Source organism: Mus musculus, chromosome X (genome assembly GCF_000001635.26).
Source record: "Mus musculus strain C57BL/6J chromosome X, GRCm38.p6 C57BL/6J".
NCBI lineage: Eukaryota > Metazoa > Chordata > Mammalia > Rodentia > Muridae > Mus > Mus musculus.
The window spans coordinates 79,611,066-79,683,154 of record NC_000086.7 but is presented as its reverse complement, the minus strand read 5'-3'; the positions used below and the strand labels follow the sequence as shown (position 1 = coordinate 79,683,154).

Genomic DNA, 72,089 nt, shown 5'->3' with positions numbered 1-72,089 from the left:
AATTAGCCAGAGACCCCCTATTCAACCACAGGCCACACTAACCAGAAGACTAGAGGGGATGCAGAAACCAAGGAACAAAACATCCATCCAAGACAAACTTAGAAAAGAAATTGCCACATAAAACAAAATAATCACCGTAAGTCCAGGATGTGTAGATGCCAGCATAAAAACACAGTCAAGAACAGCTAAGACAATATGTCACCACCAGAGCCCAGCTATCATATTACAGCAAAGATTATCTATAGCATAGGTGAAGAAAAAGAAATTTACCATAAAACCAACTTTATGGAGCTGATTGAGGTCCTTAAAGAGGAAATGAACAAATCTCTGAATAAAATCAAGGAGAAAACCAACAAAAATTTAAAGAAATGATTAAATCCCTTTAAAATGAAGCCAAGAAAGCAAAGAAAAAATAAACAATTGAAGGAAATGAACAAAACTGTTCCATACCTGAAAATGGAAATAGAAGAAACAAAGAAAACACTAAAGGTGAGAATTCTGGAAGTAAAAAACCTAGGAAAGTGAACAGGAACTACAAATGCAAGCATCAACAACAGAATATAAGAGAGGGAGGGATGAATCTCATGTATTGAAGACAGGATAGAGGTAGCAGAAACAAAGAAAGTATTAAGTCCAAAAAGTTCCCAGTAAAAATCATCCAAGAAATCTGGGACATTATGAAAAAGCAAACTGAAGAATAGTAACTAGTGGAAGGAGAAAAAGCCCAGAAAGTATTTTTTACAAAATCACAGAAGAAAGTACCCTAACTTAAAGAAGGATATACCTATAAAGGTACAAAAAGCTTACAGAAGAGAAAATACACTGGATTAAAAAAGAAAGTTCACTCGCCACATAATAATCAAAACAGTAAACATAAAACAAAGAACAAAATATTAAAAGCTGCAGAGAAAAAAAAAGACTAAGTAAGATATAAAGGCAGATGTGATGGTTTGCATATGCTCCAGCCAGAGAACAGCACTATTAAAAGGTGTGACTGTGTTGAAGTAGGTATGTCACTGGGTGTGAGCTTTAACACCCTCATCCTAGCTACCTGTAAGCCAGTACTCTGCTAGAAACCTTCAGATGAAGATGCAGAAATCTCAGCCCCTCATGCACCATGCCTTCCTGGAAGTTGCCATCTTCCTGCCTTGATGGTACTGGACTGAACCTCTGAACCTCTAAGCCAGCCCCAATTAAATGATGTCTTTTATAAGACTTGCCTTGGTGAGTGAAGTAACCCAATCACAAAGGAACTTGCACAATATGTACTCACTGATAAGTGGATATTAGCCCAGAAACTTAGGATACCCAAGATATAAGATACAACTTGCCAAACGCATGAAATTCAAGAAGAACGAAGACCAAAGTGTGGACACTTTACCCTTTCTTAGAAATGGGAACAAAACACCCATGGAAGGAGTTACAGAGACAAAATTTGGAGCTGTGACGAAAGGATGGACCATCTAGTGATTGCCATATGCAGGGATCCATCCCATAATCAGCTTCCAAATGCTGACATCATTGCATACACTAGCAAGATTTTGCTGAAAGGACCCAGATATAGCTCTCTCTTGTGAGACTATGCCGGGGCCTAGCAAACACAGAAGTGGATGATCACAGTCAGCTATTGGATGGGTCACACGGCCCCTAATGGAGTAGCTAGAGAAATTACCCAAGGAGCTAAAGGGAACTGCAACCCTATAGGTGGAACAACAATATGAACTAACCAGTACCCGGGAGCTCTTGTCTTTAGCTGCATATGTATCAAAAGATGGCCTAGTAGGCCATCACTGGAAAGAGAGGTCCATTGGTCAGGCAAACTTTATATGCCCCAGTACAGGGGAACGCCAGGGCCAAAAAGGGGGAGTGGGTGGGTAGGGGATTGGGGGGGGGTGGGTATGGGGGACCTTTGGGATAGCATTGAAAATGTAAACGAGGAAAATACCTAATAATAAAAAAATAAATAAATAAAAAAAAAAGACTTGCCTTGGTTATGATGTCTGTTCACAGTAGTAAAATCCTAACTGAGAGAGCAGACCTGGGAAAATTACACCTCATTATTCAGTGGAAACTTGAAAATCCAGAAGGGCCTGGAGGAAGGTCTTTTTTTTTTAAGTTTTATTCAATTAGATATTTTCTTCATTTACATTTCAAATGCTATACCCAAAGCCCCCTATATCCTCCCCCCTGCCCTGCTCCCCAACTCACCCACTTCTGCTTCATGGCCTTGGCATTCTGCTGTACTGGGACATATAATTTTTGCAAGACCAAGAGCCTCTCCTCCCAATGACTAGGCCATCTTCTGCTGCATATGCAGCTAGAGACATGAGCTCTGGGGATACTGGTTAGTTCATATTGCTATTCCTCCTGTAGGGTTGTAGACCCCTTCAGCTCCTTGGGTACTTTTTCTAGCTCCTCCATCGGGGACCCTGTGTTCCATCCAATAGATTACTATGAGCATCCACTTCTGTATTTGTCAGGCACTGGCATAGCCTCACAAGAGACAGCTTATATCAGGGTCTTGTCAGCAAAATCTTGCTGGAATATGCAATAGTGTCTACATTTGGTGGCTCTTTATGGGATGGATCCCTGGGTGAGACAGTCTCTGGATGGTCTTTCCTTCTGTCTCACCTTGGAACGTTGTCTCTGTAACTCCTTCACTGGTTATTTTGTACCCCATTCTAAGAAGGACTGAAGTATCCACACTTTGGTCTTCCTTCTTCTTGAGTTTCATGTGTTTTGCCAATTGTATCTTAGATATTCTAAGTTTCTGGGCTAATATTCGCTTATCAGTGAGTGCATTATCATGTGACTTGTTTTGTGATAGGGATACCTCACTCAGGATGATATCCTCCAGATCCATCCATTTGCCTAAGAATTTCATAAATTTATTGTTTTTAATTGCTGAGTAGTATTTCATTGTGTAAATGTACCACATTTTCTGTATCCATTCCTCTGTTGAGGGACATCTGGGTTCTTTGCAGCTTCTGGCTATTATAAATAGGGCTGCTATGAACATAGTGGAGCATGTGCTGGAGGAAGGTCTTACTGTAAGAGTCTATGTATTAGAGGCAGGCAAAATTTTCAATCACCAGAAATGGAGAAAGTAATACATACCATGATAAAGTCAAATTTAAACAATATCCATCCAAAAATCCATCTCTTTGTTTGTTTGGGTTTTTTGTTGTTTTTTGTTTGTTTGTTTTGTTTTGTTTTGTTTTTCGAGACAGGGTTTCTCTGTATAGCCCTGGCTGTCCTGGAACTCACTTTGTAGACCAGGCTGGCCTCGAACTCAGAAATCCGCCTGCCTCTGCCTCCCAAGTGCTGGGATTAAAGGCGTGTGCCACCACACCGGGCCCAACAAATGTATTTAAAAAGAGTACTCCAATCCAAGAAAGTTAACTCCATCAGTAAAAATGCAGGAAATAAATAATCTTATATCAGTAAAATCAAAACATGGGAAAGATACACACATAGTCTCACACATACACACACACAAATACCAATACTGCCCACATCTCAATCACCACACCACTATCTCCAAAACAAGAAAATGACTACAACAACAACAAAAAAAAAAATACAAGAATTAACAATCATTGTTCATTGATATCTTTCAATACCAATGGTATCAACGTAGCAACAAGAACACAGACTTATATAATGGATGTGAAAACAGGATCTATTCTTCTGCTGCATAGAAGGAACATACCATAACATCAAAGACAGTAACTTATAGTAAAGGATTGGTAAAAGGTTTTCCAAGAAATTGGATCTAAGAAAGAAGCTAAGCTGTTATAGCAATTCTAATATCTAATAAAATAGACTTCAAACCAAAATTAATCAAAAGAGACAGGGGAGGATATTTCATATAATTAAAGAAAAAAAAACACCAAGATGACATTTCAGTTCTTATTATCTATTCCCCAAGCACAAGTTCATCCATATTTGTAAAAGAAACACTACTATAGCATAGATTATATATTGGTGAATCAAGAGTGGGAGACTTCATTACTTGACTTTCACCATTGGACAGGTTATCCAAACAAAACTAAACAGATAAATACTAGAGGTAATACACATTATGAACCAAATGTACCTAACAGATATCTACAGAACATTTCTCTCAAATATAAAGAGAATATTTTCTTATAAGCACCTCTTAGAACTTTCTCCAGAATTGACCACATACTCAGTCACAAAGCAAGTCTCAATAGGTACAAGTAAATTGAAATATTACCTGTCTTAGTTAGGGTTTTACTGCTGTGAACAGACACCATGACCAAGGCAAGTCTTATAAAAAAACAACATTTAATTGAGGCTGGCTTACAGGTTCAGAGGTTCATTCCATTATCATCAAGTTTGGAGCATGGCAGCATCCAGGCAGGCATGGCACAGGCAGAGCTGAGAGTTCTACATCTTCATCCAAAGGCTGCTATTGGAAGACTGACTTCCAGGAAACTAGGGTGAGGGTCTTAAGCTCACATCCACAGTGACACACCTACTCCAACCAGGTCACACCTCCAAATGGTGCCACTCCCTGGCCCAAGAATATACAAACCATCACATCACCCTACCCTACATCATATCAAACCACCATAGATTACAGGTGGATTTCAATAATAGAAAGCCTACAAACTCACAAAACCTGAATAACTCTCTACAGAATGACCACTGGGTAGAGGCAGAAGTAAAGAAATTAAAGATGTCCTAGAATGCAATGAAAATGAATGCACAACATACGCATACATATGGGACACAATGAAAGCTGTGCGAAAAGGAAATTCATAACAGTAAGTTCTTACATTATTGGACATAGGTACATGGATCTGGGGAAGAGGGTAGCTGAGGGAGGGAACTGGGAGAGGTCAGCGAGTGGAAATTTAAGATGTATTGTATGAGATAAGAGTAAGTAAAATACACACATATACACATAAAACAACAGCAAAAAACAGACTAAAGATTTCACTAAAAAGTTCATGTACCTGATAAGTACATTAAGGAAAGTAGCAGGATACAAAATTAACATACACATATCAGTAGCTTTCATATATACAAATGACTAACATTCGGACTAAGAAATCAGGAAAGCAGTCACATTCAAAATAGAATCAAAAAATTAAAATGTCTTTGAATAAACCTAAATGAGGAACTGAAACATCTGTATTATGAAAACTCGCTCAATTATCCTCTTCACAAAATTCAGTGTGCTGTTTCCCTTCAGAAAAAGAACAGGCTAACCAAGATTATTGATAGAACAGGACATAATAAGATGCAATTTGACTATATACAAACCATCATATCAAGTCTGGACAAGGCAAAATGTTAGAAGGGAAAGGGTCCCAAGAGAAGGCAAAAGAGTCAGAGATACCTACTCCCACTGTTAAAAGGCTCACAAAAACACTCAGCTAACAACTATATCATATTTGCAGAGGAACTAGCACAGACTCATACAGGCTCAGTGATTACCACTTAAGTCCCTGTGAGCCCCTATGAGCCCTGCTTAGTTGGTTATTTAACTAAGAATTACTTAACTTTAACACTAAAAAAAAAAAAAAAATTGAAGAAGATAACAAAAAATGTAAATATCTTCCATGATCATGGCTTGGTATGATATTATAAAAATATCCATCCAACTAAGAGCAGTCTACAGATTCAAAGTAACCCCCATCAAAATCACAATAAAATTCTTCACAAAAACTGAAAACACAATAATAAATTTTGTGTAGAGTATACCAATCAGAATAGCTAAGATCAAAACTCAAGTGACAGCATATGTGGAGAAAGAGGAACACTCCGTCATTGCTGGTGGGATTGCAAGCTGGTACAACCACTTTGGAAATCAATTTGTCAGTTCCTCAGAAGATTGGAAATAATTCTACCCGAAGAGCCAGATATACCACTCCTGGGCATAGACCCAAAAGATGCTCCAGCATATCACAAGGGCATGTACTCCACTATGTTCATAGCAACCTTATTTGTAATAACCAAAAGCTGGAAGCAACCCAGATGTCCCTCAACCGAATGGATACAGAAAATGTGGTATATTTACACAATGGAGACAGCTATTAAAACAATGACTTCATGAAATTCACAGGCAAATTAATGGAACTTGACAATATCATCCTCAGTGAGGTAACCAAGACCCAGAAGGACATACATGGTATGTACTCACTGATAAGTGCATATTAGCAGAAAAGTTCAGAATACCCATAATATAACTCACAGACTATATGAACCTAAACAAGAAGGATGGCCCAAATGTGGATGGTTCAATCCCACTTATGAGGGGAAACAAAATAGTCAACAGGAGGCAGAGAGAGGGAGGAACCTGGATGAGAAAGGGACGGGGGGGGGGGAATGGGGGGGCAGGATCAGGTATGAAGGGAAACAGGAGAGAAGCTCAGAGAGCCAGGAGAATAATGGAAATGTACAGCAGTGTGGGGTGGGAGGGGTGGAGGAAACCTCTAGAAAGTCCCAAACAGCTGGGATGTGAGAGGCTCCCAGGACCCAATGGGGATGACCTTAGCTCAAATGTCCAATAGTGGGAAGGTGGATCCAAAGGAAACCAACTCCAGCAGATAGACATGGCCCCCATGTGAGGCATGAGGACACCTACCCATCTTCAAATTTTTTACGCAGAATTGTTCCTGTCTAAAGGAAATGCAGGGACTAAAATGGAGCTGTGACCAAAGGAAAGGCCATCCAAAGGCTGTCCCAAGTTGAGAACAGTCTTCAAAAACAAGAAATCGCTAGTGGTATTATTACACCAAATTCCCAGGTATTCTACTTTTAACTTTTTAAAAAATCATGGATATTTATTTTTTTCAATAATTTTTCATTAACTTTACAGCCTGATCAAAACATTGTTTCCTCTCAGTCCTGCTCTCACACCTCCCTCCTCCTATTCCTTCCTCCTCTTCTTCTCAGAGAACCTTCCTCTCCTCCTCCTATTCCTTCCTCTCCTTCTTCTCAGAGAACCTAACCAGGCACATCTATTTGCAATGGGGTCAACTAAGCACATCCTCTCTTACTGAGCTGAGGCAAGGCAGCCCAGCTAGGGAAAAGGGAACCATAGGCAGGGAATAGAGTCAGAGAGCTCCTGCTTCAGTTGTTGGGGGACTGTCTTAGTCAGGGTTTCTATTCCTGCACAAACATGATGACCAAGAGGCAAGTTGGGGAGGAAAGGGTTTATTCGGCTTACACTTCCATGCTGCTGTTCATCACCAAAGGAAGTCAGGACTGGAACTCAAGCAGGTCAGGGAGCAGGAGCTGATGCAGAGGCCATGGAGGGATGTTCTTTACTGGCTTGCCTCTTCTGGCTTGCTCAGCCTGCTCTCTTATAGAACCCAAGACTACCAGCCCAGAGATGGCACCACCCACAAGGGGCCTTTCCCCCTTGATCACTAATAGAGAAAATGCCTTACAGTTGTATCTCATGGAGGCATTTCCTCAACTGAAGGTCCTTTCTCTGTGATAACTCCAGCTGTGTCAAGTTGACACAAAACTAACCAGTACAGGGACTCACATAAAGGCCAACTGCATCTCTGCTACATATGTGTAGGGGGCCAAGGTCCAGCCCATGGATGCTCTTTGGTTGGTGGTTCAGTCTCTGTGAGCCACAATAGTCCCAGGTTAGTTTGCTCTGTAGGTCTTCTTGTGGTGTCCACGACCCCACCAGCTCCCGAGTCCTTCCCCCTACTCTTCCACAAGACTCCCTTATCTCTGCCTATTGTCTCCTATTGTTTTGCTGTTCGTGTCTGCATCTGTTTCTATCTGCTGCTGGATGAAGCTTCTCAGGAGACAGTTATGCTAGGCTTTTCTGTCTGTAAGTAATACTGTTAGGGTTTGGATCTCTTTCCCTTGGGATGGGTCTGGAGGTGGGCAAGTCATTGGCTGGCCATTCCCTCAATCTCTGCTCCATTTTTATCCCTGCACATCTTGTAGGCAAAGGTTTTGTAGGTGGGTTGGTGCCCCCCTCCCTTCACTGTAAGTCCTTCTTGGCTACTGGAGGGAGCCATTTCAGGCTCCATATTCCCTGCTGTTAGGAGTCTCAGCTAGGGTCACCTGCATAGACTCCCTGGTGCCTACCCCATCCATGGTCTCTAGCTGATTTCCATTCTTTTTCCTAGCCTTCTAACCACCGACCTCTGCCACTCTCTCCACATCTGATCCTGCCTCATTTCCCTTTCTACCTGCTCCCACCCAATTTCTTCCCTCCATCCATTTCTGATATCTATTTTAATTCTCCTAAGTGAAAGTCAAGCATCCCCCCTTGGGCCCTCTTCGTCATTTATCCTCTTTAGATCTGTGGATTGTAGAATGGTTATCTTATACTTTATGGCTAATGTCCACTTAAAAGTAAGTACTTGCCTTGTTTTTATTTCTGGGTCTAGGTTACCTCATTGAGGTATTTTATAGATACATCTACTTGCATGCAAATTTCATGATTGTACTTTTAAAGAATGCATAGAAATCCAAATGTTCTAGCAATTATAACCCCAATCCACTGAATCAAAAACAGATGGTCTTTATTTAGAACTACATAAGTATTTCTCCCAACAATATTTCTAGAATTTCAGCTTTTGGAAACTTCTTTTCCATAAGTTTGTGATTTTCACATTTTTTTTTCTTGAAAACTAAAAGGAGACTTTCATAGCTATATTGATTACATATTGAAAAAAGTTAGAACATCTACCTACTTTAAAGGTGATATAATATTCAGAACTAATCAATTAGGCAAATTATTCTTCCTATAAGATTGCTCATCAGTTTGCACAACAAGCTTTCAATTGGTAGTTGGTCTTTGAGGTACTGTTTGCTTGATATAATCTCTGAAAAGCAAAACCGAATATTATTTCATTACAGATATATTAGCTTTCCTTACTGCAATGCTATTGTTTATTCCCAACTAAAGAAATTTTTTCTCACAAAAAATTAATTTTCTCTTTGATTTTTATGGATAGCATAACTTATTTAGAAAGTAATATATACTACTATGTTGATTATTTTGTTCTTCTATTCATAAGCTTTCTGGTTGTCAGTATGGATGACATTTTCCATAATATAAAACACACTTTGATATTTATTTTTAGATTTGATGTACATCTTAATGTAATGTCGTAGAGAAGATAATATGACATTTGAGTATTTGTAGAGGAGGAAAAACTTACAGGAGATAGAAAAATTAGAGTTATTATTCTTTGAACTGAACTATTCTACTCATGTTCCTGTTTTAAATACTCATACCTGGCTCATGAGACTAAGATTGTGGATTCTTTAGGTGGTAAGGCCTGGCTAGGAGAAATATATTAGTAGGGACAGAACTTTGAAAGCTTTGCTTTGGTCTGTTACAAACTGTGGTTCCCTATTTTTTTCTGATCAGTGCCACCTGCTTCTTCAAAATTGATGGAATGGCTCCAACACATCCTCTAACTTAAGGAACTAAAATCATCTGAAATTGTATGGATCTTCTGCAGCCATACAAACTTTTCTTTCATAAATGATTTCTGTTGGGTATTTTCTCATCGCAACAAGAAACATGTTTAATGTAAAATTCATTTATATATCTATCTATTGGCATATTTTGATAATGATGCTCTGGAGTAGCATGATATTCTAATTAATCAGCAATTAGGACTGTCAAAAGGTTTAGTCGATAAAGGCACTTGCTATTAAGCCAGCTACATTGAACTGAATGCCTAAGAACCACATGGTGGAAAGAAAGTTTACTTCTGACCTCCACATGCATGCCATGATACATTCATGTATACTCACCCAATAAATTAGTAATACTTAATTTTCTCTTGATACCTATGCTTTACTAATTAATGGAAAAGAAACCTGTGTAGCTGCTAACTCTTATTTTTGAGGATTTTGTATATCTATATAATAAAATGCAATGTGTATCCCCAATTTCCCCTCTATCCCTCCCATATGTCCCTGTCATTACATTCTAAACTTCATTTTTTAATTAGATGTTTTATTTAGTTACATGTCAAATGTAAATAAATATAAACCCTTTCATAGTGTCCTCTCCAAAAATCCCCTATCCCCTTCCCCCTCCCCCCTGCTCCACAACCCACCCACTCCTGCATCCTGGCCATGGGATTACCCTATACTGGGGCACAGAACCTTCACAGGACCAAGGGCCTCTCCTCCCATTGATGACCCACTAGGCCATCCTCTGCTACATATGCAGCTAGAGACACAGACACAAGTCCCACCATGTGTTTTCTTTGATTGGTGATTTAGTCCCAGGGAGCTCTGGGGGTAAGGCTAGTTCATATTGTTGTTCTTCCTAGGGGTCTGCAAACCCCTTCAGCTCCTTGGGTCCTTTCTCTAGCTCCATCATTGGAGACCCTGTGCTCTATCCAGTGGATGACTGTGAGCATCCACTTCTGTATGCCAGGCACTGGCAGAACCTCTCAAGAAACAGTTATATCAGGCTCCTGTCAGCAAGTTCTTGTTGGCATTTGCAATAGTGTCTTGGTTTGGTGGTTGTTTATGGGATGAATACCCAGGTGGGGTAGTTTCTGGATGGTCATTCCTTCAGTCTCTTCTCCAAACTATGTCTCCTTCCATGGGTCTTCCTCCCTCCTCCTCCTCCTCCTCCTCCTCCTCCTCCTCCTCCTCCTTCTTCTTCATTATAAGGTCTCTACTGTAGCACGGGAAACTTCTAAGGTGGCATATCCTCAATAAAGAATTGTTTTTTCCTACCCTATATACTACCAAAATCTCATCAGTAAAGGATCGGGCCTGGAGATCATATACCCCCACCTATGCTATGGATTTAGCTGGCTTGATCTTGTGTAGGTTCTTGTGCAGACATCCATAAATGCTGTGAAATCATAATGATGATATCCATAAGATAGTATTTCATGCACTTCTTCCCATTCTTTGTCTCATTCTTTCCATATCCACTTTCCTGGTATTCCCTAAGCCTTGTGAATGAGGACTTAGTATAAATGTGTGTCCTGAGCTATAACACTTATGGGCATATACCCAAACAATGCTCCACCACACCACAAAGACACTTGCTTAACTATGTTCATAGCAGCTTTATTCATAATAGCCAGAAACTGGAAACAAGGTGGATGTACTTCAAAATGGATGTACTAAAGAATGGATAAATCAAATATGGCACATTTATTTACAAAATGGAGTATTACCCAGCTATTAAAAATAATGACACAATGAAATTTGCAGGTAAATGGATGAAACTAGGAAAGATAATTCTACGTAAAGTAAGCCAGACCTGTGGGGACAGAAAGCCATGCAACTCGGGGAGCCAGCCAGGAGCAAGAGTGAGCTTGAAACATGGCCAAACTCTGAAAATCTTGTCCTGAGACCAACAAAAACTAGGACTTTTTCCTCCTTGCTCGGAGGAACCTGCCTGTCTCAGCACAATAAGCCTTACAACCCCCACCACTGCCACCCTTAGGCGGTCTTCAGAGTCTGGGATCCAGGTTTCAGGTTAAACTTCCTCTATTCCTGAAAGGACACGCCCAGCAAGCGCCTGGAATTCCTTCTCATGCAAATAAAGCATTCCCAGCATGTCATCTTCAGCCAATGGTATACACTCATCCCCAAACCCAAGGTTTATTTTGCCCTTGTTGACCTTCCCAGTAGGAGAGTTGTAGGATCTCCATAGAAGGCTGTTTATCCTGAAGTCACACAGACCAAGATCCTGTCTAACCCACCCGCCCGGCTAAACGTCATTCCTTGCAGTCCAGGCCGGTGTGCAAAGGTGCCTGTGTACCCTGAGGGGAAAAGCAGACCCAGGCCAGCCCTAGCGCTCTCAACTCAGAAACAACACGATCTCTGGTTTGAACTAGGAAGAAGCCCGCACAGACCCAGAAAGGCAAACACGGTATGTTCTCGTTTATAAGTGGATATTAATCATAAAGTAAGGATAATTGTTGTGATACTATCCACATACTAAAGAAAACTAACAAAGAGGGCTCAAAAGTGGAGAATTGTATGAGCTCGCGTCTCTCGCTGCATATGCAGCAGAGGATGGCCTAGTCAGCCATCAGTGGGAGGAGATGCCCTTGGTATTGCAAAGATCATATATGCCCCAGTACAGGGGAATGCCAGGGCCAGGAAGCAGCGCGAATGGGTGGGTTAGGGAGCAGGGCGGGGGAGGGTATAGGGGACTTTCAGAGAGGAAACTAGGAAAAGGGATAGCATTTGAAATGTAAATGAAGAAAATATCTAATTAAAAAAAATCGGAAGTAGAATAGCAGTGTGGTTTGACAGGGGATGGAACCTAATGGAGGTAGGGTTGAAAATGGGAACAGGAGGGATCAGGTGCCAGGAGAAGACAGGGAAAGCAACAATTAGAATTGGGGGGCAGGGGTATCTCTTGGATGAGCTAGAATCCTAGGACAGTGGAAAGTCCCAGGAGATTCCTACACATAGGGGAGCCAGTAAACAGGCAAGACTTCCAAATAGAGGGACTGGGACACCAACGTAGCCAGCACAAAACCTTTGACCTACAATTGCTTTTGAAAGAGAGAGTCTGTTTAATTCACCAGAACATGATTAACGCCTTTAATAATCATTAACAAGGTTCATTTTTGAAGATGGAACATTTATACACGTGCTCATCTTGAATTGTTTAGAGATTATACATTGTTGTATTGCATGCTTGAATTTTTTTTTAAATTATTGGATATTTTATTTATTTACATTTCAACTGTTATCTGCTTTCCTGGTTTCCCCTCGGCAAACTCCCTATACCACCCCCTCCCCCTGCTTCTATTGGGGTGCTCCCACACACACTCCCACCTCACAACCCTAGCATTCCCCTACACTGGGGCATCGAGCCTTCACAGGAACAAGGGCCTCCCCTCCCATTGATGCCAGGTAAAGCCATCCTCAGCTACGTATGTAGCTGGGGCTGGTCCTCTTTGGTTGGTGGTTTAGTCCCTGGGAGCTCTGGGGGATCTGGTTGGTTGATATTGTTGTTCTTCCTACAGGGTTACAAACCCCTTCAGCTCCTCCAGTCCTTTCTCTAACTCTTCCATTGGGGACCCAGTGCTCATTCTTGTGGTTGGCTGCACGCATCCACCTCTGTATTTGTCAGGCTCTGGCAGAGCCTCTCAGGAGACAGCTATATCAGGCTCCTCTCAGCAAGCACTTCTTGGCATCAGCAATAGTGTCTGGGTTTGGTGGCTGCCCAGGTGGGGCAGTCTCTGTACAGCCTTTTCTTCTGTCTCTGTTCCACTCTTTGTCCCTTTATTTCCTTTAGACTCGAGCATTCTGGGTTAAAATTTTGGAAATGGGTGGGTGGCCCCATCCCACAACAAGGGGTCCTTGCCTAACCTTTGGATATGGTCTCTACAGGTTAGGTTCTCCCTCCCCTTGTTGGGTATTTCAGCTAATGTCATCCCTGCTGGGTCCTGGGAGCCTCTTGATTTCCTGGCATCTGGGAACTTCTGATGGCCACCCCCAGTTCCCCATCCCTCATTGCTACACACCACTGTTCAATTTCCTGAACCTCTGTATATCACCCCCATCTCCTCCTACACTGGATTCTGATACACACACACACACACACACACACACACCCCTTTATTCCCCTCTCCCTCCTATCTTCCTCCCAAGTCCCTCCTACCCTCTACCTCCTGTGAGTATTTTGTTCCCCCTTCTAAGAAGGCCTGAAGCATCCATACTTTGGTCTTCCTTCTTCTTGAGCTTCATATGGTCTGTGAGTTTTATTGTGGGTATTCTGAGCTTTTTGCCTACTATCCACTTATCAGTGAATACATACCATGTGTATTCTTTGTGACTGGGTTACCTCATTCAGTATGATATTTTCTAGTTCCATCCATTTGCCTGCAAATTTCATGAAGCAATTGTTTTTAATTGCTGAGTAGTACTCCATTGCATAAATGTACCACATTCTCTGTATCCATTCCTCTGTTGAGGGATACCTGGGTTGTTTACAGCTTCTGGCTATTATGAATAAGGCTGTTATGAACATAGTGGAGCATGTGTACTTTTTATATGATGTAGGATCTTTTGGGTGTATGCCCAGGAGCAGTATAGCACAAAGAAGCTGTAGGTTCTTTGCCAAGGTCATACTTCATGCTGCAATTGTATTTGGTAATGTGTAAGAGTCACCCAGGTGGTACTAGTTTTGAAGGCATGAAGGGGTCATGAAGAGCAGCTGAGGCTTGGCACCGTGACAAGCTATGGAAGGCCATTGGTGAAGGTGCAGCCTCAGTTGTAGTTGACAGTCCAGGACTGAAGGAGTCATGCAAAGGATTTGAGGCTTGGCCCCATGAAAAGAGCCTATGAGAGGCTATTGGTGAAGCCTAGTTACAGTGAAAAGTGTATTGGAGATGCTAGTACCATGGAATGATCACCAAGAACAACAGGGACAGTGGAGTGGATTAAACTGAGCTTAGAGTGCTAGAGAGGGCAGAGCTGAAAAAGTGAATCCAGACCTTTGGATGAGCCCAGAAGATCATGTATGTATCTCAGACACTGAAACAAGAAGCTGTAACACTGAAGTTGCCTCAGAGACCCCAAGATGTTTGAGATGCCAGAGCCATAGGTTGTTTGCTGAGGAAAGTTGCTAACAGGGAGTAGAATCAGTCTGGGAGAAAAAAGTTTGTTGCAATCAACAAAGATGAAAAAGGAATTAGAGATCTTAAGACCACTTTGACATCAGACATGGAGATGCTGAGTTTGGACTTTACCCAGCTGGTTTCCTGTCTTGCCTCGGGGATTACAGTTAAGTGATTGGATGAATCTCAGAAGAAACCTTGAACTTTGTACTTTTAACGTTGTTGAGACTGCTATAGACTATGGGGACTAAATATATTTTGCATTATGCTAAGTTTAGGTATGTCCCCCATAGATACATATGTTTGAACAAGCCTATGGGGGCTAGGAAATGGAATGTGATAGTTTGGATATGCTTGGCCTAAGGAGTGGCACTATTAGGAGGTGTGGCCTTGTAGGAGTAGGTGTGTCACTCTGGGTATGGGCTTAAGACCCTCACCCTAGCTGCTTGGAAGTCAGTATTCCACTAGCAGACTTCAGATGAAGTTGTAGAACTCTCAGCTCTGCCTGTATCATGCCTGCCTAGAAGCAGCCCAATTAAATGTTCTTTATAAGACTTGCATTGGTCATGGTGTCTGTTCATAGCAGTAAAACCCTAAGATAGACATACCTATTAGAATCTTAAATACACAGTAATAATTGAAAGAAGTCAAACCGAAAATACTCTGTGACATTTTGGAAATGCAAAGCTACAAAGAGAATAAAAAGAGCACAGCCACTTCAACATTTGAAACCTGTCATTATATGTCTATCTAAACCCAAATGGAATGAATTTACAAGAGTAACTCTTATAAACTATTGTCTTCAGATAATAAAGGTGTGCCTCTGTAGTTTTACCAGTAGTAATAAATATATCACTCTGGTAGGTACAAGTTGCTGATACCAGCTTTGAGCACAAAGAATCCATGGGAAATCTCTACTTTCTTCTCAGTTTTTCTGTTATCCTAATAGTACTCTAAAAGTGATGTTAAAAAACCAACTTTCCCCACCTTTAGACAACTTTGAATTTAACCAGGAAACTGAAATAATACTGATTGCTATTTTGTACAAAGTAAGGAAAGCCCTGAGAATTTAGGATTGTGTATTGATGTTTGTAAAGCCAATCATTACTATTACTATAAGTATTATTTAAAAGTCACAAAATTGTTTTGAAAATAGTTTGGCTTCAAAAAATTATTTCCTGATTTATTTTCTTAAGTCTATAAATTAAGCAATAAACTCATGTTGTTAATAAAAAGTACTATCCCAAATGTTTTGTTGATATACAACAATAAAAAATTTTATGGGAAGTAGTATGAGAAGACAAGAATTATAAATCATACCATTTTCTAGGAATCCAGGAATTAATAGACTATAACCAGAGCCCAATTAATAATATTATTGCTGAATTTCACACTATGATTCCTCTAAAAGGTGGAATAATATAAGACCTTTTCATTTAATCTGGAGCATAATAACAGAATAAACCTGTGAGTTTGAATGGGGCCAACTTATTTTCATTGATCTTTGATGCCAACACAGTATTTCCTAATCAGTTTGGTTAACTTCGTCACCAAAGTATATTTATATGAAAATTTCTATTTATATCAAATATATATCAACATTTATTTGTTGAAGATTCCTTCAACAAATATTCATAACAACAATATTCATAAGCATCATCAATGTAAAACTTTATTAATTTTAGGCCTCACATTAGATCACCTTATCAATTTTCCTAATGAAGTATAAATTTTAACATGTTATTCTTAGTTTTCCTATATTCCTTATGTATTATTTTATGTAGTCAGAAGATACAAGATTTCTGAAACTGAAAATGAAGTTGGTGATACTGCTATAATGTTAAGAGACCCTAACATATAACAAGAAGGTAAAGCATACAAGTAGTATACAAGCCTCACTTGCGATTTCCTGCATTTCACTTAATTCCAAAGGACATTAACTGTTCTATATAGTAGAATGAAGGATTTTCTAGAATCCAGGTTTTGCAGGTATTCAATTTTGGTTTAGGTCCTCTTAAATATTTGAGCCTAAGAAATAAATAAACCAAAAGAAGCTATCTGTTTTACTAACAGTTCTGGAGCTTTAAAATTTGAGACCATGCAGTCCCATTTGTTTAATCTCTACATAAGACCTTATGACTAATGGTGGGTATACTTGTAATAGAGACAATTACAAGTAGTGAAATAGGTGTGAGAGGAAAATTAAGAGATCAGTCTTAACAACTCACTCTTAAAAGAAAAATTAACAAACAAAAAACATTCTATATCAAATCTGAGGGCACTAACACGAAATACATCCTCAGTACCACATCTCCTAAGTGATTTATTGTCCCCCAGAATTGCTACCAAAAGAATCAATATTCCAATATAGGAATTTTGGCAAGCATACTCAAAACAGTAATCTAATCATACCAGTAATATTTTAGTAGGAATTAGCACTCATAGAAGCATTTCCATGGGGCTCATTATCAATTGACTCATACACAATAATGAATTATGAAGCCTCCAAGCATCCTCTCTAATGTAAAGGGTAGAACTGTAAGAAATAATTAAAAAGAAGGATGAGAAACACTTCAACTGTGTTGCAATCTTCATTTACACTCTTATGTGGTCCTCTTAATCTATATTCTGCATGTACTTTAGTTTTCATTGTTAACTTGACACAAGCCACAGCTACCTAGGAAGAAGGAGTCTCAACTGAAGAGTGGCCTCAATCACAATGGTCCATGACCACATCTCTAACAAGTAGTTTTGATTGATTTTATTGATGTGGGAGTGACCAGAACACTATTTCTCACCATTCCTATACAGGTGGACTCTGGCATATAGCAGAGAATACATCAGAGAGAAAGAGGGTTATCAAGTAAGCAGTGTTCCTCTATGTTTTTTGCTTTATTTTCCTGCTTGAGTTTTCACTCTGATGAACTATTATCTCACGTTTAAATAAACCCTTTCCTTCTCAAGTTGCTTTTGATTAGAGAATGTTAGCTCTCACAAGAAGAAAAATGCTCCCTATACCTCTATTGTTTCTGCGTTCCCCTATTTCATTTTCCTCTCTTAGGAAACTTTCTTCCTCTCCCTTAACATTCTGATTATCAACTTTACATAAAATTTCAAAATCCCAATTTTCATGTAATAAGGAAACCCACAGAGTACTATGTGGGCAAATAGAACATAGCACATAACCATCTTACTCAAACAATTGTCTACTTTATTAAATTCTGTTTACTTAATAGTAGACCTCCAATTAACTCACCAAATACTTTGCTATATAGGGTAATATATCAAATCCATGCCTGTTTGTACAGTGGCAAACATTAACACAATTTAGTTTTTCTTCTACTTGGTGCTGGGGCATACAAGGCCAGATCTTCAACTAAGCCTATTCCTAGTTACATTACATTTTCCTGTAATAATTGTGGTTTATATGGCACCACATGTATACACATTGAATGGTCACATAACTAAATGCTACTGACACAATCAGCAAATTAAGCTTGAAAAGTTTTCAGGAAGCTCCTTTTTCACCATAACTGATGTATTAATTAATCTTTAATTTTGGTTAAAGCCTAGCTCTATGCTGATCTCTTCTAGCTAATTCCTATGGGACTGAGTAGAATAAAAACTTAACTGTTCTTGCTTATGCAAGTGCTTTATATTTCCACCTATTAAAATGTATGATGAAGGGGGGGAGGGTGTGGGGGACTTTTGGGATAGCATTGGAAATGTAATTGAGGAAAATACGTAATAATAATAAAAAATGTATGATGAAAACAAATCTGATCACCTAGTTTATAATTTATACATCGGAGAATTTAGAATGATAATTCCTATCACATTTTAATAATCCTTCTAAACTAATTTATGTACCATAAGATAACATTGAGAAAGAAAAAATAGAATAATTTGGGATATATTAACCCAGTTTACTCTGAGAAAAAAAATAAAGGTTTGGTAATGTAATCACAACCAAAATTCAAAGTTAGCAACACAGTATCATACTATAACTTACTTACTGATCACATTGTGTGTTCACCATAGAGAATATTCACTCAAAGATTTATTTGAAATAGACTTAGCTTCTCATCTGTTGTCCTTGTAACTGTGAGAATAAACAGAATTCTGATACTATTGCTCAGAAACACTGCCTCTCATGATTTTTGCTGAATAAGTTGTGTATTTACATAAACCTGCTACAACATCACCATGTGCCTGAAAAAGGAACATGAATAGTAAAGCATAACAAAACAATGCAATTACATATAGACTTTTGTTTGCAATTTTTTGTTTTTGTTATTTTGTTTTGTTTTGTTTTATTGATATAGTGCCTTGTCCTTTATCCTAGGATAGTTTGGAAGTACTATAGCTCAGCCTGGCCTTCAACTAACAAATAGCCATCTTCCTGCTTAAGTCTCTCAAGTACACAGAGCATAGGCATAACCCATACCCTAAATTCAGGTACAGACATTTAAACATTTTCTTAATTAGTGGTATTTCTTGGCTGATGGAAAAGCAGGTTTTCCATTAATACAATGATATACTTATATAAGCAGTATTTCCATTCTAGCCATGATTTAAAATTTGCCTTCCTTTTGTGTGATTCTAGAATGTTCTTCAAAAACAGATATTAAACAGTTTTGTATTAAATATGATTATGTACCATTACTAAATATTATCTTGTGAGACACACTTAAAGATCAAATAGCCTCATTATGTCTGTGGTGCTACATGCATGAAATATTAGATTAACTTTGATTGGAGGTAAAATTGTTTTTACGTAAACTAATGGAAGAAACCCCATTTTTCACACCTTGCCCAATGATTTAATCCTCCTTCTTCATTCATAAAACCTTGATTGCATTTACTTTTGTAAATAAATAAAGCAATACTTCAGTTTAATTTCTATCCAGGGTTAGTAATCTACTTAGGAAGTGCCAATTGGGCTATGTGCAGAAGGTTGGTGTTTCTGGGAAGATTTCTCAAAAGAAGAAAGGCAGTCGTGGACATGACCTTTTCTCTGAAAATTGACAATAATGGATTGACTTCTTTAAATCTCTACTGAGCTTTGAACAAAGACATAGGTATTTTTCTGCTACATGCCCCCAAAGGCAGAAGTTTCATAAAGCAAACATTCAAAACCTCAGGAGAAAGAGGAAAAAGTGTTTTCTGTTAGCCAGTGACTATCTAATCTCCATTCAACCCACAGATTTCCAGCTCAGCAGTAACAGTTTGATATATGCCAATGGTTTATAGAAATCACCAGCCTTTTTTCCTTGAGAACCTTTTCGGCTTTTGCCTTTTAAAGTATCATCATTGCTTTTGATCTGGGAGACTGTCTTCACAGAAGTACATAACAGTGACTCTTCAATGCTTTAAATGAATGGCTCTGGGTTATTCTTTGATAGTTAATCTGCAGAAGAAGCCTGATTGCCTTACATTTGAATGTATTCTCCCTTTTCCTTTACTCGGTGTCTCTGTATCTTTATTTTGCCTTTATCTGTGGAAAGCAGGAGAGAACTGAGAAAGTTTAGTACTAAATGCAACTAGAAGAGACTTTATGCAAAAGAATATCCAATACTTCTTAAGTAGACATACTTCTTAAGTTACACATTATGCTGAGTTTGTAATTATTTAGGATGATTACTTTAGTCCTTTCTTTTCTGAGCAAAAACTAAATTATAACTGCTTTTATACTTATGGATTTAATTTTTACATGCAAAGATTGTAACTTTGGATATAATCCAGCAATTCCTGGAAAATATGTAGGAAACCTATCAAAAATCTGCAAGACATAATTCCTGAATTATATTTCAAAGCATGAAAATATATTTAGTTTTAAAGTTTAGTAAAGTGAATCAAAATTTTCGTTACTATTGCTCACAAATATTTTTATTATTGCTTTTAAGATCAACATGCTTAATATCTAGTACTGTAAATTATTAAAAACAAAATGAAAATTAAAATGTTGCAAGACAAAAGTTTATCAAGAAAAAGTAACTAATTGAAGAGTTAGATTTCTAGATCACTTTACCAAAGAGTCTGTTTGTTGATGGTCATACCATTTGATGGCTTCAAACACATAACAAAGCTATCAAGAATCTTTATGTTTCTGGTTCATATAATGCCCCACTCTGTCAATGTATGAATTTAAGATTTTTTCAGGGATTGCTTTTATAAAAATTTATTTATTCTCTTTAAAACTCAATATCAGCCCTTCTCCTCCTAGTAACCCTTCATGAAAGTCATCCCTCCTTCCAGCTTCTCCTCTTTTGAGAAGGGAAAGCCCCCTCTGGGTGTCACTCTCCACTAAAAATCCCCTCCAACCCTGCTGATTAACTCACTGCTGGACTAGGCAAATTCTCTCCAACTGAGGACAGACAGGAGGTTCATTTAGAGGTGCAGGATCTGCAAACATGCAGGCAAAAGGCTTAAGTACAGTCTCTGCTCCAGTTGTTGGGAGACCTACATGAAGACCAGTTGCTCATCTTTTTTTTAAGACATTTTTATTAGATATTTTCTTCATTTACATTTCAAATGCTATCCCCAAAGCCCCCTATACCCTCAACCTGCCCTGCTCCCTAATACACCCACTCCCACTTCCTTGCCCTGGCATTCCCCTGTACTGGGGCATATGATCTTCACAATACCAAGGGCCTCTCCTTCCATTGATGGCCGACTAGGCCATCCTCTGCTACATATGCAACTAGAGACACAGCTCTGGGGGTACTGGTTAGTTCATATTGTTGTTCCTCCTATAGGGTTGCAGACCTCTTTAGCTCCTTGGGTACTTTCTGTAGCTCCTTCATTAGGGGCCCTGTGTTCCATCCAATAGCTGACTGTGAGCATCCACTTATGTATTTGCCAGGTACTGGCATAGCCTCACACGAAACAGCTATATCTGGGTCCTTTCAGAAAAATCTTGATAGTGTATGCAATGGTGTCAGCGCTTGGAAGCTTTTTATGGGATGGATCCCCAGATATGGTAGTTTCTAGATGATCCATCCTTTCATCTCAGGTCCAAACTTTGTCTCTGTAACTCCTTCCATGGGTGTTTTGTTCCCAATTCTAAGAAAGGGCAAAGTGTCCACACTTTGGTCTTCATTCTTCTTGAGTTTCCTGTGTTTTACAAACTGTATCTTCTTTCTTGGGTATTCTAGGTTTCTGGACTAATTCCACTTATCAGTGATTACATATTGTGTGAGTTCTATTGTGATTGAGTTACTTCACTCAGGATGATACCCTCCAGTTCCATCCATTTGCCTAGAAATTTCATAAATTCATTCTTTTTAATAGCTGATTAGTACTCCATTGTGTAAATGTACCACATTTTCTGTATCCATTCCTCTGTTGAGGGGCATCTTGGTTCTTTCCAGCTTCTGGCTATTATAAATAAGGTTGCTATGAACATAGTGGAGCATAAGTCCTTCTTACCGGTGGGAACATCTTCTGGATATATGCCCAGGAGAGGTATTGCGGGATCCTCCGGTAGTACTATGTCCAATTTTCTGAGGAACCGCCAGACTGATTTCCAGAGTGGTTGTACAAGCTTGCAATCCCACCAACAATGGAGGAGTGTTCCTCTTTCTCCACATCCTCACCAGCATCTGCTGTCACCTGAATTTTTGATCTTAGCCATTCTGACTGGTGTGTGGTGGAATCTCAGGGTTGTTCTGATTTGCATTTCCTTAATGATTAGGGATGTTGAACATTTTTTCCAGGTACTTCTCAACAATTTGGTATACCTCAGGTGAGAATTCTTTAAAGGTTTAGCTCTGAGGCCCATTTTTTAATGGGGTTATTTGATTTTCTGGAGTCCACCTTCTTGAGTTCTTTATATATATTGGATATTATTCCCCTATCTGATTTAGGATAGGTAAAGATCCTTTCCCAATCTGTTGGTGGCCTTTTTGTCTTATTGATGGTGTCTTTTACCTTGCGGAAGCTTTGCAATTTTATGAGGTCCCATTTGTAGATTCTCGATCTTACAGCACAAGCCATTTCTGTTCTATTCACGAATTTTCCCCCTGTACCCATATCTTCGAGGCTTTCCCCTACTTTATCCTCTATAAGTTTCAGTGTCTCTGGTTTTATGTGGAGTTCCTTGATTCACTTAGATTTGACCTTAGTACAAGGAGATAGGAATGGTTCAATTAGCATTCTTCTACATGTTAACCACCAGTTGTGCCAGCATCATTTGTTGAAAATGTTGTCTTTTTTCCACTGGATGGTTTTAGCTCCCTTGTCAAAGATCAAGTGACCATAAGTGTGTGGGTTCATTTCTGAGTCTTCAATTCTATTGCATTGATGTACCTGTCTGTTGCTGTACCAGTACCATGCAGTTTTTATCACAATTGCTCTGTAGTACAGCTCTGAGATCAGGCATGGTGTTTCCCCCAGAGGTTCTTTTATTGTTGAGAATAGTTTTTGCTATCCTAGGTTTTTCGTTATTTCAGATGAATTTGCAAATTGCCCTTTCTAATTCGTTGAAGAATTGAGTTGGGATTTTGATGCGGATCTCATTGAATCTGTAGATTGCTTTTGGCAAGATAGCCATTTTTACTATATTGAACCTACCAATCCATGAGAATGGGAGATCTTTCCATCTTCTGAGATCTTCCTTAATTTCTTTCTTCAGAGACTTGAAGTTCTTATCATACAGATCTTTCACTTCCTTAGTTAGAGTCACACCAAGGTATTTTCTATTATTTGTAACTATTGAGAAGGGTGTTGTTTCCCTAATTTCTTTCTAAGCCTGTTTATCCTTTGTGTACAGAAAGGCCATTGACTTGTTTGAGTTAATTTTATATCCAGCTACTTCACTGAAGTTGTTTATCAGGCTTAGGAGTTCTCTGATGAAAAAATGTTCAGCATCCTTAATCATCAGGGAAATGCAAATCAAAACAACCCTGAGATTCCACCACACACCAGTCAAAATGGCTAAGATCAAAAATTCAGGTGACAGCAGATGCTGGCAAGAATGTGGAGAAAGAGGAACACTCCCCCATTGTTGGTGGGATTGCAAACTTGTACAACCACTCTGGAAATCAATCTGGCGGTTCCTCAGAAAATTGGACATAGTACTACCGGAGGATCCCGCAATACCTCTCCTGGGCATATATCCAGAAGATGCCCCAACTGGTAAGAAGGACACATGCTCCACTATGTTCATAGCAGCCTTATTTATAATAGCCAGAAGCTGGAAAGAACCCAGATGCCCCTCAACAGAGGAATGGATACAGAAAATGTGGTACATCTACACAATGGAGTACTACTCAGCTATTAAAAAGAATGAATTTATGAAATTCCTAGCCAAATGGATGGACCTGGAGGGCATCATCCTGAGTGAGGTAACACATTCACAAAGGAACTCACACAATATGTACTCACTGATAAGTGGATATTAAGCCCAAAACCTAGGATACCCAAGATATAAGATATAATTTGCTAAACACATGAAACTCAAGAAGAATGAAGACTGAAGTGTGGACACTATGCCCCTCCTTAGATTTGGGAACAAAACACCCATGGAAGGAGTCACAGAGACAAAGTTTGGAGCTGAGATGAAAGGATGGACCATGTAGAGACTGCCATATCCAGGGATCGACCCCATAATCAGCATCCAAACGCTGACACCATTGCATACACTAGCAAGATTTTATTGAAAGGACCCAGATGTAGCTGTCTCTTGTGAGACTATGCCGGGGCCTAGCAAACACAGAAGTGGATGCTCACAGTCAGCTACTGGATGGATCATAGGGCTCCCAATGGAGGAGCTAGAGAAAGTAACCTAGGAGCTAAAGGGATCTGCAACCCTATAGGTGGAACAACAATATGATCTAACCAGTATCCCCCTAAGCTGGTGTCTCTAGCTGTATATGTATCAGAAGATGTCCTAGTCAGCCATCAGTGGAAAGAGAGGCCCATTGGTCATGCAAACTTTACATGCCTCAGTACAGGGGAACACCAGGGCCAAGAAGTGGGAGTAGGTGGGTGTCGGATTGGGTGGGGGAGCATGTGAGGGACTCTTGGGATAGCATTGGAAATGTAAATGAAATAAATACCTAATTTAAAAAAATTTTAAAAATAAAATAAAAATAAAAGAAATTATCTAATAAAAAAACCTAAAATTAAAAAAAAAACATTTGAAAAGATCTTTCAAAACAGGCAAGTTCATTTTGTTAATTCTTTAAGCTGAGATTTTAAATAAATATTTCCATGGTTTAATATTGTTCTTTGTTGAATATAAATAACCAGTGTAGAAACCATACCCAAGCATCACACATGTTAAGAATTTTTCATGTGAGGTCCCATATCCTTGGGAACTTTTAAAGCATATTATTTCAGGGTACTATAGATAAAGCTTAACAGTTGTGGTTAATTGTTGCTCTAGCAAGTACCAGAGTTTATTTCCTGCAATTCACACTTATTCAACTCCAATGGATTCCAACATCCTCTTCAATCTTTTTTGGGTACCTTTATACGGGAGCATACACTTATGCTCATAAACACACGTAAAGATCTTTAAATCCTAAAATATATTGTAAGTCAAGCCACTCATATTTATCACTAGATTTTCAATTAATATTTCAAGTAATATCACTCTTTTACATATTGCAAATATTTTCCTTTTGGATAATTATTAGTTTGAACATGTGGTTCAATGAAGATTTTCTTGAATATTCTTTATTGTACTTTGTCCAAGATTTGAGGTAAATGTGTTAATGTGCGATCAACAGTCATAATTGTATTTATTTTTTTATAAATATGGTCTATCTATGTATTCCTGGCCATTCTGAAACTCTGTATATATACCAGGCTGGCCTCAAACTTATAGAGATCTCCTTGCCTCTGTTTCCCAAATGCTGCCTAAATGCTGAAATTAAAGATAAGTGAATAAATAAAACTTGAGATAAACAATACAACATGCAAGTCCACTTTGTCAATTCTTATATTAAGATTGAAGTCATTTATATGTAGAGAATACCATAACCCAGACAAGTTTACACAGGTAATTAGTACAAAGAAGTTGTTAGAGTTTTCTTGCCAATTAAGTATTTGTATTCATCCCTTCTGAGACTTTAATAATTTATTTTCTGGCAAAGTTACATGAATCCTTGCTTTTTCAAACTGAAATTAACTAAATACATACAATAAAAACAACTTTGGTATTTTGTATTATGTTTCTGAAAAGTATATTAATATTCACAATTCAGCATGTGCCCCTGAATATGAAATACATGACAGAAAGGATCTTGTTTTGGGGAACTGTAAAGATAGATCACAATGGTACATTTGTTCTATATGTCAAAGAATTTCACTTCTCTGATTTCAAGGATAGACATGTAGTCTAAGGATCTTTTCTTATACTTGGCAACAGAATTTTACTGCATTTAAATTATTTTCCTGTCATGATTTCATTACAAGAAAAGAATTGGGTAGCAGAAGAATTGCATCACGTCTAAATTATTTCTTTAATCTTATTAAAATAAAATCCATTTCCATTTATGTTGTATTGTAACTATTGAGAAGGAGTGTTTTCTCTCCTGTCCATCCAAAAGCATAATACACTACAATACTTATAAAAGAAGACACAAGATAAATTCTGATGAAATGTTCAGTGAGTAAATGTGCTTCCTGTCAGGCCTAACTACCTCAATTTAATCTCTGGAATGTACCCACACATGGTAGAAGAAGGGTACCTATTACAGCAAGTTGTCCTCTGACATCCATTCGTGCATTATGGAATACTCACACATGAACATAGATACACAGAAATAAATAAATACTGAAAAGAATGTTAATAAGGAAAAAACATTTTATATGAGCATTATTTTACATGATACTACAACATTCTTAATGAAAACCTAAAGACAAAGGGTAAACTACCTATTATTTAATTAGATTTCTTCAGTTTTTGGTCATCATGTTTTGAGAAACTTAGACAAAAATATTTGGTCTCATAGTAGAAAACTGAGGCCTAGATTCCTCAAGGCCTTTGAGTTCAGACTTTTTGTGGCCTCTGTGCCTTATTTTTATCTCCCAATATAAGGCTTAACTTTTTTTTTATTAGAGGTTTCCTGGTACACAATCAAATGAGCTATGTAAGAAGAGTTCTTTAAAGTACGTTCTTACATTGAAATGTAAAAATGTGGGAAAATTATTTTAGGTTTTGATGGCGGCCATTGTGGGAAAATTTGGCTTTAATTCAGGAGGAGAGTATTCTGGTTCCTTCCATGGGGATAGTACCCTGGTTTAATAGTTTTCCTTAATAGAGAATCAGGGGCTGGGAGATAGAAAGTAAGAGAACCCCAGAGTGAAACTGGTCTAGAGCCTGCTTTTGATACCTTCATTTTAGAGCATTATTTTGTAATTCTCAATATTATGAAATAAGCAAGCAAATATATTTGAAATAAAAGCTCTGTATTCACTGTTAAGGAAAATGGTATGTATATTCTATAACAAGATATGAAATTAAATAGAATACAATAAAATTGATTTAAGAATGACTTTTTTTAAATGCTACCCAATGTCTAAGACATATTCAATATTTTACTACAGAGAAAATATTTTGTCAGTTTGTATCAAGATTTGATGTTTGCTTGGAATGAGCCTATAGACTCAAGCTCAGGATTCACTCCACTACTCTCAAGACACTGGAAGTTATGATTCTGTAATCATGTAATAAAAGTGCTCATGAATACTATATCTTAGAGAATAAAAATCAACTACAGAGTGAAAATAGGAATGTCAAGAAAAAATTTAAGAACACCTAAGAAAGTATTTTCTTGTTTTTTCAAGCCTGTGCTTTGATGAGTTGATCCTTTGGCCTCATCTCTAATTATTGTTCAATATAATCTGATATGAGCATTGACTAACACCTTACCTTTATAGCAAACTATGTTCTCTATTCCCTGGAAGTTCATAGCCAAATAGGTAGTATTCTATAAGCAAATGATATTAAAATGTTATTTAATTTCAGAAGCAATACAGTGAACTGAATACAGTTGTGAATCTGAATTAATGAGATTCCAGGAAGCTTCATTCTGTACAATCATACTGCCTGTGAACAATATTATAAACAAATATAAGAGATAATAATGAAGCTAGAATATCTAGGTTATTTATTCTTAGTGTTCTTTCTTTCTTTTTAAATTTATATCCCTTCACATTTTATCTAAAATATACAAACCTTTTTCACATGATTCCTTTAAAGATAAATTACTCACTTAAATATATCTGTGCAATTATGTATAAATCTCTAGGGCTTGGAACGTATATTGTTTGAAATTTGTGACACTTTTACTCCTCCTAACAGCTGGATTTGATTTCCATTGTTTATTGGTAGCTACTTACACATTTGTTACAAGGGCATTCAGATACACAATTTTTCTTGGTAGACATGATGCAAACATCCCAGTTATATATCATTGGTCTTCTGTGTCAGAATCTATCTTTTCACAAGAACAATGTTTAATTGACATATACATGAAAATTTGGGAAGGTCTGCTTTGGAAAAGTGGACATATACTACTAAAATGGGTCTCTTAAGTGTTTGGTAAGTGACAAAGGGCTTAGTACCTAATTTATATTATCCATGTAGTCTTCATAACATTCTTACCATCCTTTCAATTCTTTACATATAGAAGTATTTAAAGTGTTTTTATAAGAGAAGTATAAAATGTATGATTATAGGGCCAAAACTACCATAAACTCAACCCCTAACTTTTATCCCAGTTTCACTAGTACATGATCCAACACTTTGCATGATAATCTCTAGATCAATTACAGTTAGCATGATTTTACTCTGAAATATTTAAGTATTCTAAATTATTTATGATATTTAAGTATCTAAAATAGACTCTCTTTCTTTGCAGGGTTATTCCTTCTTATATGAGGTGTCCCAGTTATTGACCTTTTAACTTGTTCTTTGTACTCTTCTTCTCCCTCCCCCTCTCTCCCTCCTTCTCTTTTTAAAGTTATTTTCATTACTGTTTCTCAAAACATATTGTTATATTTAAAAATGAGTGAAGAAAGTATATTTTGTAAAATATCTATTCTCTATGATGAATGCAAAGAAAACTAATGTGTTAATTATTGCATTAGCTGCATTTGGTAAACTATGTTGTATATTAGATTTTGTTTGCTGACATCTGTATCATAGTATGAGTTCCCAGGAAGCTAAAGCAATTTTAGTGTGGCTTTGCTTATCTATTGGCATTTTGTGAATGATATTTGATCTTTTACCATTTCATTGGATTTAATATACATTTGAACAAGATATGTTATTTCACATGCTTGGCCCAGTTATCTATAATGTATAATTTTAGGAAATCATTATAAACAAAAGGAAGTTCATTCTCTATAGCTAATTTTCATTAATGCACAATCCCTTCCCCTCTCTCTCCTCTCTCTATGTTCCTTCTGCTCTCACCCCCTCTCTCTCCACACACACATGCACACACATACGCAGACACACAGACACATTCTCATGGTATATGATAGATGTGAAGAAGCACAGGAAAAAGTACATCAATATTATTCATCAATAATATGTTTCCCACAAGGTAATTACTTCAACAATGAAGCAATAGATCATGGTAGCTTGTCCCTCTCAATAAATTTTGACCTCATGGGTGCTCTGAAGAATCTAAGTGTTCACTTCTGCTCGTTAAACAAAACATCTTCCTGACAAAACAAACAAATCCAATTGCTTGGTGAATTTCTCCCCTAAATATGAGGTCTTGATAAACACTGTTCTCTTCAGACCTCACTTTGGCTTTTGCCACTCACTAAGATGCTATCAGAGATTAGCATGGCTTTGGAGACGTTTCTCTTTGACTTTGACCTGGATCTTAATTGGTGTGGTGCTTATTCTAGAGCTCCTGTTGTTTCATTGTTCCCATTATCATTATTAACAAGAAGTTGTAAGCCAGATTTAATATGTATATTGATGCACTGGCATTATTAAATAATGTTATAAGATTTAAACAATGTAAAGAAAATAATTCTTCATTCAAAATTATCATTCTCTTTATTTTAGTTTCTTTAAATAGTTCTATAAGCAGGAGAGTGCCAATTTCTGTTTGTTTTATCGATACGTTCATACATGCATTATCTCTGTTATTTTAAACCCACTGAGGCCACTTAATGCTACCTATATGTGTAGGTGTAAGACCATCCACTAGTGCATGGTTCTACTTACAAGGGCCTCATTTCTGAGGAGAACTGACTCTGCCTCCCAAAGTAGCTATCAATTGTCAAGTCTTCCTCAGCTATGAAAGACAATGAAAACATCTAATTGTTATATTTATAGGACTTGGAATGATGACATCAATAGATATATAAAATGCCACTTCTGCCTAAGAACAGTAGAGAAATAGGAAGGACAGTGCACTAGGAGTCTACATAGTACTGACATATTGGTGTATGGGCAGGGATCAGGAATGCTGTGGTGCACATTACACCACATAAATTCTGGTGACATTTCACTTAGAATGTCACAGAATTTGTTTCATGGCACCCATATGAACAGTCTCCTTAAATATTGTATCCTCTAGGGTTTCCCAGATACTTACAGGATACGAGTGGGAATTTTCCTAAAAACAGAGATGACAGAGTTCACAATAAAATACAGTGGTCTAACTCCTTCATTGTGACACAGCACACACACACACACACACACACACACACACAATGTTGAGAGAAAGAAATTATATTATGTCTCAGGATATGTTTCTGAGTGTGACAGACCTCTACCAGTTATTAGAAGTTGCATCAAAAATTTGTACATCCGTATATGCATTTGAAAATGAATATATAAGTAGTAAAGTGAATCTTTATTATGCTATTTTCAAAATTCTACTTTGGGGAATGAGGAACAATTTCTCATTATTCATCTACAGTTTTAAGTCATAATTTCAGAAAACAAGGGCACATATTTGTGTCATATTTTATATGAAAGAATTTTCTGCAAATGAGGCACGAGATCATTCATAGAAACAGCTGAGCCTTATTCAGCACTTGTTTGTTCTGAGTAGAAGAGACATATGGTGTGATTTTAAATTTTTATTGAGATTATAAAAGAGTTACATTGCTACCTCAGTCCCTTTCCTCCATCCATTCAAACCATCCCCATATACCCATATATCCCACCTTGCTCTTTTTTCTCATGGCCTCCTTTTTTAAAATTAATTATTGTTCCATACATATTTATATAGTTTATATTCATATAATATTGTTACTTGTTAAATATATAAATGTAACCTCCTCAGTCAGTGTGATATTACTATATTATGATTTCAGGCCTGACCACTGGGTATTAGATAACCATTTGGTGTGTGCTTTCCTGGACAAGACTATGACTGCTTTCAGCACTCTGTAGTTGCCTATAGTACTCTTTGGGTAAGGTTGAGACCTCATGGGCTTTTCCCCATCCACTGTGCCATGCCTATTGTCCTTCTTAAGCTCCTGTTAAGGCAGTCATGTTGATGAGACCTTATGGATATAAATGGTGAAACTAATGAGAAATACAGTCTCACAGCAAATCCTCTGTTCGTTTGGCTCTTGTAATCTTCATCCCCCCCCCCTCTTTTGAAATTATCTAAGTACCTTAGGAGTGAAATTTGTATATAGACCTATCCACTGGGCCTGGGCATCACATGTATGCATTTTGATTAACTGTCATTTTCAACAATGGTCTCTGTACATTGCACAGAGAAATTTCCTTGATAAGGGATTAAGACTATATTATGAGGGCTATAAAGACAAACATTTTGAAAGTAATTAATTGAATGACTCTGTGGCTAGAACTCAGGACCTTGAGTATGCCAGGTAAGTGCTCAACCCAGCATGGCTCTCTGTGAGGAGGCCATCCACACACATGGGTACCTCTAATTCTTTCCAAGTGCCTATGCTCCTTTCCCCTTGGTCTTCTTGCGTATTTGAGAAGCCCATATGGACGCCCTTATCTGCTTTTACTCTCTGTTTAAGTACTATTCTTTCTAATTTTAACTCTGTTTCATATGGTTAGTTCTGAAAATCCCCCCTCTGTCAAAGCCACGGGTCCTAGTTTGGCTCTAGTGAGAGGACTGAGACAGGCTGACTCCGTGACAGGCTCTAAACTGGCAGTTCTGGAGATTAGGCTGAGATCTTTTTTTCCCAGAACTAAACAATTCCAGGCAAATCAGTCACTGGAAGAACCCCAGGCTCGAGCAGCCAATCAGAAACTGCCCATCTATCAGAAGCTTCCCAGCCACTTGGCCTGAGGCAAGGGCAATGAGTCAGCAAGTTTCCAGGCTTGCCCAGCAACAGATTCCAACACTCAAATCACCAGAAATGATTCTGGAATGTCCCCAAAGCCCTAGCTAATCCCAAATCCCTAGGAATAAAGCCAACCAATTAATATAAATGCCCTTACTGGAATTCCCCTAATGTGCTTTAAACTGGGCCTGTGAACTCACCTAGGCATCTGCATCTTGGTAAATGGTAGGCGCCTAAATGTTGGACTTCTGCAGAATAAAATGCTCTCTGCTTTTTCATACTAAAAAAAAAAAAAAAAAAAGAAAGTAATTAATGGTTTTGCTGGCTTAGTAAAATGACGGTTGTAAGTTCTTCTCTAAGGACTGCACTATGCCTGCATAATTGTCTATGTTTTCAGTACTAGGAAAATCTTCTGTCTTGTTGAATAGTTATTGAATTCAATTAGAGATCTGTTGATTACTGCCATGATATGTATGTCACTAATGCACAATTATGGTTATCATGCCATGCTGGTCATTATTGTGATTCATAGGCATCATACCTGGGAAGGACTGTTGGTTACTTTTGTTCCTTGGAAGCATGCATAGTGCCTTTTGATACCATGAAAACTGCTCCTCAGTCCAGAGTTCTTGGAGGTCTCTATCTGAACTACATAGTGTCCTCAGATATAGGTTTTAGTACAGAGTCTTTGTGACACTCACCTCTATATACCCTCTCCAACTGGCTCAATCTTGTCTAGGTCCCTTATCCAGTGCTCTCACTTAGTCTGGCCAGACTTGCCTACACTGCAAACAACCTATAGGTTTCTGCTACAACCCACACTGTTAGCCCCTTAACCCACATATAGGAATATACAGGGAATGTGGAACACCATGCATGAACATATAAAACACTCTCAAGATATTTGCAACCTCTCAAACCTAAGTAGAATACCTCTACAATCCAGGCTTGGACCATACCCAAACAGTACTACAGGCAACTACAGAGTGATGAAAGCAGTCATAGTCTTGTCCAGGAAAGCACACACCAAATGGTTATCTAATATCCAGTGGTCAAGCCTGAAATCATAATATAGTAATATCACACTGACTGAGGAGGTTACATTTATATATTTAACAAGTAACAATATTATATGAATATAAACTATATAAATATGTATGGAACAATAATTAATTTTAAAAAAGGAGGCCATGAGAAAAAAGAGCAAGGTGGGATATATGGGTATATGGGGATTGTTTGAATGGATGGAGGAAAGGGACTGAGAAAGCAATGTAACTTTTATAAGCTCAATAAAAATTTAAAATCACACCATATAATGTCTCTTCTACTCAGAACAAACAAGTGCTGAATAAGGCTCAGTTGTTTCAATGAATGATCCCATGCCTCATTTGCAGAAAATTCTTTCATATAAAATATGACACAAATATGTGCCCTTGTTTTCTGAAATTATGACTTAAAACTGTAGATAAATAATGAGAAATTGTTCCTCATTCCCCAAAGTAGAATTTTGAAAATAGCATAATATTCACTTTACTTCTTTGCATTCTGCACAGAAGCTCAATACCCTCTTTCTCATTTTCCATATCTAAAAATTGATTAAACTTTACCTTGAACAACAACAGTGATTCAGCACCAACCTTGAAACTGAGGTGGGAAACACCAGAGAACAAGAAGTTCACATCAAATGTTCCAAGCCAGTGTAGGAGATGGTATTTGAATATGCAAGAGATAAGTTCAGAAAAAAGTGCTTGGGAACTGCTGAGACTGGACTTTCTCTTTGAATATGAAATGGACAGTTTGAAATTCTAATCAGTATGAGACTTTTCTCCGAGTCATTTCTATCTCTGAGTCTTGTGATGTGTTTTGTAAGCCACCTAAACATTCACCTCCATAATCTCTGACTCTGTGACTGTGCAAAATGCCATAAGTCTGAAGCAAAACAATCATTTTAAATTATTGAGCTTGACTGGGGCTATAATAACTGCCTCAAATAAGAAAGGTTGTTCAGTTTTTAGCCTTTAAAACTGACTATCTTAATGAATACTCAACAGAAAAAAAAACTGAACAATAAAGTGATTCCTTTAATATTCCCATTCCCTGTATGTAACCATAGTTACACTGAACTTTCCATTAAAAAGTTTACATATACTAATATTATAGTAAATGATATACTTTTCACTGCTACTTATAGCACTATGTTGAGTAATTCCTAAGTGGTGAAAATATTATGCATACATGTTATGTGCTTTTTGATACTGAGAATTTGATGTAAAAACCCTCTCCCACTCTGTTAAAAGAAATCATAGACAACAACAGAACACACACTCATCAATATGTCTGAAGACAGAGATGAATCGTAATTTTCTCCTTGGAGACAAGTTCAAGATGGTAAGGTATTTTACAAACAGTAGCTTGAATTATCACAGTACATTTAATATATTTTACATGCAGCCTTTCTTTTCAACCAATTGTATTCTTACATGATTTTTTATAAATCATGTAATTTATACTTTACTGACAGGTAACTATCAGGTTTCTGGTGAATATGCACAGATTAATTTTTATGAATAGTTTTGTAGGGTAAATGTAAATCTTTCTATAATTTTAACCAATTTATATTTTTCATTGTCATTTTATGGTTTCTAGGGCATACATGACAGAAAGTCAACCTGAACACACAGAAATGCATCAGTTTAGAGAATGTACACTATAACAAGTTAGGTTATATCATCTCAAAAAAGTTCTCGTAGCGTGTAAGCTTGTCCACAGCACAAATAGGTAGGTTTTCCCTGAGGAAAAATTACACAAATATTACATACAGTTCTGCAAAAATGCACAAACCTTTTTGTAATCTTACTTTTACTTAAATTATGTAAAGTATTTTCATGCCTCTCTGCATGTCCACTATAGGAGGCTTCTGATACTGTATAGTATTAGACAAAACCTGGAAGCACTGTTTTTAAGGCTGTATGGAATACTAATGTGCACACTGAAAAGTCATATCCTTTTGAAATAACCAAACTTGAAATGAGGTACAATGGGTACTTTCAAATCAGTAACCTTTGGTCTCTTGGTCCAACCAGCAAGGGATTTTTTGTTAAAACAGCCACATAAAAGCCCAATGTTCCTGAAGGTGAGGTATATTTTTCTCTTCTTATAAGCTTAGCTACATATAAATCAATGGGGACATCTCATGTATTATTTTACATCTCATCCTCATTTATTAATTTAATTTTCAGCCCTAGACATTGTGTATTTGGAGAGTATTGATATACATACAAACTCTCATAACAGTTGTTTTAATCACTTAGGCATATAAAATATTTTTTTAACCTAATCATGTCTGAAAAGCAAGGCAACTTCAGTCATGCAGGATGAACATATTCTAAATAGGGTCAACATGATGTTTGTTATTAATATTATGCCATTTTACAGAGGTATATATCAACTTCAGAATCATTATGACAGAATTTTATAATGTGCTTTTACAATAAAAGTGTTTTTGATTTGTGTTAAAAGTACAAAACATGGACAGGCAGTGGTGGCGCACGCCTTTAATCCCAGCACTTGGGAGGCAGAGGCAGGTGGGTTTTGAGTTCGAGGCCAGCCTGGTCTACAGAGTGAGTTCCAGGACAGCCAGAACGGCACAGAGAAACCCTGTCTCGAAAAACAAAACAAAACAAAACAAAACAAAACAAAACAAAACAAAACCACAACATGCATGCTTGGCTTTCCTTCATTGTAGTAGTTGCTAACAAGTAAGACAGACTGTGGTCCACTGACAACTGCCTCTTGTCAGATCCCACAGACTCTATCTCCACTGAAATCCATTTCTAGATGGTGGTTACATTTTACTATACAACCTTTACTATACAACCCTTCCTGAAAGCAGCAGAGATTAGAGGAGACACTTCAGTGTTGCAGTAAATCTCCTCCCAAATAGACCCCAGCAAATTAAAACACAACCCAGTTAATATGAATACATTCTGTGCGCCTAGACTGGGCAGATCTCCCAATATACTAGCATCTTTTCCATCTAGGAGACCCCTTAGAACTTACAGTTTCTCCAGGCCATGTGCTGCTGCTCCACTTTTCTTCATCTTCCTCCTCCTCTGCATCCTCTCCCTCTTCCATTTTCTCCTTTTTCTCTCTTTCCTCACCTTGCGCTCCACCTTCCCTTTATCTCCCCATCAAAATGCCAATTCAATTCTTAACAAAGGTGCACTGCAGTGTGAGAAAGTTGCTACCCATGTTAGGGTGAAACAATTTTGTGGTGCCTGCTTGGGGTCTCGTATGCTCCTCTAACACCTAGCCTGATTCAATTACCATACCAAATTTGGATGTAAAATCAGTATTTTCTTTGGTATGTTGTGAGTGTTGAACCTGGGGTGAGTAGACTTTCTTTGCATATCCCAAAGAAAAGTCCAAATAACAAATTTGGGTAAAATTTAAAATGATATGGGAAGTGTTTTTAAATAAATAATTTAAAAATATTAATTAAGTAGGTGAACAAATTTCCATTTTCACATTTGGTCTGCTAATTATTTTATTCAGTCTTAATTTTGGTTCATAACCCATGATAAGTTATCTTCAATAGTTCTGAACTATCATTCCTTAATTAGCTCCTTATTATTTATATATATAATAAAGATAAACCCAAAATGTTATAGTACATGAGAAAGCTAATATTAGCTACTGACTATATAGGTTGAGATTGCTTTCCAAAATTTCAGAGTATTACAGCAAAACTGTAAATGAATAATTTTCACACAATGACTAAAGCCATAGCTTTGCTTTAGGAAGATTGAACCTGATTTATGTAAATGATATAGTACATGTTAGGTACTCAGTATCTAGACTGAATGGTTCATCCCCAGCCATTACCATTTTTTTTAGAGTTCCTATCACAAAGTCCTCCATATTTTTGATACTGTAGATATAAAGAATAAGATGTGATGTAACCAATTACATTACAGTTGCATCTTGATAGCTATGTTTCCTGATGGTCAAAATGTTCCTTTGTGGGAAAAACAAAACAAACAAACAAAAAGCAAAAACAACAACAAGAAGCTTGAAGCTTCAGGTTCTTTTCAATCTTTAAGACAATTAAATACCAGGGGACTTTACCATTTGTCATATATTCAAAAAGGCACCATCTTCATTTTAACAGTATTTGTATTGTGGTTTTGGCCCTTTTGGGTTGTCCAAGATTTGAGAACTAAACACATCACCTTAATGCACAGATATGCTACCTTTAGTTTTGTGCTCCATAGAAGAAATTGATCAAGTAAAGTTTGTGTATGTTGTTTCTTTTTTATTCTGAGGAACATATGAAATCAAATGCTATCTTAAGTAACCAGGTTGTATTTTTTGTTAAAAATATTTGAATGTTTTAATTATATTTCAATATATAAAACAAAATATTATTTGAATTTTTAGTTTTCTTTGTTCTTTTAACAAAGATATTGGCTCAATCATTTGCTAGCTGTCATAAGTAACAATTAAGCATTGTCTCTACCATAATGTAAAAATGAAAATTTTGATTTATAAAGTTTATCTTTTAAAATGCTCATAAATTTAGAAAAGGTGTATGGGTGTGTGTGTGTGTGTGTGCATGTGCGTGTGTGTCGGAGTAAGATAGGCACCAACTAGTTACAAGAAATAAAAGTGACATTTCAGTCAATGTCTTGGTCTAAACATGATTTTATCGGATTCACTGGAACTTATACCATAAAGGTGGATTTGTTTGTTTTGTTTTGCTTTTCTAGGAACGAAAACAATGATTGCATAATCTCACACTATATGGGCACTAAGTTGGGGAGGAAAGGATTTATTCAGCTTATGCTTCCACACTGCTGTTCATCACCAAAGGAAGTCAGGACTGGAACTCAAGCAGGTCAGGAAGCAGGAGCTAATGCAGAGGTCATGGAGGGATGTTACTGGCTTGCTTCCTCTGCCTTGCTTAGCTTACTTTCTTTTTTTTTTTTTAATTAGGTATTTTCCTCGTTTACATTTCCAATGCTATCCCAAAAGTCCCCCATACCCACCCTCCCAATCCCCTACCCACCCACTCCCCCTTTTTGGCCCTGGCATTCCCCTGTACTGGGGCATATAAAGTTTGCAAGTCCAAAGGGCCTCTCTTTGCAGTGATGTCCGACTAGGCCATCTTTTGATACATATGCAGCTAGAGACAAGAGCTCTGGAGTACTGGTTAGTTCATACTGTTGTTCCACCTATAGGGTTGCAGATCCCTTTCTTATAGAACCCAGGACTACCAGCCCAAGGATAGCACCACTCACAATGGGCCCTCCTCCTTTGATCACTAATTGAGAAAATGCCTTACAGTTGGATCTCATGGAGGTGTTTCCTCAACTGAATCTCCTTTCTCTGTGATATCTCCAGCTTGTGTCAAATTGTCACACAAAACCAGCCAGCACAGGTACCCAAAAGCATGTAGAAGATGGAAAATAGTAGCTGGGCTAAGCTGGCTCCTAGGAATTTTCTAATATTATCTTTGTCTTTCCTTTTCATCTTCTGTAATACAGTATTTTTAATCTATAATGATAGTGATGATAATGTTATGAATAGTTAATTACAAAATGGTCACTTAATAGGATTTTTCTTGGTATATATTCACTTTTCATTGTACTGGGTATATAAATTTTTTTCATACAAACATATAAAATATTATGTCCATGTTTCCCCAGTTAATATAATTTTTGGCTCATCAAATTCCTTGGCATAAATGTACATTAACCATAAATATTTTTTATTTAAATAAATTTTATGTTTCATGTACAATGAGATCAGAACTTGAAGTAATTGTGTATGTGTATAATTTTCAATTGTTTCCATAACAAAATAACATAAACGTAATGACTTAAGACAAATCTCATGCATTATTTCACAGATCTCTAAGTTTAAATTACAGCATGAATGTGTTGAATTTGTTCGAGGTCCCACAAGTTGTTAGGTTGCCAACTAAGCCTGGCTAGAGCATAATTCCTAACTAGAATATAGAATCAAACCTTGGAAACTGGTGGCCATAGTGGCTCCTGCCTGTGAGGACAGGGTAGCTGAAGGAGACTGCCAGTAGTTTGGTATCAGAGACCCAGTCTCAAACAACTAAAATAACAAAAGAAATAGCATTACTAAAATGTGTTTGCTGAAATAAAGGGATTTTTCTCATGTGTTTACCTGTACTACCACAATTACATTAAAATTTTAGCACAAGTCCCAAATACTACCCCTCTATCAGAAACACCTACTCTCTTCTTCACACCAATGCTTATTATGTAACAAAGATCAGTTATGTTCTGAATTTCTTTCATTCTATCGTCTTGAGACTGTTGTAAAACATGGACTCATAAGAGTGTAGGAACTTTTGAAAACGAGTTCGGTTTAACTCGAAAGGATGGCCTTGAGCTCCATACAAGTTGGTTGTATATCAAGAGTGTCTCTTCTTATCCCATGGTATGAATGTCCCAGGTTTTACTGAAACATTTGTCTGCATGTACCAACATTTTGTCTCTTCTTATCTCATGGCATGAATGTCCTAAAGTTTGCTAAAACATTTGCCCATTGTTGAAATATCTTGCTTGTTTCTACTTGGGAACTTCTACAAACTATGTTGCCATGAACAATTACGTAGAGGGTTTGTGTTTTTCTTCTTCTTTTTTTGGGGGGGTAGATATAAGGGCTCATTTTCTGGGCTAAGTATACAGAACTGCAACTGCAAAGCTGCTTGGTGAGTTGAAGGTTGAAATTTGATTTGCCATTTTCCAATTTTGAAGTATTTTATAGTTACTGAACAATATTATATTTCTGACAGCATTTATTGGTAATCTAATTTCTTTGTACTATTATTGACTATTTGGCATTATAACTTTATTGTTTGTTTTATATTTAATATTTATGCTGTGGCATTTCATAATTGTTTTTAATTATCAATTGTCTGATATTTAATGAAGTTGAATTTCTTTCCAGTGTTGGCTTTTGCCTTTTATTTTTATTTTTTCGGGGGGGGGTGGTAGTGAAGCTTGGCCTAGAACATATGCAATAGCTCATGCTAAACACTCATAATATCTACATTCCAACTGCATTGCCTCCTTTTAAAAATATCTATTTTTCAGCCAACTGACTCCAAGTAGTGTTGTTCATATGGGTATGAGGTCATCTACTGGAGTTTGGGGAATTTCTCAGTGGCCATGCCTGAAAAAAAAAAAAAAGGAGACTTTCCTTCCCTTGAATTCATCAATTGGCAAGCTCCCCAGCTAAGGTGGAGTGTCAGGAAGCCTTCCACTATCCATGTGTCCACGTTGGGATCTTTATTGGTTAATATTGTGTTACTCCTGTGCAAGTAATCACAGCTTCTGTAAGAAGGTGTGTGCAACAGGTGTGTCATGTCAAGATAACATTTTACAGCTTTCCTCCTGTCCTATAGTACATTTGTCAAATATTACCTATCCATACTTTAGAGAGGCATATCTATTGTGTCCTATTGTTTTAATATTCATGTTTGTGTCTGTTTAGTTGCCATTATCTCTCTGATTGCTCTCTCTCCTTCCCCCTCCATCCCTTCTTCCTCCATTCTTCCATCTCTTTCTGGCAGACCGACCCTAGATCTCAATATGTATCAAAGCCATCTGTCTGTCTGTCTATCTATCTATCTGTCTATCTGTGTATATATCTATGGGAAAGTTAAAAGTATGAATGCAAGTGGGGTGAGGAGAAGAAATATTGAAGGAGCAGGGGGAGAAAAATTGAACACATATACATGAGAACTGGAGGTCGACTACTGTGAGGATGGGCATGGACAACTAAGGCAAAAAGGATAAAGAATTCGATAAGGAGAAGAGGGTTGATGAAACCAGGCTTGAATGTTACCATGTAGTGCAGGCTGTAATCCAATTTGGGATCATCATTCTTTTGTCTTTATGTGTTAGAATTCCAGGTATGTACCAACATGCACTGCTACAAGATTATTATCATATATTCTTTTTTTTTTAAGATTTTATTTATTTATTTATTTATTTATTTATTTATTTATTATCTGTAAGTACACTGTAGCTGTCTTCAGACACACCAGAAGAGGGCATCAGATCTCATTTTGGGTGGTTGTGAGCCACCATGTGGTTGCTGGGATTTGAACTTCGGACCTTCGGAAGAGCAGTCGGGTGCTCTTACCCACTGAGCCATCTCACCAGCCCCTTATCATATATTCTTAATGAAGTGATCATTTCATCATCATATATATCTTTATGAATATTTCTGACATGCATCTGACTATGTAGATTGTCTGGTGTTAATATAACATAGCAAGTTTTCTTTGAAATAGCATATTTTGATTTTTCTGTTGGTGCTATAAAAATCATCATAAATACTAGAAACTTGAAACAATATATTATTTTGCAATTGGCAGAAGTCAGATGTCCTACAGGAATCTCTTCATATTAAAATGGTGGTAGCAATACAGCTGCATATCATAGTGAATCACATGAATAATAATCTGCTTTCCAACTCTTCTAGATTGTTACCTGAACTAAATTCCTTGACGTTGGCGGAGAAAGATAATTTTCTTTCCAGTCATCAAACAGGTAAGAGTTAAGCTCCTTTCTTTCTTTTTTTTTTCTGTCTTAGAACAGAAGAAAGCATATAGCAATTTGACAGATCTACCCTTATGAGTATTAGGAACCAGGGAGAAATAGAACCAGATGAGACAAACACATCACTTTGTCCTGAAACAAAGAGGGCTTTGTCAGAGAGCTATGAGCCTTACTTAATATGAGGGGTTAGGCCAAAAGAAGGAAAAAAAAAAAAAACAGTAGTCAAGCAGAAACTTTGAGTGAAGGCTAATGGAGCGCCACCTAGTATTTGGCTGTGGGACTCTGCATCTGTTCCTATGGAGTTAATTTACTCAATAAAGTATTATGTAATTTTCCTTTATCCATTCTTCTGTCTTGGGACATCAGGGTTGTTTACACTTTCTGACTATTATAAATGAACCCACAGTGAACATGGTTGAACAGGAGTCCTTGTGATAAGATGAGTTTGGTTTATGCCCAAGACTGGTATAGCTGTGGCTTGAGGTCGATCAATCCCCAACATTCTCAGGAACCCCTACATTCATTTCCTTAGTAATTGTACAAGTATGTACTCCCACCAGCAATGGAGGAATGTTCCCTTTGATCCACATCCTCATCACCATGAGCTGTTGCTTGTTATTGATCTTTGCCATTCTGAAATTTGTAAGATGGAATCTCAAAGTAGTTTTGATTCAAAGTAGTTTTGATTGACATTTCCCTACTGGCTAAGGGTGTTGAACATTTCTTTAAATGTTTCTCAGCCATTTGAGATTCTTCTATTGTGAATTCTCTGTATACCTCTAAGACTTTGCCTGTATGAAGATGTCCTTTGCCTTATGGAAGCTTTGCAGTTTCATGGGTATCATTTAATAATTGTTGATCTTAGTGCCTGCAGTTCAAAAAGTCATCTCCCAAACATATATTATGCAGAGAGAATCTGAACTGGAGGTATCCATTAAATACCTTCCCCCAGAGCTCAAGGAATGCCAGGAAAGAAGAACAGAAGTGTATAAGGACCACAAGGGGTGGAAGACACTAAGGAGAATAAGCCCCCCCTGAAAGAATTAAGCAAGGTGCATATGAACTCAGAGACTAAAACAGCCAACACATGGCCTACATGGTCCTCTGCATATATATTATATCTGTTAGCTTAGTTGTTTTTTTTTTGGGGGGGGGGGACTCCTAAGTATAAGAACAAGTGGGTCTCTGACTCTTGTGCCTTCTCTGGGGACTCTTTTTCTCCTGTGGAGATACCATGTAAAACTTTGAAATTATAGTTTTTGTTTCATCTTATTATATGTTATTTTGATACGTTTGGTTGAGGTTTCTTAGAGACCTGCTCTTTTTTAATGAGAAAGTGAGTGGATCTAGAGGGGTGGTGGGAAAGAACTGGAAGGAGTAGAGAGAAGGGAAAATGTAATCATGAAATATGATATGAAAAGATGAATCTAATTTCAGTAAAACAAATAAAAATGATGACCACCAAAGATGCAGTCACTGGTCAAAAAAGGCAGTGGAAATTACATGGGCCTATGGTGAATACATGTAGTAAAGACTGAAGATCCAAAATTAAGGCAATTCCATATGACAGGAGATAGTTCTTAAAGCTTCCACAGAGATGTTGTTATTGCATACCATATGCCAGGAATGGTGCTTAAAGGTCCCCTCCCCTCCAAAAGTCCAAGAAGTTGAAACTTTTGTTAGAGATGTGAAAACTGCTAAGAGTTAACATGATGACCCTAAATGTTTTTGTTTTGGTTTGGTTTTATTGTTGTTTCTTCAACTGTAATTTTATTTTCTTTTGTGAAAATAAACTGGGAGTTTAAATTGTTCCCAAACCCATAAAAACAAAATGAAATACACATCGAAGAAGCTTATGTATTGGTGTGGGGGCTATAGGGACAGAGGATCTTGGAACATCTTCAGGTTGTACTAGCAAAGACGGAGGTGACAGGAGCCAGACAGTGGGGACAGGGTCTTGCTTGCCACTATGAGACTGTGAGACAGGAAAACAGTGTAGAGGAACACAGACTTCTTGAAGGCAATGAGAGGCACCTTGAGTCCCTTTAAATGCAGGGGTAAGTGGACGGTTTCAGAAGATGATCCTAAACGTTAACTCACAAGCCAATCCACTACAGACTACAGAGAATTTATCAAGCCAGCTGTTATCAAATTAGGGCCAGGTTGTAGATCTATAGATTTTAAGCTCACAATCTCTTATTTCCTATGAATTAGTTCCTTCTGCCTGCATAAAAATAAATAAATAAATAACAACCATTGGTGACAGTGGTTGAGCACTTGGGAGGCAGAGACTGGTAGGCCTCTGTGAGTGCGAGGCCATTATGGTATACAGAGCAAGTTTCGGGACAGTCAAAGTTACACAGAGGAACCCTGTCTCAAAAAGGAAACTCAATTAATCAATCAATCAATAAATCAATCAATAAAATTGATGACTAAAGTCACATGAATGTATCACCCCTCCCCCCGAATAGTTCCAGATGTTAGAAATCAAAAATAAATAAATAGATAGATAGATAAATAAAAATGTTACCTAACTTGGATCCTTCTTTAGACACTGGAAGAGAATCTATTACAAGTTTCATACATGTCTTCTCGTAATTTGCCTATATCTATACTTATATCACTTACAAGCTCCTAACTAGTATACATTTTAGTAATTCTAAATAACTTGTATAGTAAGCCAAATCTTCTTTCCTTGTTAATCAAGCTAATATTTGATATTCTTTCTTGGCAATTCAGAAGTCAACATAAATTGTATACTTAGCTTATATGAACTTATGCATTCATGTCATATATACAGACGTGCATACAAAAACCTTTAGAATTGTATTTGTGCTGAAATGACTCCAGTATTTTTACAATTGAACTTGAGGGGAATTAAAATTAAATGTTCTAACTATCAACAAAATGTTCCTCTAGTTAGAACTTCAGTGATTTCTTCATTCTTCAGAGAATTTTTCTATTATTTTCATATACTTCTAAGATTAATTTAGTATATTTATTTTTAAACACCAGATATTTTATTTAACTTTATTTTTGATATTGTTTGTTGCCTCGAAACTATGTGTTTACATATTAATCTTATGCTTTAGGGACTTATTATTAAATAATCATGAATCATTTTATCATGAATATATTTTTTCATAAAATATATACATATAAATATACAAATTATATAATGTGTTTTTCAAACATGGCACATTTCATTTGTTAGTTTATTAATATAGCATTAATAAAAAAAGATAATCTTCAACTTAATATTTCCATGTTATGTATTATATTCCATATTGCTTTTCATAGATATCTTTATCTGATTTCGTTACATATATTTTAAACATGAATAAATAATGGCAGCTTGGTTTTGTTAATATATTTTTCTTAATGTGGCATTTTATCCTGTTAATGTAAGTATATAAATTTTCAGATGAAATAACATAAAATTAGGCTTTGAATTGACCTGAAATAGATTTGTGCGTTGTGAAGATAGAAGTTTTCAGTCATATTCTGTTTCTAGTCAAAAGTATTCACAAATAGCAATATATTGATTTTATAAATGTCACTAGATTAAATTTGGTGCAGTTTAACTTGTTTATTGAACATTCTAGAAATCTGTAACATTTGTCCAGTTTGTCAGTTTGCCAGTTTGTCAGCAATTTAAATATAAGGTACATACTTCTGCTAGTGTTCTTACACTTGTTATGCTGGATTTGCTTTTATAGATTTATAAATCCAGTTTTGTCCTGTGTGTTGCTACAGCAAACAGCAAATTTTGTGTATAGATTTTAAATACAATAGTGCTTAAAAGGTTTTCATTACTTTAATAGGTTTTAGTATAATTGCTGCATTAAATTCTATTTGTGCGTAATGATAAAGTTGTTTCTTCTAAATTATGTCTTTGTTTACCTCATTTTCTATTCCCTATGTTCATAAAATGTCCAATACAAATATTTGAAAGCACATATATTTAGCCACTATTAAATTTTAATACAAAAAGAATTAAACAATGCTATATAATATATGAGTGTCATGGGGTTTTTGTTTTGTTGTGTATTCTTTTGATCTACTTTTTAGATTTATTTATTTTTATGTGTATGAATGTTATGTCTGCATACGAATTTTATGCACAATATGAGCTTAGTGACCCCAATGGCCTGAGAATGGTATCAAATCCTTGGAACTTAGAAATAGTGTAGGCCACCACATGGGTAATGTGAACCAAATTCAGGTATTCTGCAAGCAAAAGAAGTGCTCTTAACCACTGAACCATCTCTCCAGTGCCTAAAGAAAACATCTTTACCATAAATTGACTAGTTTATGAATCATTTTTCCTACTTCAATTCATAAATGTTTCTAATTTAATTGGATAGTCTCCTCAAATTCATATTTCATCTTTATTCTGATAAGTCCTTTGTTAAATAACATCTGATAGTCAATTTATAGGTTCTCTGACATAAGATGGTAACTAGATTTAAAAAAAAAAAGGAATGAACTAGTTATGGTACCCATCACTCATGACAGTATGTAGAATGTCTTTTGTGCTCACTATTATAATGAACTGGTTTTACTGTCATTCCAATTTTCATTGCTGTGTGTAGAACATATTCTTTCTTTCTTTCCATTAATCAATTTATTCACTTTGCATCCCTATTGCAGTCCCTCCTCTCCTCCCAGTCTCCCCTTCACATGGTCTCTGTTTTACACCTCTCAACCGTTGAGAAGGGGGAGGTCCCCTCTCTGTACCAACCCACTTGCCACATCAAGTCACTGCAGGACTAGGCCCATCCATCCTCTCCCACTGATGCCAGACAAGACAGCCCAGTTAGGAGAACAGGATTCATAGATAAGCAAGACAGTCATGGATAGCCCCACTCCATTTGTTAGGGTACCCACATGAAGACCAAGCAGCAAATCTGCTACATATATGCTTTGAGGAGAGGTGCTTGGTCCAGCCCATGCTTGCTTTTTGGTGGTTCCATCTCTAGGAACCTCCAAGGGTCCATGTTCATTGACTTTGTAGGTCTTCTTGTGGAGTCCCTATTCCTTCCACTTAATAAAATTTTATTTTGTGAGATTGCAATTTACTTTCTCTAATATGCCAATTATAATAATTAATTAGCAAAGTAATTAAAATATAAAGATATGAAATATCATGATGTTCACTGAAGTCAGGGAGTAAATAATGTGTATATTACTAATCCTATTTTTCAAAACTAAACTTAGAAATAGCCCAGAGTGCTAAAAAAAAAACAACAACATAAGTTAATGGAATGAATAATAAAAAGAGAAAATACTTAATGGAAAGATGATCATCTATATATGGGAAGTCATTTAAGCAAAAATGACCATACCTCATAAAATCATAATCTCAATCTTTCACCTGTTTATAATAAAATTTGCACAAAGGGGTAAATCTAGAAGATGACAAAAACAAATAAATATATCAGTATGCTTTGTAGATGATATCCATCACTATCGTGGTACATGTCTACCTATTTATTCTACTATCCCTTCTCAAATCATGGCCAAAGTTAACACTTAATACAGTTTCTGAAGGGATACAGTAACTAGTCAAAATTTTGCTAAAAGAGAGAAGCTGCATTTCCCAGGAATCCCTACCTATAAGGTTAAAAACACATTAAAAAGGCACAATGAAAAATCCTGAAGAAAACAAACTGAAGATTATCACCATTGTCAAAGACATACAAAGAAATCCGCCGTGACTAGTCATGGCCGTGTTTACTTTGTAAGTTACTACAGAATGACTCTTGAGTCCAAATAACCTTTCAGATATACTGGCTTGAGGGGCCAGATCCCAGCCTAACAGAAATAAAAATCCTAGGGCTTTGAAGAAGCCGATTTGATAAGACAGAAGAAAGCCGGGGGGTGGGGGTGGGGTGGCGCATACCTTTAATCCCAGCACTCGGGAGGCAGAGGCAGGCGAATTTCTGAGTTCCAGACTAGCCTGTTCTACAAAGTGAGTTCCAGGACAGCGAGGGCTATTTAGAAAAACCCTGTCTCGAAAAACAAGAACAAAACAAAACAAAGACAGAAAGAAGAAAAGGAACCTCTGGTAGGGAACCCAGGAGCATGCGCACTGTTGTACTGATTCTGCGGCTGCGAACCGGATGTGACGTTTCGAAGTGACCCGCTGGGAAGGAAGACCTTGTTGAAAAGCCGCTGAAGCTGGTTTACCGAAAAGTTGAAAGAGAGAATTGTCTCAGGTACTGCTGATTGTTAAAAATATGATTCTAAATAAGGGTGTAGGGGATTATACCGCATTGAACAGAGACTGTCACCACCGCACAGATTAGAATCTCGCTTTTGCCTTTAGGTCTCATCAGGCCTTCGCTGGGCTATGATAAAATATAAATTTAGAAGTGTGATTTGACTTGGAGGCTTCAGACAAGGGAGGTATCCTTAGAAAACATCATCTGAGGAAGTATTAAGGAATCTGTTTTTGTACGGTAATGGCATAGCCAGGGCCGTGTCTTTGTTTTGGGCAGGATGCACTGTGTGAAAACGGAGGCCTGTTGGAATTAGTAATGAGTGCAAATAAGGTCGAATAGCAGATTTAATGCTTATAGAAGTCAAGATACAGGCCCCAAGGGAATATTTTGGGTTATGTTTGCTGGAAGTAGCCACAATATGTTCTGGTTTGGTTTGTTTAGTGCGCTATCTCCAAACGGCATTCTAGTGGGTTAATTTATTTATTTACTTTTAAAACATTTATTTAGCCAAGCAATGGTGGAACATGCCTTTAATCGCAGCACTTTGGAGGCAGAGGCAGGCGTATCTCTGTGAGTTCAAGGCCAGCTTATTATACAGACTGAGTTCCAGGACAGCCTGGGCTGTTCCAAAGAGAAACCCTGTCTCAAAAACAAAACAAAAGAGGCAAAAGGAAGATTTCTAATTATGTATAATTTTATATGTATGTATGCCATATATATGTATACATATATATATATATACATATATACACATACACACACACACACACATAGATATATATATCTGAATGTAGTTACCAGCAAGTACCAGAAGAGTGGTGTTAAGATCTCCTGGAACTAGAGGTATATAGGCAGTTTGTGAGACACCTAATATGGGTGCTGGGAACAAACTGCTCTTATTAACCACTGAATCATCACTCCAAAATGGCTTTCCAGGGTTTATTAGAGAAATATATTCTTTGGGGGAGGGCAGGTTGGATGTTGTTTTCTAAATATTTGTTTAACATTCATTGCTGGAAATAATATTTTTGGATGGAAGTTACCTCCCTTTACCCCCCCCCCACTTAATTCCTCAATTCCTCCCACATCCCTACCACCACATTTTCCTCCCAACTTATTGTTTTTGTAGTTGTTCTTTTAATTTCTCATTTAATTCCCGAGATAATAATATAATACAATATGTCTTCCTTCCCTTTCCATCATTTAACGTTTCCCATTTTACCCCTACTTATTCTTTTTCAAATTCATGGCCTTTTTTTTTTGTTAATTTCTGTTGTATGCATATGTGTGTGTATGTATATATATGTATGTATATATATATGCATACATGTGGTAGATTCCAAAATATAATCTATTTAGTCTCTCTAATGTTACTTGGTATGTATGTTTTCAGAACTGACCATTTGAAATTGGAAAACCAATTTATATACTGTTCCCTGGGGAAGATGATTTCTCTTGCTCAGCATTCCTTCATCACCTGTAGTTCTTTGTGTACTCATGGGGCCTCATAAGCCTTTCCCCATTCACTTTTGCGAGTCTTTTCATGTTATCCTTATTTAGCTCATGTTGAACAGTCATATTGGTGAGAATTTATGGGTTTCTGACATTACTAGGAGATAAAATCCCATAGAAAACTCCATGATCTTCTAGCTCTTACAACCTTGCTTTCCCCTCCTGGAGCACAGCGCTCCCTAAGTTTTAGGTGCAGGAGTGTTTTGTAGATGTTTATATTGCAACTAAATGTCACATCTCTGCATTTTCATTAGTTGGGGTTTTCTGTATTGTTTTCCATCTATTGCAAACACAATTTTCCTTGTTAAGGGGTGAAGATGACAATTTGTGGGTATAAGGACAAATGTTAAAATTTGTAAAAATTTGTTAAAAATTTTTAGGAATTATGCTAGCTTAGTAAATAAGTAGTTTTATGTTCTCTAACAATACTGATGACTTTACTCTCACTGGAGAGTTCTCTAGGTTATCAGGCCTGGCTTTCCTCTTGTTAGGTGGGTCTTAAATTCAATTAGAGAGCTGTTGGCTAGTGCCAAGTATGTGTGCCTCTATTGAAACTTTAGGGGTATCATTTTGTGTTGATTGTGGTTCATAGGTGCCACCCAAGAGTAGGACTGCTGTTTACCCTCTTCTTCTTTGGATAATTGCATGGGGCCTTCTGGTAATATGAAAACTAGTCCTCAGATAGGTCTATTCCAGCTATGGTATTGCTGGGTCCTATTTGTGAAGTGCATGATATCTTCAACAATAGGGACTTACCTTCTACCTCTACCTTCCTAACTTCTTATTACATAGCATCCCTCCTTCTTTATTTATTTATTTACACTCCAAATTTTATTCCTCACTCCACCCCTGTCCACCTTCTGACTGTTCGACATCCCTCTTTTTAATAGCCAAAGTCCATTTCATGCTCCTCATGTGTACATGAGTATTGGGCCATCTACTGAAACATGGATATAGTCTCTCAGGGCCCACTTCCCTAAAGAAAACTTGACTTTTCCATCTCTAGTTGATATTTCTTACCAATAGTTCATTTTACAACAGATGGTCTCTGTTGTTAAATGAAATCCCCTTTGGTAAGCGTAAAGTGTTACAATTACTTGTGGAGATAAGGATAGACAGACTACAGTTGAGAATTATAGTAGTGTAAGAAAGTGACACTAATAAGAATACTAAGGGAGAAAAGCAATTAATCCACTAGGGCCCATGGCCTCCCCAGCTATGGGTAAGTTGTCTAACTTTATGATACTGTAAGACACCCGAAGCTGGGCCTCTGCTCAAGTCCTTGGATGAGCTGGCCAGCACCCCAGTGACCCAAGAGAAAACCACACCTGATGCAAACTGCAAGGGGTTTTATTATCACCTAGCTGAGGATGAAGTCCCTCCGCCATTCAAGGCAGGGGAGTTCGACCCCAAGCGTTGACAGTAGGGGACTTTTAACCGCTAGCTGAGGAATTGGGAGGAATTGGGAGGAGAGTTGGGAGGAGTTGGGAAGAGAGTTCTTCTCTTCCGGGTGTCCTTGGTGAAATATAGAAGGCAGGAGTGGGGAGTGAGTTCTTTCTGAATTTTTATCTCCGTGTCCTTGGCACAGGAAGGCAGGCATCTCTGCTTGTAAAGTATAGAAACAAAAAGGCTTTTTGCTGGCTATAGAGAACAAAGAGCTTCTTTCTGGCTGTATTTTTAGAGATCAGGGAAAACAAGCTTGGGGAACATCCAGAGGCTTTACCTTCCAGGGAGAAACGCTCTAGAGTTGGGGGTCCCACAATTACCAGTCATACATCCTTTTGACTAGTCTTATGTCCTATTAAATTATTGTTGGCTGTTCCCAAAATATCACTATTGCACCTTTAGCTATAGCTTGGGATGCTGGTCATTTTTGCAGTTTATAGAATTTACAGCTGCATAGAGCTATTCAATTGTTTTTCTCCTGCATTGCCCACCACGCTGGGCCTGTCCAAGCAGTGCATGGGCACAGATGCCATGGCTGCTCCAGAGCTCGAGTTGGGCAGAGCATAGCGGGGCGCAGCAACAACCGCATGCGCAAACTTGGGCTCCCGTTTCCAGGCTCGGGTGCGGAGCCTGGGGCGCCCGCAGCCCCACCATGTCACGATCCAAGCAGCAGAAAGATCACTTTGCGAGGGACCTGGTGTTTGCAAAGATGAAGGGATACCAACATTTGCCAGCCCGGATTGATGAGATGCCTGAGGCTGCAGTGAAGTCAACAGCCAACAAATACCAAATCTTTGGTGGGGGGGGCATGAGACGGTATTCCTGGGCCCCAAAGACCTCTTCCCTTATGAGGAATCCAAGGAGAAGTTTGGCAAGCCCAACAAGGGGAAAGGGTTCAGTGAGGGGCTGTGGGAGATCAAGAACAACCTACAGTTAGGGCCTCTGGCTACCAGTCCTCCCAGAAAAAGAGTTGTGCGGCAGAGCCCGAGGTGGAGTCCGAAGCTCATGAGGGTGACAGTGACAAGAAGGGCAGTGCAGAGGGCAGCAGCAACGAAGAAGGGAAGCTGGTCATCGATGAGCCAGCCAAGGAGAAGAACAAAAAGGGCACAGCACGCTGAAGAGGAGAGCAGAGGATGTGTTGGAGGACTCCCCTAAACGTCCCAAGGAGTCAGGAGACCATGAGGAGGAAAACAAGAAGATAGCTGCCATGGAGGGTGAGAGGCCCCTGCCTGTAGAGATGGAGAAGAACAGCACCCCCTCTGAGCAAGACTCTGGCCAGGGACCTCTTGCAAAAGAAGAAGGGAGGAAGAGGCTGCCAAGGAAGATGCTGAAGCCCAGGGCATCAGGGATCATGAGAGCCTGTAGCCACCAATGTTTCAAGAGGAGCCCCTGCCTTGTTCCTGCAAACTGGGAACCCTTTCCCACCCTACTCACCCTATTCCCTCCCTCACTCTCTCCTCTAAGCCCACTGCTGGAGAGTGTCTTGGCCCTCACCTCCAGTTCCCTTCCTATATACACCCTGTGCCCCAGGATGACATGAGGCCTTTGTATCTCCTTACATTTATTTCCTAGGGTTTCTGCTGGGGTCTAGGCTGCTATTTCCACCTCTTGACACCTCTGCCTTGCTGCAGGCATTCTAGACCTTTGGGGTGGGTAGTGGGCAGGAGTGGAGGTGAAAGAATATAAAGGAGTGTGGGTTCATGGATGACATCGTCTACCTGAGCTCTTGTCTCCAGCCCCCACACCTAAATTCCCATGTGCCTACATTCAAGAAACGGGACACTGTGTGGGAGAGAGGCTACCATCCATCCACAAATCCTTGTTGATTTTTGGGAACACTTATCCCCCTGATGCCAGGGTTCAAGGAATTGTAGTTTAAGCATCTAGACTTTGGAGTTTCCAAGTTTGGGCTGAGGGAGCTGAGAGCTGAAGAATCAACTGATTTGCATTGAGGAAATGTCTTTTTAGATCTCAGGGCAGAAATGATAACTTGGAGAGACCTGCTGCCTTCATCTACTTCCCAATGCTTGAGGCCAGCCCATAGACAGATATTTCACCCAGACATAAAGGAAAAACCATTTTTTTAGGAAATGTTTTTAATAAAAGAAAATTACCAAGAAAAAAAAACCCAACCAACAAAAGGAAAAAAAAAAAACAAATGAAAAAAGTTACCCTGCCCCTTTGTGTGCTCCCTTTTCTGTTCCTTTCTCCCCACTGCTGACCCATTTTTGAGGTACACTAGGACAGAGGCTCACCTCTGATCGGGTTGGCTTTCTCTTTGGACATGGGGTTTTGATGTTCTTCCACAGTTGGTCTCTGGTATTTTCATACATCCAGTTTGTAGCCCACTAAGAATACAGGGAGAAGTGTCCTCCAGCCTCTTCTAGTGGTTTCTTATATGCCCCTCTTCCTTCTCTTGTCTTTTACTCCCATCCCTCCTCTAGGCTCTGAAGAAAAATTGGTGACTGTGGCTTTGGAAGTATAGCTCTGAGAACAATAGAAAATTTGAGTTCTAGGAAAATAAAGGAATTGATTACTTTAAAAAAATGTTTTTCTCCTTTGGCAGCTAGCACTGAACCACTGGATAACATAAGAACTAGTCCTCAAGCCGAGCGTGGTGGCGCAGGCCTTTAATCCCAGCACTTGGGAGGCAGAGGCAGGTGAATCTGAGTTCGAGGCCAACCTGGTCTACAGAGTGAGTTCCAGGACAGCCAGGGCTACACAGAGAAACCCTGTCTCGGAAAAAAAAAATCTAGTCCTCAGGTAGGAGGCTTGTAGGTCAGTTGCTGATCAATTCCTCCATACCCTTTTGTCTGAAATGTGTAGTGTCTTTAGCAATAGGGTTTTACTCTCAAGTACTAGCAGACAAAAGGGGCAATGGGAATAAGCAATATTGTTTTGAGAATCTCAAAGACTCTTTTGACCTACAATTCTCAAAGAGGTTTTCCATGCCCAGTACTAGGGTTTAGGTAGTATGTGGCTCTTGGAGTGATTGTTATCGGCATTATATGTCACAATACAAAGCATAGTGTGTAAAATAATCTATGGCTCTAGGAGTGACCATTATCACCCTACCAGCATAATTTTATTCAAATTATATAATATATTTATTTTATGTTACCATAAAATGTTTCCCTGTCTATTTTTCTTTCTTTCATCCTTAATGTTCTTTCTCCCTCTGTATTGCCTTCCCTTTCCAGATAAAATCACTCCCCTATTTTCCCATTACTCCTTTATAATACCTCTGTGGAACATTTTATTAATGGCTAATTGATGTAGGCTGCCCCATCCCATTTTAAGTGGTGTCATTCCTGGGTTATTAAAACTGGACTATATAAGAAAAGTAACTGGGCAAACCTGATTCAGTCCCTATTCTATTACTATGAAGAGACACCATAACCACGGCAACTCTTACAAGAAAAAACATTTAATTGGGTCTGGCTCACAGCTTCAGATGTTTAGTCCATTATCATCATGGCAGAAAGCCACTACTCCTTCTCAAGAATAGTAGTTGAGAGCTACATCCTTAACCATAGGCAGAAAGAGAGACTCTGGGCTTGGCATGGGCTTTTGAAACCTCACAACCCACTCCTAGAAACACGCTTCTATCAATATGGAATTATATGAACCTATAGGTGCCATTTTTATTTAAACCTCCACATTCCACTGCCCTATCATCTTGTAGCCATATCATAATGCAAAATGCATTTAGTTCAAATTCAAAAGTCCCAATAGTTTGTTTTGTTTTGCTTATTTTACAGTCAAAACACTGTTTAAAAGTCAGAAGTCCAAAGTCTCTTCTAAGTCTCATGTCAATCTCTTAACTGTAATCCTCTATAGAATAAAAATAAAAAAATCAGATCACATACTTCAACATAAATGGCACATAATAATACATTACCATTCTAAAAGGGAGCACAGTGAGGAAATACTGGACCAAGCAAGAATGAAAACCAGAGAGATTATGAGCTTGGCATGGGCTCTTGAAATCTTGAAGTCCATCCACCCCTGTGGCATGTTTCCTCCAGCAAATACACACCTTCTAATCTTTCTAATCATTTCAAATAGTGCTAATACCTGGTGACTAAGCATTGAAATAGATGAACCTGTGTATGGCATTCTGTTTAAGACCAACAAATGGCCAGATGAAGGAGCTAAAAAGCAGCATTCTTCCATGGTTTCTGCTTCAGTTCCTGCCTCCAGATTGCTGCCTTGAGTTCATGCTTTGGTTTCTTTCAGTGATGTACTTTAACCTGCAATATGAAAGAAACCCTTTCCTCCTAAATTGCCTTTGGTCGGTATTTTATCACAGCACCCACGAAGCAAACTAGGACAACTATTTCATGGTATTTATTTGGAAGGATACATCCTAATGAGATTATAAATTATAGACTAAGAACCATAGGCCATGTGAACATTCAAGGAACCTCTCCTTGAAAGATGGAAATCCACATGGACTACATGGACTACATTCTCCAAAAGAAATGTTTATCAGCATGCTCTTCTCTGGCTTTTTGCTCAACCCTAGAATAATCTGAAAGGAGAATCTACAAGGAACATGCTTTATACCATCACTTCCTTTCTTAATTTTTCTTTTTTTTTTTAGTGAGGTGTGGCCTTCAACTGGAAGCACTGAAGCCAGACAATTAGAGGGAAGATTCAAAGGAGGTGCTCTCAGGATTTAAGGTAAGTATTCTAAGTCAGCATTTAGAGACTTAACCACTTGAGAACACAGGTGACCTTGCAGTGTCCACCTATAATGTTAGAACTTGGATACTGGAATGTACATATGAAGGATGCCTCTTTTACTTTCTTTTGTTTCTCACTACTTGAGTAGTTAGTGCAAGAAGAACAGCACTAGTAACAGCAAAGAGTCTTATTCAATATTAGTAAGAGATGTGTAGACATTGAATAAAAGTTGAATAAGCATTTATTATGGTTAGTATCTTCATATGCTTCACTCTGGCCTTCAAATTTTGAATTCTTGAGGAAATGATACTTGGAATTTCATTACTCTCTTTTCATTTTCCTGACTCCAAAATTAATATATTTGTTCTAATGGCAGTCTCAGGTTAAGATAGAGATGTATAGACAAGTACATCTAGGAATCTAGACTGAAACACAGATAAGACTAAGGCTATTACCCATAGTAGGACAGAAGAGTTCAAAGAAAACTGTAATAATATTGTCAGTCCAGTGTATGTTAGGTTTCATCCTCTTCCTAACCAGTTTTAAGGGGAAAGTTTTGTTGTCATAGACTCAAGTTACATCAAGTAGCATAAAATGTCCTACACCGCCAAAAATCAAAGGCAGGATTCTGAAAGAAACTGAGGGATCTACTCTTCAAAGTGTGTAGGTCTCCAAGAGATGGTATCCTCTATTGGTTTTGGCAAATAGTTTTCTTATACAGGGGTATACCTGTAAACCCACAGTTGTCTGAGGACATGAGAACTGATTCTGTCAGGGAATTGAACTGGTAGCTATCAAAATGTAGAAAATATAGCTCAATCAGTACTCCAAATAAAACCTTTGACTAGGGTACCAAAGGAATCAGAATATCTGCATTAACATAGTACTACTTAGTTTCCCTACATGCCTGAGGAGGCACTGGATAAAACTGCCAGACTGTGATATATAGTGACTCCTTGTTTCTGTTGATTGAAGATATGGTAATAAATATTTTGTTCTAAGAAAATTATATCCTAGACACTTCTATTGGTAAAAGAAAGGACAATTATTGAGGCATATAGATACCCCACAACAGAGCTCTGTCTTACCATGGTTACAAATTGTATTAAGAAAAACATGGATAAATTGGATGCCTTTAAGTTACCCCTTTGTGTTCACAAGGACACAAGTGTTTGGTATGATAGAACATCATTTCCACAAAAAGAAGGTGTCTCAAATATTATCAAGATTTGTGCTATATAGCTAAAATGAACAATGAATAATCTATACAGTTAAGTATAGGAATGATCACAAATTAACTACCCTGATACTCTGTTCATGTCTGTAGATAATTCAAATGCAGATAGTCAAAGTCAGAACAGCTCAATTCATATACTAGGATCTGAGAAAGCCAGTAGTCAATTTCTGACATGGATAAACTTCCAGTGAACAAGAAAAACCTGCTATTTGGTTCTGAGTAAGGCTCCTAAGCACTGAGGAGATCATCACACTATGCACACACACACACACACACACACACACACACACACACACACACACACACACATATACACCCCCCCCCCACACACACACACATATCTCTGGTGTTTAGTTCCTGCCCTTGGCCTAGAGAATTTTCAAATAAGCAGGGGCCTTATCAGGGTCTTGGGAGCAGGGTTTTTATTATTATTATTATTATTATTATTATTAGAAATTTTCATAGAATTTTGATCATATTCACCCTCTTTCTTCAACTTCTCCTAGATCCAATCCCCTTCCCCTTCAATCCCTACTCAACTTGTTTTGCTTAGCCCCATAGGAGGAACAACAATATGAACTAACCAGTACCCCCCAGAGCTCCTTGGGACTAAACCAGCAATCAAAGAAAACACATTGTGGGACTCATGGCTCCAGCTGCATATGTAGCAGAGGATGGCCTAGTCGGTCATCAATGGGAGGAGAGGACCTAGGTCTTGTGAAGGCTCTATGCCCCAGTATAGGGGAATGTCAGGGCCAGGAAGTGAGAGTGGGTGGGTTGGTGAGCATGGGGAGGTAGGAGGGGATAGGGGATTTTCAGAGGGGAAACTAGGAAAGGGGATAAGATTTGAAATGTAAATGAAGAAAATATCTAAAGAAAAAGAAATTTAAAAAGATGTCATTAGAATGTTAGCCATAATTTTTATGTCATAATAATTTATTTTTTGGTGTTATATACTTTGTAAGTTTTAAATTAAATATATATAAAACATTATTCAAGGTACTCCACAGGGTACACTTAATATCACTCTTTTAACTGATCTGTTTACAGATAGTAAGTACATATTTGTAAATCTTATAAACATTGTTTTGAAAGTATCAATAGAGAGATATAAAAATGAAGAAGAGATAACTCACAAAATCAGCATTCAGAAATAACTAAATACTTCTTAATGTTGTCATTCTATGCAGACAGGTTATATGTATTTTTTATAAAAATTGAACTGTATGATAATTAGTATCTTAATTTTTACTTTTAATAATTTTTAAAAAATAAATCACACTGATAATTGCAAAAAAAGTACTATTTATACTTCTCATGTAGTTTTGAGTGTGTGTGGCCATTCACCAGAGCATGGTTAACCTACCAAGTGTTATAACCTTAAAATTTTTTTTTTTTAATTTCTCCGTACCAGCAGCTATCAGTTGTCTGTAGTTCCTCAGCTACAAATAGAAGTTGATATCCCACCTTTAGGGTGAAAGTGTTTTGTTATGCCACAGAATGTGGCTTAAGCCTGTCAGATTTCATGTTGATCAAACTTGTGGAGATTGTGGAAAATTTTTTTTTTCATTTGGAAAAGGAGTGGGTAATACAAAGACAAATATGTGTCTACTCTGCACTCTAATTATTTCATGTTGGGTTAGCTAGCATTCAGACGGTCTTCTATATTCCCATATCAGGTCTTCCCTGTGAACCTTTATAATATAATTTTCACAGGTCTGTTGGAAGTGGCTTTTCTCATCATGACTATAGCTGATTTTACTAGATGATTACCCTCACACTCTCCCTTTCTCATTGTTGCCTTCTTGTCTACACAGTCACCATGTCTCAGTCTTCAGAAGAATGTGCAGCTGACCAAGGCCAGACCTGTGAAGAGACCCAGAAACTACAGGTTGCAGCAGCCTCCATCGATGTTGAGGAGCCATGTTCCTCACCTCATCTTATGGCTACTAGTCTGAAGGACCAGACCAGTGAGGAGACCCAAGTCTCCAAGGATGTGGAGGAACCATGTTCCTCTTCTCAACTTCTTATGGCTAGCGACCAGGATGATTCTGAAGATGAGACAGCCAGTACTTCCAGTGATCTTCAGCATCCCTATGACTCTTCAAGCGAGTCTACTGAGGATCTTGATGACCAAGAAGTGCAGGGTAGCCCAGTCATTCCACCAGATCAGTCAGATAGCACAGATTTACCTGTGATGACTGTAGATGGGAAAGTTGATTTCTTGGTGAATTACATGCTGTACAAGTATCAGGTGAAAGAGGTGATGAGTATGAATGATATAATGACACTCATTGTCAGAGAGGATGAAGATCGTTTTCATGAAATCCTCATGAGAGCTTCTGAGCGCATGGAGATGGTCTTTGGGCTGGATGTGAAGGAAGTAGATCCTATCAACCATTGCTATGCTCTCTTTATCAAATTAGGTCTCACCTATGATGGGATGCGCAATGATGAGTACAGCTTTCCTAAAACTGGTCTCCTGATACTCATCCTGGGTGTAGTCTTTATGAAGGGCAACCGTGCCACTGAAGAGGAGATTTGGGAAGTATTGAATCCAATGGGAATCTATGCTGGGATGACTCATTTCATGTTTGGTGACCCTAGAGAGCTGATAACTGATGAGTTTGTGAGGGAGCAATACCTGGAATACCAGCCAATAGCCAATAGTGATCCCATACAGTATGAATATGTGTGGGGGCTACGGGCTAAAGCTGAAACTAGTAAGATGAGAGTGTTAGAGTTTGTGGCCAAGGTTCATGGGTCAGACCCTACTGTGTTCCTTTCTCAGTATGAAGAGGCACTGATTGAAGAAGAAGAGAGAACCCTTACCATGCTATTAGAGCATGCTGATTCAAGTTCTACTTCTGGTGAAAGTTCTAGTGACACAAGCAGCAACTTCTCTCAGGTCTAGTACAGTCAGAGATCAGTTCCTTCTGTATAATTTACAGAGAATTTTTAAACTTGCGGGGAAAGATGTACGACCTAGATTGTATAGGGAGAAGGGAGCGTCTTAGCTGCATAGTTCTAATTTGTATAAGCACCATGCCATGTTTTTCATTGTTTGCCCTTTATATATGAAAATACTTACACTTAAAAGCATTGTTGTTTAGTTTCAAAATCTCAACTTAATACCATTCACAAATTTAATAAGAGCGTTGTCATAACATAAAACTAATTGGGAAATAATCCCATCTATCTGTACAGTTATCTGGAATAGTAAAACATGCGTTTTCTAAGCTTCTACCTTTTAAACAGCTTTCTTCTAATTACTCCCTTTGTACCTTTCCATTTCTCAGTAAAATTACATGCTCTATGTGGAGTTGTTTACTTTATAGTTGCCAATAAAATTCAAGAAAGTTTGCCTCAATTTGTGCTCTCTTTTATTACCCAAACCTTATCTGATCATATATTATTTTTCAATAATTATTTTATTTTACCCAGGGTTCTAGATTAAACAACCTGTAGTCTGTTCTCTTATAAATGTATTGATTATGGTAGTATATCTTCTAGTAGGCTAAAGACAAATAAAACATACTGTTTACAGGTAAGTCAATTTTTATGATCCTGTTAAGTGTAAATGTCCTGAAGGACAATAATGTTGCTGTGAATATCCTCTGTATGTTAATTTTAAAAGAAAGAATTATGATCTAGTCAGAGCTGTATATGCTTCACCCCACAGCTAACATCCAAAACTTGAATGTAAAACTCTCTACCTGTTACTTTGTGATTTTGTTTACTTAGACCTAATTTTTTTTGTTTTTGTTTTTCGAGACAGGGTTTCTCTGTGTAGCTCTGGCTGTCCAGGAACTCACTCTGTAGACCAGGCTGGCCTTGAACTCAGAAATCCACCTGTTAGACCTAATTTTTATGCAGAAAGTTGAAAGTTTCCATCTCTGACCCCCACCTCTGTGCAGTCTAATGTTGCTAATAAATTAAGGCTTTATTTGCAAATAATATTGAGGATATTTTTATAGGTAACAGTAAGAGACTCAGAAGGCACTAGATTACCCAGTAGATTGCCCACTGGATTATTCAGAATTACTCATGACCCAGGAGGGGTAAAGGCAAAAAGTATGCTGTTTAAGAGAGATTTTTAAAGAGGGTATCTTTAGTATGATTTGAATTGTATATAGTAATTATTGCTTAATATTTTAATAAAGATAGAGCTAATGAAAGTATATCTGATTTAGATAAAAGTGAAGAATTGTTTCTTGTCAAAATTATAGGAATTTTTACATCATTAAGAATAAACCCGTTTTGTCCATTTTAAAAGAGTAACATCACCCAGAAGAAAATTACTAGGGATTGCTTATTTAGTAGTGTTTTGGTTTATGTAAAGTTCCATTTCTTAAACAACTTCATGTTCTGTGGGATATATTATTTTAAAAATTACATATTGTAAATTTACAGTAGGGTCACTGGTCAAAATAACTATAATACCTGCAATTTATTAAATACCACTAGTATACCAACCACTATGACTGAGGCTTTCATAATTCCCTTTTCCATGTAGTATTATATGAGAACATTTTATATTAGCTACTTTTTCATCACTGAATATGTATAAACTAGAAACAAGGGATTTGAATCCACTTAAGTGAGGAAGCCATGATGGGGTCCCGTTGTCCAAGATTGCAGGAACATGAGGTACCTTCTGTTTACATTGTAACTGACAAGGAAACTGAGAGACATTCCAGTACCATGGCAGACTATAACCTAAAAAGGGGCTTTATTTTAGCCAGCCATGTCTCACCTCTGAATGGTTCCACAACTTTTCAAAACTGTGTCACTAGACAAGGAGCAGGTACTCAAAACACAAGAAAATAGGTGATATTTTAAATCCAAACCAAGTCATAGTTTATCAGACTCCCTCTCAAATGAAGAGCCTAATACTCATAGAGCTTGGTATGAGAAATAGTTGAGATTGGATCATTGATATTAGTTCTTCTAGACCCATTTCTATACTACTTACTCAGTCTTCTGTTTCCTGATTCATTTTTAAACTTTTTATTCTTTTGAAATTTCACATCATGCACTCGAAACCCCCTTGGCTGACAGTCCCCTATCCTTGCAATCTCCTCCTTCAAAATAAAACAAAATTTAAAAAACAAAACAAATGATAAACAAACAAAATGCTGCAAAAGAAAAAGTAACAACAAAAATGAACATCTTTTCAAGAAAGCTGCAGTGTGTCACGGTGTGTCACACAATATATGCTTTTGTCCAGATATCTTTATTTGTAAATGTTCATTGCAATGAGTCAATGATCTGATTAGAGACCTCTGGCTTCTGCTACATCATCAAAACTGGTTTCTCACCTGGACCCCTTTTGTTGCTTTGGGTCATGGAGATCCTGAAGCTTTGAATCTACAGAACAGGCCTTGTCCCTCACCTGGGCAGCACAGTAGAGCCGGCTGTGGTGGTGATGGCACAGGTGAGCTGTCTCCAAGGGCCTGTGAGAAGAAAAACTGCCCCTTTTGTGTGGCCCTGCCAGCTGAGACACGTGAGTGAGCTAGCTGGGGCAGTGCTCAGGAGCTAGCCTTGATGCTGTGGATGCAGGAAAGCTGGCAGACTGGACAACAAGGATACCTTTCAGGCCCAGATCCAAGGCTATAAGTTGATCCACCCCAGTATCTACCTTACCTCTGAACTGCTGATTCATTTTTCACTGGAGTTCCTCACATTGCATGTTATAATAAATTGGACCCTGAATCTGAAGTATTAAACTTAGATGGAAAGATAAAATGGATTATTGAACAATATCAACATATTGCCTATGGACTTCTTTATCAGACAATTGTGTCCTTTATATCACTGTTTCTTAGAGCTGAACTTGAAGGAGCTGAATAACAGTTTTCTCCAGATTCAGCTATTTAGTGCATTATAATAATCTTATTTTTTTGTTTATTTAAGTTTGTATTGTTTCTTTTTTTGTGTGCTCTCGTTAAAATTTGAGGTCAATACCGTAGCCAGAACTTCTCTCCATCCTACTTGGAAGACTTACAGTGTTCCCAGTAGAACAACAGACATCCCAAGAAGCACACTACATAGTACTCTCTTTTTATCTTGTTTTTTAATTTAATTTTATATTTTACAAATTCACTTTACATCCTACTCACTGCCCCCCTCGTGGTCACCCCCTGGCACAATCCTTACCCCATCTCCCTTCCCCTTTTCCTCTGAGCTAGTGGGGCCACCCCTGTATATCCACCCATCCCTGGCACTTCAGATCTCTATGAGGCTAGGCACATCTCCAGTGAGGCCAAACCAAGCAGCCCAGCTGGAAGAACATAGCCCACATTCAGAAAACAGCTTTGGAACATCCCCCTTTCTAGTTGTTCAGAACCCACATAAAGACCAAGCTGTACATCAACTACTTAGGTGTCAGGAGGCTTAGATCTAGCTAGCCTGTGTATATTCTTTGATTGGTGGTTCACACTCTGAGAGCACCAAGGTTTCAGGTTAGTTGACTCTTTTGGTCTTCCTGTGGAGTTCCTACCCCCTTCCAAGCCTGTAATCCTTCCTCCAATTTTTTAGTAAGAGTACCCAAGCTCCATCCACTGTTTGACTGTGGGTGTCTGCTATGACTCTGAATTAGCTGCTGGGTGGAGCCTCTCAGAAGACAATAGGCTCCTGTATGCAAGTTTAACAGAGAATCATTAATAGTGTTAGAGATTGGTGCTTGCCCATGGGATGGGTCTCAATTTAGGTTCCTTGTTGGTCAGTCAGCCATTCCCTCAGTCTCTGCTCCACTCCCTATGCCTGGCTTTCTTGTAGACAGGATACATTTTGTGTTGAAAGTTTTGTGGATGGGTTGGTTTCTCTATTGCTCCACTGAGGATGCTCGCCACGCACGCAGTGGTGGCACATGCCTTTAATCCCAACACTTGGGAGGCAGAGGCAGGCAGATTTCTGAGTTCGAGGCCAGCCTGGTCTACAGAGTGAGTTCCAGGACAGTCAGGGCTTTCCTGAAAACCCCTGTCTAGAAAACACCACTCCCCCCAACAAAACAAAACAAAACATTGAGGTTGCTCTCTGGCTACAGGAGGTGGTCTCTTCAGGTTCCATTTCTCCAAAGTAGTGAGTCACAGCTAAGGTCACTTGCATTGATTCTTGGGTCCTTCCTTTATCCCAGTTTCTGGAGATGCCCCCCCCATCCCCATCAGTTGCAGATTTCCATTCTTTTCATGGCCATCTGACCATCACTCCTGTCCTTCCACACACCTGATCCTGAACCTTCCATTCCCCTCCCCAACCCCAGTCTATTCCAGTTCCCTCCATCTGCCTCCTATGACTATTTTATTTCCCCTTCTGAGATTCAGGTATCATTGCCTGGGCCTTCCTTCTTTAGCATCTTTGAGTCTGTGGAATGTAACATGTTATCTGTATTTTATGGTTAATATCCACTTATAAGTAAGTATATACCACACATCTCCTTTTGGGGCAGGGTTACCTCACTCATGATGATATTCTCAAGTTCCATCCACTTGCCTGAAAAATTCATGAAGTCTTGTTTGTTTGTTTGATTCATTGTCTCCTAGAAAAAGATCTTTTTTCATTTTTATTTAATCTTTTATTTGTTTATTTATTTACACATCAGATTTTATTCCCCTCCAGGTCCACCCTCTGACTGTTCCATGTCCCATACCTCTTCCCCTCCCCCCTGTCTCCACAAAGATGTCCCCATCACCCACTCTCACCTCACCAGACCTCTAAACTCCCTGGGGCCTCCAGGCTTTTGAGGGTTAGATGCATCTTCTCTGATTGAAAGCAGACTCTGCATCCTTTGCTGTATATGATTTGGGGGGCCTCATATCAGCTGGTGTATGCTGCCTGTTTGTTGGGCTATGTTTGAGAGATCTCAGGGGTCCAGATTAATGGTAACTGCTGTTCTTCCTACAGGGTGGCCCTCTGCCTCAGCTTCTTCCAGCTTTTCCCTAATTCAACCACAGGGGTCAGCAGCTTCTGTCCATTGTTTGGGTGAAAATATCTGCATCTGACTCTTTCAGCTGCTTCTTGGGTCTTTCAGAGGGCAGTCATGATAGGTCCCCTTTTGTGCACGCTCTATAGCCTCAGTAATAGTGTCAGGCCTTGGGACCTCCCCTTGAGCTGGATCACACTTTGGGCCTGTCCCTGGACCTTCTTTTCCCCAGGCTCCTCTCCATTTCCATCCCGTTAATTCTTTCAGACAGGAACAATTATGGGTCAGAGTTTTGACTGGTATGGCAACCTATCCCTCACTTGATGCCCTGTCTTCCTGTTGGAGGTAGGCTCTATAATTTCCCTCTCCCTACTGTCTCACATTTCATCTAAGGTCCTGAGAGTCTCTCACCTCCCAGGTCTCTGGTGTGTTCTGGAGGGTCCCCCTACCTCCTACCTCCCAAGGTTGCCTGTTTCCATTTTTCCACTTGCCCTCAGGCTTCAGTATTCAAATTTGGATGAATTGATGAAGATGATTATTGAAAGTGTAGGAACTAAGTTCTCCTCTCTCTCTCTCTCTCTCTCTCTATATATATATATAGATAGATAGATAGATAGATAGATCGATAGATAGATAGATAGATATAAATATAGTGGGTGTGTATGCATGTGTACACATATATATCTTTAGGATATATATATATATATATGTGTGTGTGTGTGTGTGTGTGTGTGTGTGTGTGTATGTGCATGCACGTTTTTGTTTGCAATTTAGGATATATATGTATGTGTATTTGTTTGTGTCATATATATATATATATATATTAAAGCAAGTGGGAGAAATCCAGTTCCTATACTTTTAATAATCATCTTCGTCAATTCATCCAAAATTGAATACTCAGATTGTGTGTTCCAGATCTGATAAAGGATATCACTCAGTTAAAATGCTGCACATTATGAGCACATTATTGTCATACATTAGTTTTACTCTTAGAATGATATGATAAAGACCAGATCAAATGTCCTATTTATAAATGTAGAAGGCATTATATTAAGCAAAGAACATGTTTCTTTTTCCCCACAATTTCCATTTTAATATAAATGTGGTTCTGTTCCTGATAACTTCAGTTGGAGAATTACATAGCTTGATTGAATTTAGTAAAATTTACGTCAAGATCATAGAGCATTTAAAATACAAAAATACGTCTTTTAATTAAAAAGAGCATGTGAGCAGCCCAGCAACGTCCAGAAGCAACCCATCATCTACAGAGGCAAGGAGATCTCCCGCTGTGCCCAATGACTACATGAGCTACAAGGATCCAGAACCTCCAGGCAGTTTGGTACAGAATGTTCTGACTTCTAGATAATTTCCTGCCCAACAGAAGACATTACAAAAGTGGCTGTGATGAGCCATCCGAATCAGGATGTCCCAGGCCTTCTGCAGAGGACAGCTGGGATTACCTAAGAGGCAGGGAACCTCTGCAGGGAGGCATGGCTGTCATTTGAAATGGTGGGCACCCAGGCAAGCTGTAAGGGATGTGCACTGGCTATTGTGTGAGGATTCAAATTCAACTGGAATCTTCCTTCATCCCATTTGTGTCTTCTAATGATTGTAGGTACGGTGAAAATGGCCAGATTACCCCGCAATACATCTCAGGCAAGGCTAGGCTGAACTCCTTCCACCGTTCTGCAGAACCATTGAGCTCAGCCTCTCCTGGTTACACTCTGGTTGTGATGCAGGCAGGCCTCGTGGCCTGGGCTCCTGGTTCTCTGTGCTCCAGGTTCTCTGTGCTCCAGGACAGCGGGGTATAGGTGGTTAGCATGTGCCCGCTGCACTCATGTTCACCTGGTTCTGACCTCCTGCACGCCCGTTTCGCGTCCCCTGCTGCTGGCAGGTCCTCTCTCTGCTGTATCCAGCGGCCTGGCGCTAGGATGTCCTTGTTGCTTCTTGTATCGCCTCTCAGGCCACTGGAAGAATATGTTTCTTTATTATATAGAAGAGTGAGGAAGCAAAAGCCTTATTCTCCACTCTTAAAAAAAAACAGATGAAACTTTTGCTTTATGAGAATGTGAACAATAAATAACTACTCCAAATACCAGATAAGCCGTAGAGATAAAGCAGTAGGTTATGAAAATGTAGTTAGATAAAAACAAATGTGCATTAGAAGGAGCTAAGTAGCCTTCCGCTCGACTCGAGCCCCGGGCTACCTTGCCAGCAGAGTCTTGCCCAACACCCGCAAGGGCCCACACGGGACTCCCCACGGGATCCTAAGACCTCTGGTGAGTGGAACACAGCACCTGCCCCAATCCAATCGCGCGGAACCTGAGACTGTGGTACATAGGGAAGCAGGCTACCCGGGCCTGATCTGGGGCACAAGTCCCTTCCGCTCCACTCGAGCCCCGGGCTACCTTGCCAGCAGAGTCGCCTGACACCCGCAAGGGCCCACACAGGATTCCACACGAGATCCTAAGACCTCTAGTGAGTGGAACACAACTTCTGCCAGGAGTCTGGTTCGAACACCAGATATCTGGGTACCTGCCCTACAAGAAGAGAGCTTGCCTGCAGAGAATACTCTGCCCACTGAAACTAAGGAGAGTGCTACCCTCCAGGTCTGCTTATAGAGGCTAACAGAGTCACCTGAAGAACAAGCTCTTAAAAGTGACAACTAAAACAGCTAGCTTCAGAGATTACCAGATGGCGAAAGGCAAACATAAGAATCCTACTAACAGAAATCAAGACCACTCACCATCATCAGAACGCAACACTCCCACCCCACCTAGTCCTGGGCACCCCAACACAACCGAAAATCTAGACCCAGATTTAAAAACATTTCTCATGATGATGATAGAGGACATCAAGAATAACTTTCATAAGTCACTTAAAGAATTACAGGAGAGCACTGCTAAAGAGTTACAGGCCCTTAAAGAAAAGCAGGAAAACACAGCCAAACAGGTAGAAATCATTAAAGAAAAACAGGAAAACACATCCAAACAGGTGATGGAAATGAACAAAACCATACTAGAACTAAAAGGGGAAGTAGACACAATAAAGAAAACCCAAAGCGAGGCAACGCTGGAGATAGAAACCCTAGGAAAGAGATCTGGAACCATAGATGCGAGCATCAGCAACAGAATACAAGAAATGGAAGAGAGAATCTCAGGTGCAGAAGATTCCATAGAGAACATCGACACAACAGTCAAAGAAAATACAAAATGCAAAAGGATCCTAACTCAAAACATCCAGGTAATGCAGGACACAATGAGAAGACCAAACCTACGGATAATAGGAATTGATGAGAATGAAGATTTTCAACTTAAAGGGCCAGCTAATATCTTCAACAAAATAATAGAAGAAAACTTCCCAAACATAAAAAAAGAGATGCCCATGATCATACAAGAAGCATACAGAACTCCAAATAGACTGGACCAGAAAAGAAATTCCTCCCGACACATAATAATTGGAACAACAAATGCACTAAATAAAGATAGAATATTAAAAGCAGTAAGGGAGAAAGGTCAAGTAACATATAAAGGAAGGCCTATCAGAATTACACCAGACTTTTCACCAGAGACTATGAAAGTAAGAAGAGCCTGGACAGATGTTATACAGACACTAAGAGAACACAATTGCCAGCCCAGGCTACTATACCCGGCCAAACTCTCAATTACCATAGATGGAGAAACCAAAGTATTCCACGACAAAAACAAATTCACACAATATCTTTCCACGAATCCAGCCCTTCAAAGGATAATAACAGAAAAGAAGCAATACAAGGACGGAAATCACGCCCTAGAACAACCAAGAAAGTAATCATTCAACAAACCAAAAAGAAGACAGCCACAAGAACAGAATGCCAACTCTAACAACAAAAATAAAAGGAAGCAACAATTACTTTTCCTTAATATCTCTTAATATCAATGGACTCAATTCCCCAATAAAAAGACATAGACTAACAGACTGGCTACACAAACAGGACCCAACATTCTGCTGCTTACAGGAAACCCATCTCAGGGAAAAAGACAGACACTACCTCAGAGTGAAAGGCTGGAAAACAATTTTCCAAGCAAATGGACTGAAGAAACAAGCTGGAGTAGCCATTTTAATATCGGATAAAATCGACTTCCAACCCAAAGTTATCAAAAAAGACAAGGAGGGACACTTCATACTCATCAAAGGTAAAATCCTCCAAGAGGAACTCTCAATTCTGAATATCTACGCACCCAATGCAAGGGCAGCCACATTCATTAGAGACACTTTAGTAAAGCTCAAAGCATACATTGCACCTCACACAATAATAGTGGGAGACTTCAACACACCACTTTCTTCACAGGACAGATCGTGGAAACAGAAACTAAACAGGGACACAGTGAAACTAACAGAAGTTATGAAACAAATGGACCCGACAGATATCTACAGAACATTTTATCCTAAAACAAAAGGATATACCTCCTTCTCAGCACGTCACGGGACCTTCTCCAAAATTGACCATATAATTGTTCACAAAACAGGCCTCAATAGATACAAAAATATTGAAATTGTCCCATGTATCCTATCAGACTACCATGGCCTAAGACTGATCTTCAATAACAACATAAATAATGGAAAGCCAACATTCACGTGGAAACTGAATAACACTCTTCTCAATGATACCTTGGTCAAGGAAGGAATCAAGAAAGAAATTAAAGACTTTTTAGAGTTTAATGAAAATGAAGCCACAACGTACCCAAACCTATGGGACACAATGAAAGCATTTCTAAGAGGGAAACTCATAGCTCTGAGTGCCTCCAAGAAGAAACGGGAGACAGCACATACTAGCAGCTTGACAACACATCTAAAAGCCCTAGGAAAAAAAGGAAGCAAATTCACCCAAGAGGAGTAGACGGCAGGAAATAATCAAACTCAGGGGTGAAATCAACCAAGTGGAAACAAGAAGAACTATTCAAAGAATTAACCAAACGAGGAGTTGGTTCTTTGAGAAAATCAACAAGATAGATAAACCCTTAGCTAGACTCACTAAAGGGCATAGGGACAAAATCCTAATTAACAAAATCAGAAATGAAAAGGGAGACATAACAACAGATCCTGAAGAAATCCAAAACACCATCAGATCCTTCTACAAAAGGCTATACTCAACAAAACTGGAAAACCTGGACGAAATGGACAAATTTCTGGACAGATACCAGGTACCAAAGTTGAATCAGGATCAAGTTGATCATCTAAACAGTCCCATATCCCCTAAAGAAATAGAAGCAGTTATTAATAGTCTCCCAACCAAAAAAAGCCCAGGACCAGATGGGTTTAGTGCAGAGTTCTATCAGACCTTCAAAGAAGATCTAATTCCAGTTCTGCACAAACTATTTCACAAAATAGAAGTAGAAGGTACTCTACCCAACTCATTTTATGAAGCCACTATTACTCTGATACCTAAACCACAGAAAGACCCAACAAAGATAGAGAACTTCAGACCAATTTCTCTTATGAATATCGATGCAAAAATCCTCAATAAAATTCTCGCTAACCGAATCCAAGAACACATTAAAGCAATCATCCATCCTGACCAAGTAGGTTTTATTCCAGGGATGCAGGGATGGTTTAATATACGAAAATCCATCAATGTAATCCATTATATAAACAAACTCAAAGACAAAAACCACATGATCATCTCGTTAGATGCAGAAAAAGCATTTGACAAGATCCAACACCCATTCATGATAAAAGTTTTGGAAAGATCAGGAATTCAAGGCCCATACCTAAACATGATAAAAGCAATCTACAGCAAACCAGTAGCCAACATCAAAGTAAATGGAGAGAAGCTGGAAGCAATCCCACTAAAATCAGGGACTAGACAAGGCTGCCCACTTTCTCCCTACCTTTTCAACATAGTACTTGAAGTATTAGCCAGAGCAATTCGACAACAAAAGGAGATCAAGGGGATACAAATGGGAAAAGAGGAAGTCAAAATATCACTTTTTGCAGATGATATGATAGTATATATAAGTGACCCTAAAAATTCTACCAGAGAACTCCTAAACCTGATAAACAGCTTCGGTGAAGTAGCTGGATATAAAATAAATTCAAACAAGTCAATGGCCTTTCTCTATACAAAGAATAAACAGGCTGAGAAAGAAATTAGGGAAACAACACCCTTCTCAATAGTCACAAATAATATAAAATATCTTGGCGTGACTCTAACTAAGGAAGTGAAAGATCTGTATGATAAAAACTTCAAATCTCTGAAGAAAGAAATTAAGGAAGATCTCAGAAGATGGAAAGATCTCCCATGCTCATGGATTGGCAGGATCAACATTGTAAAAATGGCTATCTTGCCAAAAGCAATCTACAGATTCAATGCAATCCCCATCAAAATTCCAACTCAATTCTTCAACGAATTGGAAGGAGCAATTTGCAAATTTGTCTGGAATAACAAAAAACCTAGGATAGCAAAAAGTCTTCTCAAGGATAAAAGAACTTCTGGCAGAATCACCATGCCAGACCTAAAGCTTTACTACAGAGCAATTGTGATAAAAAGTGCATGGTACTGGTATAGAGACAGACAAGTAGACCAATGGAATAGAATTGAAGACCCAGAAATGAACCCACACACCTATGGTCACTTGATCTTTGACAAGGGAGCTAAAACCATCCAGTGGAAGAAAGACAGCATTTTCAACAATTGGTGCTGGCACAAGTGGTTGTTATCGTGTAGAAGAATGTGAATCGATCCATACTTATCTCCTTGTACTAAGGTCAAATCTAAGTGGATCAAGGAACTTCACTTAAAACCAGAGACACTGAAACTTATAGAGGAGAAAGTGGGGAAAAGCCTTGAAGATATGGGCACAGGGGAAAAATTCCTGAACAGAACAGCAATGGCTTGTGCTGTAAGATCGAGAAATGACAAATGGGACCTAATGAAACTCCAAAGTTTCTGCGAGGCAAAAGACACCGTCAATAAGACAAAAAGACCACCAACAGATTGGGAAAGGATCTTTACCTATCCTAAATCAGATAGGGGACTATTATCCAACATATATAAAGAACTCAAGAAGGTGGACTTCAGAAAATCAAATAACCCCATTAAAAAATGGGGCTCAGAACTGAACAAAGAATTCTCACCTGAGGAATACCGAATGGCAGAGAAGCACCTGAAAAAATGTTCAACATCCTTAATCATCAGGGAAATGCAAATCAAAACAACCCTGAGATTCCACCTCACACCAGTCAGAATGGCTAAGATCAAAAATTCACGTGACAGCAGATGCTGGCGTGGATGTGGAGAAAGAGGAACACTCCTCCATTGTTGGTGTGAGTGCAGGCTTGTACAACCACTCTGGAAATCAGTCTGGCGGTTTCTCAGAAAACTGGACATAGTACTACCGGAGGATCCAGCAATACCTCTCCTGGGCATATATCCAGAAGATGCCCCAACTGGTAAGAAGGACACATGCTCCACTATGTTCATAGCAGCCTTATTTATAATAGCCAGAAGCTGGAAAGAACCTAGATGCCCCTCAACAGAGGAATGGATACAGAAAATGTGGTACATCTACACAATGGAGTACTACTCAGCTATTAAAAAGAATGAATTTATGAAATTCCTAGCCAAATGGA

The 72,089-nt window shown here is 38.3% G+C and overlaps 1 protein-coding gene and 2 pseudogenes across 3 annotated transcripts; 2 read left to right on the top strand and 1 right to left on the bottom strand.

The window, feature by feature from the left end:
- The first annotated feature begins 11,719 nt into the window (after positions 1-11,719).
- Positions 11,720-59,924, top strand: Mageb16 (melanoma antigen family B, 16). 3 transcript variants are annotated; one of them, NM_028025.1, is made up of 4 exons: positions 11,720-11,872; positions 41,367-41,434; positions 55,235-55,314; positions 58,372-59,924. In NM_028025.1, the coding sequence occupies exon 4, from the start codon at positions 58,377-58,379 to the stop codon at positions 59,466-59,468; it is 1,092 nt and encodes a 363-aa protein (NP_082301.1). In that variant the 5' UTR covers positions 11,720-11,872; positions 41,367-41,434; positions 55,235-55,314; positions 58,372-58,376; the 3' UTR covers positions 59,469-59,924. The 3 variants fall into 3 exon arrangements, with proteins under 3 accessions (NP_082301.1, XP_011245985.1, NP_001107206.1); XM_011247683.3 differs by lacking the exon at positions 11,720-11,872 and adding an exon at positions 39,553-39,585; NM_001113734.1 differs by lacking the exons at positions 11,720-11,872; positions 41,367-41,434 and adding an exon at positions 47,573-47,664.
- Positions 51,281-51,990, top strand: Gm8792 (predicted gene 8792; annotated as a pseudogene).
- Gm17817 (predicted gene, 17817) lies at positions 65,556-66,452 on the bottom strand (annotated as a pseudogene).

What these genes read in the sequence shown, in the direction of transcription:
- Mageb16 (NM_028025.1), top strand. Translation starts at nt 58,377, where the DNA reads ATGTCTCAGTCTTCAGAAGAATGTGCAGCTGACCAAGGCCAGACCTGT.